At 40.4% G+C, this 72,089-nt stretch overlaps 1 protein-coding gene across 2 annotated transcripts; it reads right to left on the reverse strand.

Annotated features, from left to right (window-relative positions):
• Nucleotides 1–2,651: 2,651 nt before the first annotated feature.
• On the reverse strand, nucleotides 2,652–40,681 carry prkx (protein kinase X-linked). 2 transcript variants are annotated; one of them, XM_047576700.1, is made up of 9 exons: nucleotides 40,199–40,681; nucleotides 39,923–40,094; nucleotides 30,324–30,492; nucleotides 27,652–27,915; nucleotides 21,441–21,560; nucleotides 14,457–14,552; nucleotides 11,313–11,370; nucleotides 7,039–7,116; nucleotides 2,652–6,165 (listed from the first exon to the last, which is right to left on the reverse strand). In XM_047576700.1, exons 2-9 carry the CDS (start codon nucleotides 40,068–40,070, stop codon nucleotides 6,040–6,042), a joined length of 1,059 nt encoding a protein of 352 aa, XP_047432656.1. In that variant the 5' UTR covers nucleotides 40,071–40,094; nucleotides 40,199–40,681; the 3' UTR covers nucleotides 2,652–6,039. The 2 variants fall into 2 exon arrangements, with proteins under 2 accessions (XP_047432656.1, XP_047432655.1); XM_047576699.1 differs by having other exon boundaries at nucleotides 39,923–40,679.
• Between the last annotated feature and the right edge of the window lie 31,408 nt (nucleotides 40,682–72,089).

Genomic DNA, 72,089 nt, shown 5'->3' on the forward strand with positions numbered 1-72,089 from the left:
AAGGACTTAAAGCTCACAGTGTAATCTTTAGCACAAACTTGAACTTTTAAAGAGGTGCAGATTTATAGAGTCAACGTCGCTGCTGGAAAACACATGGCTCAAAGTGGAAAGGCAGCGTCAGCGGTCTCCTCTTGAGGCGGTTAACCCGAGAAGAACCACAGACACCTTGCTTCCGTCGCAGCGCCTAGCTACCACCAAGCACTCCTAATGTCAACCATCTGGACTGAAGAGCAAAGCCGTAAAAGGGCAGTGCCCCGTGAGTTCAGTGTCTCTGGAATCAACACAAACATATGAACAATCATGACCACGCATGATTTACCCCTCTGCCTCATGCAGACTAATCATGTGGTCGACACCATTCCTAAGGAGCGACTTCAGAAATGAAGTGTTTCCTTAGTCATGCAGCAGAAGATAAGCAGTGACCTCCTGGAACTGGGGGAGTAAAGTGACTCCCTAGCAAGTTTGAGGAAATTCACTGCAGGAGTTTTTTACCCGCAGCAACGTTCTTTCCAACGGTTTGGGCTTTTGAATTTGGGACAAATTAAACAGTAAACTATTTCTTTAAAATGTGCAGAATGTAGGAGACTTTGGTGGGAATTTTTATTTATTTTTATTTTTCCTCTGACCACCACTGGGCAAAATCTGACCGGTTCATCCTAAAGTTTAAGTGATTCGCTGATCCGAGCTAGAGGACACTGCTTTTATGACTGGCTTCTCAACAATGGGGCAGATAGAGACTGCCAAAAAACACTAATGGCCACTATAAATAAAAGTACTCCACTTTAGTACCGAGAACACTACGCCCATGGTCTCAGAATGTTTAGAAAATGTGCAATCATTCATAAGTTTTCTCAATTGTGTTTTCAGATCATTTGTCAACTTACTGTAACAAATCAAAGTTGTAATAATAATAATTGTCTATATTTTATATTAACTGGTTCATTCTGCTGGATGACTATAATTCATTATCGTGAGGCTGTCCAAATAGCTTTTTAAAAGCCTCCAATTGATTCAAAATGCCGTAGCAAGAGCACTGACAGGAATGAGCAAGAGAGGTCATATTACTCTAGTTTCTCTTCACTGGCTCCCTTTAAAATCTAGAACAGAATTTTAAATCATCTTCCTTACATACAAGGCCCTTAAAGGCCTAGCTCTGTCATACCTGAAAGACCTCATAGTACCATATAATATAAACTATTTGGTCTACTTGTGGTTCAAAAAGAAGAGTGGGACCAACTCCTGGTTTGGTTTTGAGAGGCGGGCACCGTCTCTACTTTTAAGGTCAGGCTTATGACTTTCCTTTTTGATGAACAATCCCTTAGTTATGCTGCAAATATTTTATTTTTATAATATATATGTGTCATACCTCGGCTTACTTCATATTTTATTTTATTAGCGATTAGACTTAGACAGTCTTTAATGATCCACGAGGGAAATTACTTTGTCACCATAGCTTCGTTGCAGTGTGTCCTTAGTGGGAAGCTTTGTATGCAAGTTACACTTACATGAAATGCAACTGTGTTTTGGCTATAGACTGTAAATAATGGAAGGCTGAACACCTTTTCAAAAGTGAAGCCAAAGCAAGTAGGGCTCCCCCTGGTGGCAGTTGCAGTAAAGCTCAGAAGCTCCACCTCTTCTATGTCAGTGTTCAGGAACTAGACACTAAAAAACATGTCAGATGTTTTATTTATTTATTTTTTTATCAAGGATGGTTTCTGTCATTTTGGGTACTTAATATAATTGCGATGTGTTCATGTGCACATTTTTCTGCTAAATTTAGCTTTTGTTAGGTATATGATGCTTTAGAAACTGGATGCGACATCACGATGACTACCAGTTGCCATGCCAACCGCTATGTGACGCGTAGCCTGATATAACAGATATTTGCTAATCCAAAAATAATTTTAAGTGCATTTTAGTGGTTTAGTTTAGCCAGAGTCCCATTCACTAACATGGAGGGGGTGTGGCTTATGGCCTATACTGCAGCTAACCACCGGGGGAGCTCTACTTGCTTTGGCTTCACATTTGAGGATCTGTTCTGTCATCCATTTTTATTAACAGTGTATGCAGTGTTAATGTTATCCCTGGTTAACTGTGCAAACAAATTTTTTCGCAGCCACCATGCCCTGCTAACAAAAATATTAACAGTGACATGGATTGCACAATGCTGCTGGTCCAGCTAACAATATGAGTTACGTGTAGGACAAAAGCTATACAATAAGACTAACTACCAAATTGATGAGAGGCAAATTAAGTTTCTCACCATGTAATGTCATATTTATGCAGATATAAAATGCACATCATCAGCTTCACCCTATATTAAATGGGTTCCCTGCTGAGCTGTGGCATTTTGTCGAATACACACACACACACACACACACACACACACACACACACACACACACACACACACACACACACATATATATGTGTGTGTACCCACAAAATTAACTTGAATAGCTTCAAACATCATTTTTTCAAATGGCAGTGTTTTCATTTTGTTAATATAAAAGCTTTTCTCAACTACACGTGGGCGATAAAACCTTCAAAAGCATTTTGGAGTGGATGTGGAACAAGCAAGTGACTGAGTGAGCAAGGAAGAGAGTGAGAAAGAGGACAGGAAAAGAAAGAACCAGGCAGGACAAAAGAAGAAAAGAGAACGTTTCTTTTCCAGTTTTTCAAACATTTCCAAAGACGCCGTCGTCTTCATACAAACATATTACACCATTGCTTGAAGTTTCGTAGCTAAAGGTATTGAGGGCATTAGTGTATATGAAAAGGCATTGCTATGTAGTGGGTAGAAAATAACAGGATGATTGCACCAACAAAAAACAAAACAGTTTCAAGGCAAAGGTCAAGGATCTGCCAGTGTGATTCTGGAAAGGATGTAAAGGGGAAAAAAAGTACAAAAAATTCCTCTAAATTGAATAGCACCAACAAACCATGTTCCCCTACTTAGCAGATAAAAGCTTTAAAAAAAAACAGTGTGGAGTGGAATATTCTAAGCATCGTGATGTGTGCCAGTTACATATAAAAGCTATAAATAACAGATACAGTAGTACTGTATATAATGAGAATAATGTCTGTGCATGCCTGTACGTAGTATACCGTGGCTATTAACAGTAGATGAATTAAGTAACATAGTGGATTAAGTGTCTCTGAAAACAATAAATATACAGTGTGTATTGGTATTTTGTGCCGACAGAGATATTATAGTTTTGTTCATACACTACAATGAATACCAGAAATCCCTAAGAGGTTCATAGCACAGGGTTTCCCACATTCCACGCTACGTTATGTTATCTAACATTCCTAATACTGAAGTTCAGCGTATTGTTTTTGAGGCTGTATTCACAAAGTACCGCTATCTAGAAAGTCGCTGGCTACATAAGCAGCATAACACGTCCCAATCCCAGACTGAACTGCAGGTGGAGGAGTTGCATCGTGGTTAATGTACGGAAGGTGTCTGCTTTGGGCAAGGAAGATGAACAAAGAAGAGGAAGAAAAAAAAAGTAAAATATGTAGAGAACAGTCTTTTAAAGATGCTTTCAGGAAGCTGTTACTAAGGAACTAAGGTGCCATCCTTGACAAGTGTGTTTCTATGAGTGGGCTAACAGGAGATATGACATAACACATACGTCAATACAAGAGTGGGAGTCGGATAGATTGATGGCGACGGCTTGAAGATGAGTTGTTTCACAACTGTAAGGGTTGGTTCTGGTAAGAGAGGTTCTAGCTACCATCTACCATCATCAATGCGCTCTTTGTGATACTTTGGCCTCGTTCGGTTTCTCTATCACTGCAGTGTAAGGCTCATTATTTGATTAGATATCGACTGTGTGCAGGTCAGTGTGAGTCACGGATCCTCTCGAGGCCAGTTCACAGTTGTCAGGTCCATGCAGACTCAAACTAAACACAATGGACTGAAACGTACACCTACAGACATTACAACTGAAAAAAAAAAAAAAGAAAAAACTCATTGGTTTTAATTTTTATAAAGCTTGGTTTACTCATTGCTTAAGTTTTCTGATATTGTTATAAAAAAAAACCACCAATGTGCTTGCTAAAAATTAGTTTGTTTTTTTTTTCCCAGATTTTCCAAAAACTTTCAAATATGACTTAGGCAATTACGCCATTAGGCTAACACTATCATTTAAAATTAATTAATTAATTTTAACTTTAAATCCTGTGTTTGTTTTTTCTCACGATAATATGTCGCAGTTTACTTTTTTCTTACTACCACAGACAGCATAAAGATGGTTGACGAACATCTGCTCGAAATCCAAAGCAAGTAGAGCTCCCCCTGGTGACTGACTGCAGTATAGGCCATAAGCTCCATACCCTCCATGTTAGTGGATGGGACTTGGGCCAAACTAAAACACTATAATACATTTTTTTTTTTTGTAAAGGATGGTTTATGTCATTTTAGGTCCATATTTATAAAGAGTACAACCCTACTGTCAAATACATGTAAAGACTATTAATCAGTATGTCCCATTGACTCAATGATTGGAAGAGGTCGTTGAGCAGCTTCTGGATTCTTAATAGAAATTCAAGAACTCTGGTACATTTTAAAATGTCCAATATATTTTAGAAGTTGTTTAGACCAATGTTACCACTACACATATAAATTCAATACACACATGCAAAAACAATGCACGTTCGCACTTTTTCAGTAGTTCAGTGTGATGTCTGTGTTTGACAGTCAGTTCAATATGTCATTTCCTTTCATCAGGGCCCTGTGTGATAATTCAGGATGCCACTGAAAAATGAGGCAGATAACGCCAGTTGTTTTTTATTTTTCCCCGTTGGGACGAGTACGCCGACCTTTATTCTGCCTTATTTCATCGTCATCAGCTGTCATTTTTCCATTACTTGCTGTCTGGGCTCACGCACGCCGCTGTCTCCGAGATAACGCGCTGCGCAAAAACAAAAGTTCAAATTAATCACACTGAGTCTTTGTGTCGCCTGGCACTAATTATTACGGTTGAATACCTCCTGCGAAGACGCTGATGAGGACGGAAGTGTAGACTTGCCCTGTGGCAAAACGGGATATTCACTCTGTGAACACCTGGTAATGAGATAATTTTACATTATGATGAAGGTTGAGGCACAAAATCGCATTATATGTAGTTTGTTTTTGAAGGCCAATATCTCCAGGATTCCCAAATTTATCCTTAGCAAAATGGAAAAAAAATGCTAACGGATAACATGTTGGTAAACCATAACACGTAGTGATATAGTGTTCAATAGTGATGGGTTACGTTTGTTTCACCTCACATGACTTGACATTAAAAGTGTGACAGCAACAATAATGATGATGTGTGAAGTGTCGTGGGAAAGTCTGTAGTTCACCTGTGGACCAGGTGTGGCTCTGCGGTAATAACTAAGTCCTTGGCTGTGTATAAACTTGTTGCAAGATGAAATAACAGAGCTGGAGGAGGATGCCTTTACAGTATGGAACATGACAGGAGTTCAGCAGCCTGTTCGCTACAATAGCACCTAATATGTATGAACAGTCTTTAACCACTTTCACACTGCAAGAAGCAATGATTTCAAGTGAGCTTTGTGTAACTGTGAGACATCATGCCCATCACACCGTGATGTAAGGCACCTTTTAACAAGTGCTACCTGTCGCGTGTTTTTCAAATAGCCACGATATGACTACGTGAACATCTTAAAAAGAGAGAAAATATAAAATACGCCCGTATCAAAAAACCTGATTATTCTCCGTTTTTTGTGGGAGTTAAACAGGTTCAGAGAAAAAAAGAACAATTAAAAAAAAATAAAGATCTGACTTAAGTCAGATAAATAAAAAAAATATAAAAAAAAAAACAAATAATCTCTGTGGTTTGATACATGTCACAGCGTATGACGTTTAGGACTTTAAGAGGTGGTCATTAAAGATGAAACACTGCCCTCCATCCGCTTTGATAAATAAGTGTTACACCTGTAATGGTAGCTGTACAATATACTGCGTCTCATCTCGCCATATTTTCTCAATCAATCAATAAATAAGCTAGGGTAGGTCAGGACAGTTCAGAAGTTCTTGAAGGTCTCCAAGTCCTTGGGAGGCACGGGAGGGTCTTTCTTCCAGTCGTCATCTGGGTAAACATCAAAGTTGGAGGTGTCCCCCTCGTGGGTAACTTTGGGAACTATAGGAGGCTGTGGAGATGGGGAAATAGACAGTTATAATTCAGGTTAAGTCAAGGTAATACTGTAAAGAATTTGTATACAGTAAATGTACTCGCGTGATTCTAAACAGCTGACTGCGGAACTGTTGCTGTGTGGATGTGGAAATACAGCACTGAGATCTAACAGCTCTTCCCTGACTGGTTCCAATTATGTCTGCAATTTTAGGTTGCCAGCCAAGCTTGGGAGGCACTTAAAAAAGACTGTCTGCTGACCAGATCAAGCGCCTTGGGGTATTCCATGAATTACAGGGGCATCTGCTGAGGCCAAACTGTCAATGGTCTTGGTAAGCTCTGCTATGGGCTACATATCAAGTTGTTCCATGACCGGCAGACTTGACACCTTCAATGGCCGAGGGGTAACATTGTTTTCTTTGGAGTAGAGTTAAAGGCAAACCTTTCTTAAAGCTCTCAGTCATTGTATCTCAGTTGCCTTTTACAACAGCATGGGCACCTGTGGGTTGTCCTTGACCCTGACTGTTACCACATGCCTAAGTGTCCTCAAGGAAGACTTTCAACTCAGAGTTAATCCCAGTGTGAATGTGAGAAGGGATGGGTAAGCGTGTCATTGTGTCTGTAAACTACCATGTCAATAGCTAGGACATGTTAATACAAGACATTTTACCATATTGTGCTAGAAAACTCAGAGAATTTGCAAATTCCTCACAGTGAGTAACTGCTTGTGCTCCACAAGTGTGGCTCACTTAGCTACACTGATAGATTTCATCTGGGTTGACTTGGCTTTAAACCAGTCATGTCTTAGAGGTCTCCCCAAGAGATTCAAACCACTCACTGGTAATCATAAATTATTCACTGTTTAGAGAAACAGACATTTCGGAAAACGTACCTTCAGTTTTCTCAGAGGAACTCCCTCCCAGTCGACTGTCTTGAACCACCGGTGCTTCTTCACATCGTCTGCTCCATTCTGAAACACAGAAACCCAAGACAAAGCTTTATAAAGATCCAACGCAACCACATATTTACAAACCTATCAGTCCCTTTTCGCTGGAATAACACATGGTTGGTATGATATGATTTGAAGTTCTGGAACAAAATATGACTTCTGTTAGGTTGGCACTGAGCGTGTTTACATGGATGCGGCTATCCAGTTTCTGTGTTTTGGCTGTAAGTATTATTTCATTCACTCCTTAGCTGTTATGGCTTATCCTCTAAAGTCAAGAGGGTGCTTGAGCCTATCTTGGCAATCATTGGCTAGGATAAACAACCATTCACAAGTACAGCCAACTTAGAATGACAGAACGAAAGCAAAGTCAACTCAGAACGGCAGGTGTTCAAACCAAGAACCGTCACAATGGGAGGTTCTTGGAACTGAATAAGCTAGCTGGAGAACTCAAAGTCTTAGCAATGCTAAGAATGTTTTGAATGGCATGGACTGAAAGCTTATATTTAATTGCTATAATATCCATACCAGGACAGCACTCATCAATTGGAGGCTATGTATAACATGCATCTCTTTCTGACAGTGGCTTCACTATAAACTAAGTAAACAGGACAAACTCTCTGTTGTACATTAAACAGACAGATTTTCAACGCATTCAAATCTTAATCAAGTCAGACATGGAAAAACTAATAACATATTTCATTTAATAAATTAATTTAACCTCTGCATCACTACAAGGGGAGTTAAATTACCAAATCCTAATTGCTTTTTTGGTTCCACTAAATTAAATAGGAAATGAATTCTAAATCCGTCCCAATAGCAAGCCATAGTACAGCAGTACTGATAGGCCAGATACAACGCTCAACTCCCATTAATACGCAACATCTCATAGTTCCTGCTCTTTCTCTGCGATTTCATTTAACTGATGTGGGTCTAACAAACTTTTAATGAAACCTAAGATGGGAAAAGAGTTTTCAGTTCAAAACCAGGTAATCATGGTCAGTTATCCACTACTTTATCAGCGATATATATATAATTTGAGTTTAAATGAATAGGGACAACATGTCAGTAACCGCAGCTAAGACTGTTAGTTAGATAATGACAGACGGATCTTAAAAGTGGTCATATAGTCAGGAAATGAATATCTAACAGAGATTTGATATGTATGTGTTGAACATCAGGATATGTTGAACCTGTAGTTATGAGAGGTAACGTCACATAAGTGACCGAATAGACTGAGACATCGCAACAGCGAGTGGCTGTATGGAACTGTTACGGAACACCAATTCTGATAAAACGTTTTGATGTTGTGTGAAATGTAACAGTTCTGTAACAGTTGGGTAATGCCAAAAAAAAGAAAAAAAAAAAAAGAAGAGCTTTGACTTGTAAAGAAAGGGAGAGATGAACTACTCAGTGAAAGACTGTGTGGCCAAATAGTTTAAGAGTTAGATAGTTCAACAATTTAAGAATGTTTCTCAGTATAAAATTGAAAACATCACAACAAAAGTGATTACAAAAATCCTAAGAAATCTGTAAACGCAAGAGACAAGGCCAAAAACCAGTATTGAAAGTCTTCAAGCCCTCAGGCTGAACTGTATTAAAAACAGACATGATCTCGTAGTGGAAATCTCCACATGGTTGAGAAAACAGAACAGTTTGTCGCATTGTGCTCACACAAATGCAAGTTAAAAATCTATCATACAAAGACGGTGAAGAGAAAGAGCAAGACACAAAAACGCAGCTGCAGTCTTTGAACCCACGCTCATTTAAGATACACTGTGGCACAGATCAAAGGGTGGCATCAGCGTCGGTATGAGGGTGCATTAGTGGACACGTGGTGGCTCCACTAATGCAAAACAGCATTGTGGTCTTTGAGCGTTGTGACCTGCCACCCTACGTCTTATTCAGGGAAGGCCTCGCTTAGTTTATCAGTTGCATTGACATGTAGTCATAGTAATTGATAAACTAAGCCTAGTCATACATGTAAATGCAACTGATAAACTAAGCAAGGCCTAGCTTCAACAGCCGAATGATTTGACTGCCCCAGCAGATCTTTGTCAACGCATAATCAGTTCCCAATGGAGGCCACCAAAAATCTGAAATTGTGCATCCAGACTAATGCCTGAAATCCAATTTGTCACGCCAAATTTTAATCTCAAAGACTGTAACGCATTGTAACAATAGCATATGAATTACACCATGAATGGGAATGCTCCTTTGTCAACCACCACACCTAATTCACTGCTTCATAGAAACATTTAGAAACATGGCTTCTTTACCCATAAATGACTGTAAACTAGATTATGTATTATTGTAAACATAAGCCAAGTTACAAAAGTTAAAAATGAAAAAAATAAATAAATAAATGTAAACGTTGAATTGATTCTAACCATTATTGTACTGCTGGCACTGTTCACCTTCTGTACGTCAATATCTGTGTTGCGCTAATGAGTGATGCGACTTCTCTGCGGGGAAATACTAGCACCCGCAAGTCGATATCATCTTGTCTGGGATTACGTGGAGTTAATCACTGAGCTCAGAGACCTATTTGTTTCATTGAGAGCAGCAGCTCTCAGTCTCCCGCTCCTTTCGTTATTGTCAACTGAAACGCTGCAGCCCTCCTGTTTTAATCTCCACAGCTGCCACTGATGAGTGATGAAACGTCACGCTCCCGATAAATTATGAAAGCATCGATTTTCCGTTATGTTGTTCTTCCAAGAGATCATTAGGAAAATAAAAAAAATTCCACACTTTCTTTTGCGTTTATAATCTCCAGTATGGCTGCAAATGGTGCACATTTCATTTGTTTGTTAATTCCCTTGTCTTAAACAGGCGGCAAACTTCACAGAGGGTGTCAGAGAGATTTATTCACTCCTGACAAATTGTTTATAACTTTGCAGAGGAGCCTTGCACAGAATGCAGAGGCTGGAGTTGTTGCAGTCAATGTGAGGTCAAATGGCTAAGGGGAGAAATGATTGATACTAAACTTGTTGCTCAATTCTATTAAGCAATTTATTTGAAGTCCTTATTACCTGTCTAACCTTAGGTACTCTTAAGCCTGGATCAAGGAATCCTTACTTTATAGACATCTGCAGACAAATAATTGGTCGGGGGAAGCATAAAGCAGTATGAATGGTTACTGATATTCAATTCAAGAGGCTGACTGGCCACAAGAATAGATTTATTAGTAGGGAAAGAGGTTTGAGAGCGAGCCATGGTCAGTGTTCTGAGAACCAAGAGGGAATGTTTCTCTGGATTTGTGCAGAGTTTTGTCTTCCTCTGCTGAATATCTTTTAAGTTGCAGAGTTGTGGTGGTTTATATCCCGTAAGAGCAAAGCCCAAGGCTAAAAGCTGCGTGTAGAGTTATCCTTATTCTTGAAGAGGCAGAAGCACCAGAAGGCAGATGGATTTTGCACATTAAGTCCAAGTGAACCTAAAGGTTTTCTCCTTGCATTCACATCCATAATGTGAATTAGCATGGCATTTCTTCAAATGCCAGTGTAATGGCACTCTGGATTGAACTGCAAAGGAAGTTGGTGTTGTAAAACCTGCACATGTGTAGTAACAGTAAAAACCTGTTGAAAGAACATGCTTTTCAAACTTTAAACCTTTTTAAGGAGGATAGATTCAAAGGCAACAAAATTGTACAGATTAAAAGACTGACGGACTGTCTCTCTTTACTTAGTTGAGTGGTTCCTGCCATACTGTGGATAAGCAGTCAAACACGACTATACACTGTAGAGAACCAACCCTACCCCTGCACAACACAACTAATGGTGTCAAACAATAGACTGTATATAAATACGGACTACGCGTCCTGACGACCTAGCATTGGCCGAACTGGGGCTAGTTTCCGGGGATATGGGTGGTGCAATCTTGCAAGTTTGGAGCTGAAGTCTGCGGAGTACTACTACAACTTTGTGGAATCTAAAATATAAAACACATTCTGGTTTGCTGATTATCGTTTTATTTACTACATTAATTCCACATGTGCTCCTTCACGGTTTTGCTGACTTAAGTATTATTACTCAACACACTAAGTGAAAACCCTTAAAAGTCCAAAAAAGCTTTCTGTATAACTGTCTTCATTTATGTCTGGATCCAGTCACACTGCAAGACCTCATGGTCCTCAGACCGCTGATGTCAACCTCCCTACTGAAGGCATGAAATATTGTGTGCGGCCATGTGGTTCGAGGAGACGGGAAGTCTAACTAACTCACCTTCATGTTGCCTAGCCGTCTGGCTCGGTCAATGACCAAAAATTTCTTGATGAGGTCTCTGGGGGGAGGAAAAAAGGAAACAAGTGAGTTTACAGGTGCACAATACATTACTGAAAAGTGTTCTCTCTCTCTCTCTCTCTCTCTCTCTCTCTCTCTCTCTCTCTCTCTCTCTCTCTCTCTCTCTCTCCTCTCTCTCTCTCTCTCCTCTCTCTCTCTCTCTCTCTCTCTCTCTCTCTCTCTCTCTCTCTCTCTCTCTCTCTCTCTCTCTCTCTCTCTCACACACACACACACACACACACACACACACACACACACACACACACGGAAAACTGCCACAAAGACCTCCCAGCAGACAAAATGACAAATGCATCAATACCAGAAGGAGCCTGTAAGAGGTGACGGGGGTTGGCTAAGAAAGGACACAGGACCTCTTGGAGGGTATAAACATGAGCATATGGCGTAAATATTTTTGTCAGCGGAAAGAGACAAATTTCTTGATTGTAGTTTTTAAACATCTGTGATATTCTTTCTGATAACTGTTGACCACTGTTTGACACATTCTTCCCGGGGCCCCACAGAGAACCAAAACCAGACTCTCGTCAGTACACCGTCAACAGAAGACGACTGTGGAAGAGCAGAGTGGCTGCGTTCAGGTCCACATGTTCATAACAGGCCCTTGACTGCTGGTTGATTTTATGACTGATTTTTACCGCTGGGGTCACTCTAGGACACAGTCTGTTGGACTGTCAGCTCAAGCTGCTACATCTGAAGGTGCTTTTAGGGTACTGCAGGACCTTGACACCATAACCTACGTACGTATCCAACGCCCAGACATTTATACGTATGTGCTTGCTCTGTAAAAACGCCACCCAAATGCTAGTTGCCGCAGTGTCTTTTTTGCCAGTCATTTTTGTTTCTACTTCCTGGTTCACTTAAAACAACACCAACCGAAACTTTCAGTGAAATTCGTCCGAAATTTCCGTGTAACCTTCAATCGCTTTGAGTCATACAAATGTATCTCCAAACCTCCTCAGTTAACCATATCTGTTCTTTATTAATCCAAAAGCGGACCAATCACAGCTCTTACATTCTGTGTCACTGTGGCACATAGTTACATTTCTGATGATATGCACGTCAGCTACTGCGGTAGGTCTGCTCTAGCTAATTTCTTCTGAAAAGTATTAGCTGCGGGTGTTGCCTGAAGCTCTCTGAAAGACCTTTCACTGCTTGATGGATGTTATGTAACTGTGTACGGATGATAGAAATGGTTGAAATATTACAAATCCCTCTCTCTGCTGGCTGTAAGATTGATGGCTCAACAGTGGGACGTTGTGAGTTTGCTGAATTATCAAGGGAAGCAGTGTGTGCCTGGTCTCTCCGGGGTCACCGTGTCAAGACTGAGTGAATGAGTGTGAAAACTCACACACGCATGCACACACACTTGAGAGTGCACCGAGCCTGTAATCTTGCACATTCCTCCACCCTCAAGGTAGCGTAATGGGTGGTGTGAGCGGTGGGGGACCCAGTACAAATCAGTGGGCTGTGTCATTAGTGACTGCGGGCCCACCTTAAACCCCCCTCTTTAGCTCCAGGGAGCTCTGACCCTGTGTTAAAGGTATGCTGCTGCACTTGGATACGCCATCCTTGTTCCAAAATGCCCCCAATTGTTTGAAGTGTTACACTTATATGGTCATTTGAATGGTTGGGTGCGGTGTTGATAGTTACTGGTGAGGGGCTGTGTCAAGGTTTCAGATAAAAGTGTGGACACTGAGGACATGGGGCCTATTGAGACCTTGCATTAAGATTTGATCAGGCTATGTGATCATATCTGACCAGCTTTAGGTATGTGTGTTCAGACCTGGCATTAATATGCGTCTCCAGATCCGATCTCAGTTTTGCGCTCTATATGCAAATAAACCTCTGGGGATCATCATCAACTGCTGTCATTAATGGATCCCTACACTACAGACAACACGTCCCCATTTCCTAGCATTAGCCAAACTGACGCTAGTATCGCAGGCAGGGATAAGGTGGGGCCATTGTGAGTTTGCAGCGGGTGTCTGTGCAGTACAATTCGAGAGTGGAGTCACATGGAGCTGCAATGTCAATCAGTGCGTTTACATGCAGAGCTTAAGCTATGCTCAAAATTCAACTTTCTCACTACAGTCCTTGTCCCAGTTTACATGCAGCGCAAGAAAATCGAATAACTGTTCTCCTCTTCCACACTAGGTGGCGATTTTTTAATCTTGTACGTAATGTTCGCGCTACTTCTGGTTCAGGTAAGAGCCGCGCTATCCCTCAGGCGGCTCCATTTCTCTTCTTCTTCTTCTTCTTCTGCGACTGGCTTTCCTGGATGTGGGTGGTGCAGCATGCGCACACACATTATCCGATTGAAAACTCTGATTCCAATCGCATTATCTGGGTGTCTCAATCGGACAATGAGAACTCCGATTTTAATCGTAGTAACGTGTTAACATGCACTTAAGTTCTCCTGTTATAGTCCGATTAAGGCAATAATTTGTTTTTTTCATGTGCATGTAAACGCACTGAATAACCTGACTCAACTTCTTCCAGACTCAATCGCTCTTTTAGGGTACTGCGGCGCCTTGAAACTGTAACCTACGTACGTAGCCTACACCGGTGCGAGTTATTCCTACTTGTGCACTCGTTAGTCTGGCTCACTCTGTAATAACGCCACCCAAACGCTAGGCGGCAATGTCTTTTTTGCCAGTCAGATTCATTTTTGTTTCTACTTCCTGCTTCACTTTCAACAATGGCGACTGAAGCTTTAGGCAAAATTTGTCTAAAAATTTCGGCAAAAAAAACAACCAATTCAAGGTGGAAATCCTTGCCACATGCAAGAATGTTCACATATGCGACGACATGCTACCCAGACCAATTTTTAATTTGGTCAGAGACCGGATCTCAAATCCGATCTCATTGCGTCCTGGGGGTGTCCACACCTGTCTTTTACGTGATCGAATACCCTAGATCGGATCTTAATGCTAGGTCGGAACAGGCCCATAGACTTTACTTGAAAGCATTTCCAATGTGGCCAAAGAAATAGTTCAAGCATTCTGAAGATGCATACAGTAGGATTGTCAGATTGCATATGTGAATTTGGCACTAATGTTCAGTGCTTACTTGACATAGAAATCCAGATGACGTGGGAACTCCAGTTTTCCGGCGAGGATCTTCTGGTAGATCCCAAACGGATTGTCATCAAAGAACGGTGGATACCTGCAGAAAAAAATGAAATAAAATAAGAAAAGAACGAAACGTCATCTCCAGCCTGCTCCTTCTGAAGCTGATCACACTGTTACAATGTGGCACTGGATAAAAAAAAAAACGGCATGATGCAATGAACAGGTAACACAGGTAAGAGCTCACACACACTTATTTGAAACACAGAAGAGCGAACATGTGGAAAATTCACCATTTAGAACGGGGGGAGTGGTTGATGGCTATGATAACGTTTTGTTCTGCACAGATTATGATGATTTTGTGTGCGTTTCTACCACCCACAGGCCTTCTGCTGCTACACACTGCTGAATACTTTCCCAGTTCTCCTCTCGGCTCTGGCCTGGACAAGTCATTACCCACAAATTACATAATGGGACCAGCTTCTAAACGCATTACGCATGGAGCAGACAGGCACATAATTGCACCAGTTTGTCACACGCCGCTTGCGTTCCCAGTGAAAAGCTCCGGTCTGGAGACGGTGGGATGGGCGCATCTGGGAGCTGGCTGTGCACCGCAGACTCCATTTGAACGAGTGTGAGTGTGTTTTTTCCCCAAACCGATGCTGTCATAGCTGAAGAATCTGGGTCAGTACAGCAAGATGTGGGGAGGATGACAAGACATTAACATTTTGCGACTTTCACTGATGGTTTCGGAGCAGACACGGACACAAAAAATAGAATCCACTCACACAGTGAAGAGGCAGAATGGGGATATATTACCTCCGACTTGATGTTTATCTAGATATCCGAAGGCATTTGGGAATGTGATATGAAAACCCTCATCTGACACCCTGAGGGTGAACATTTATCTACGAACCAAAATACCAGCCTCCAATGTCCAATACACAACAAACCCATTTCACCTTTTGCCATCAGAAATGTCATTAAATGACAAATACATACACAATACCATATTTTTAAGGCCAATTCACAGTAAATTCATTGACTGAAGTCAGCTCAGTGCTTACTAATTGACAGCTATTAAACAAAAAAAGACATGGACTACAACAGTTTACCTTCATAGTAGTATTGAATTGCTTGCATAGGGAATGGAGGATAGGGAAATGCAAAGTGGATCCTCTACTAGTTTGTCATACAGTATTTTAGTCTTCAGTTAAGGCTGTTTCAGAGTACTGCGGGACTTTGGCGCTGGTACGAGGCATTTATACTTGTGCACTCATCAGTCTGGTTAACGTAAGCAGGCGCTGTTTTTTGCCATTTGGGTAAATATTCGTTTCCACTTCCTGCTTCACTTTCAACAATGGAGACTGGAAACAAATTTCAGAGAATTTTGGCAAAGCTGAACATTTGAAGTGCCACAAACTCTATCTTAAAAGTCGATATGTCCTCCAGCCCTAGCTAAACCCTGTCTAAGATTCCTCGCCCCTCTCACTGAAAGGAAATAAGTTACTTAGCCGCTGGCTACGAACCGAAGTGTGCCTGCCAACACACACAGCTTAATAGCTTTACTTTGTTTCTGTATATACTGTATTTGATGCTGGAGAAGAATTAACAACTGGTTTGGAAATGTTTTTTTTTCCTTCTTCTTTTTGTAACTGAAGCTACAAATTAATAATTTGTTGAAGTTTATGAGGCTCATCAAAATAATCCTGATGCACAATCGAGTTTTTATTTTGTTTTCATTTTTTTATTTGTTCTATTCATACCTTCATGCATTAGGTATACCTGATGACACGGAAACACAAACACACAGCATGTGGAGGAGCTGTGGATTGATTCACCAACCCTACGATTACTGAACAAGCCACTACCTGAGCCACACACGCCCTTATGTCTAATAAAGAGCATTTGGTGGATATATCTAATTGATGTTGTTTCAGGTGGGGCTGGTGTTCCTATGCCGGCTGCATAACATCAAGAGTTTGATGCCTTTGAAAAACCTAGAGCCTCTCTTCCAGAGGAAATCCTTCTCCAAGTAGCCATTATCCTGGATGGTGACGTCTTCTGTGTTCTCCTCTGATGTTGTTGAACTTGGACTCTAGGCTCAGTGTTTCCTGGTTCTGTAATCTGCCAGCAGAAAGGCTGCAGACTAACGTCACCGTCCTCATACTCAGCGTCCAATATGTCTGTGTTTTCAGAAGCTCTGAAGGACGCTGGACACAATGACAGGGTGCTGCAGAACCTCTTGTGGTTTGATATCTTGGTTGGTTTCTAGATGGCGCCATTTGGTGAAAAATCTAGGGTGACCCTTTGAGGGTAAATCCTCCTCCATGTGGCCATTATTCTGAGAGTTATGGACAGACTGCATGATGACGTCCTCCTCAATGTAGGCATTGATGTCAAGTTTGACAAAATGGCCAGGCTAGTTTGTGTCAGGGTTTCCAGGTTCTCCAGTCTACCAGCAGTTGGGCGTCTTTCACATGGACTGCTGCTAAAATGGAGAACAGTACTGCTGCAATGCCCAATGGCAGAGATGAAGAGATATAGCCCTCCGATGGACACAAGCACAAAAGTAATACCACCTGTATTAGCACCTAGTAAAAACAATAGACATTAACAAAACTATAAAGATATAGCACTATTTATCCAAAAGGGAAATCACTGTGTTCAGCTTCAAATAGAGTGCAGCAAGCATCCCCAGTGTTAACACACATTGCCCTTACAAGAACAGAACAGACAATAAAAGTAATAGTTGCCAGAATAAAAACACAACACAAAGTGCTCAGGGGTATGATTGTTTAGTATGCTTGTATTTCTTTTTATTGTCTATCCCTGCTTTATTTGAAGCATTATTTTTTTATCCCTTTAAATTTAAGTAAACTTGAAACACTCACCAATTCAAATTTACTTGTACTGTAATGTACCTGTGCAAATAGCAAATAAACTCTATAATAAAAACAGATAATACACTGGCACACACAGACACTGGTTGATCTCATTGCCATTGGTCTAAAACATTCTATTCCCCTAAATCTTTGACTGTTCCAGAACTGCTATGTTGTATGTGTTTCGTCAAAGTCTGAACTAAGGCAGGAAAATGTGGGCCAAATATCAGTATTTTTTTAGTTGAGAGGCGACATACAATAGATATGTTGATATGCTTTTACAAACATTTCCGAGTCCAGGCCACAAATGTAAGTAGACACTTTCATTAACAGACTGCTTTTCATACCCATTTAAATAAAGAAATAGGCAACTTTACGGCTCTCTGTGAAATGTTTAAGAGCAACATAAACTACATTAATACAAACAATATACTTACATCCCATATCTTAAAAACCTGGTATACTGTCCAGCCTTAGTGTGATTTATATTGAAAGGCACTGCAGGTAGCAGGCAAACAGTAGTCAAAAGAACTTTAAACTTTAAGCTAAAGGCACTGCAGGGTTTCCCAAAAGCTCTCACAAGACCCGGCTGTTTTTTTGTCAAACTGTCTTAAAACAAACTAAATTAATTATGATGGTGTTCCACCTAAATATGTGAAATGTCTACACATACTGTGGAATAAGAACATGCATTTTGTTAAGCTAGTTCTGGAGTCACTTCCAGTGGGTTTTGACCAGCTTTCTCAATATAATTCTAAAGCTCTACGCTCTAAAAAATCAAGAGCACTAAGATTGAGTTGTAATAAGTGGCGGTAACATTGATTTTTATTAGTGAACACAAATACTTTCACATGCTACGTGAGCTGTGTGTGCTGCTTTCTTCGTTAGCTTAAATTCAATACAGAGCAGGTGAAGGACTAGTGTGGTTTCCGGGCAATAAGACAAACACAAACAATGTATGAGATGTGCAAAATTATTTCGAATTCGTTATGACACTATGGCGGGCTGCCATGGTATGAACATTGTATGGGAAACACGACACGGTGCATGAAAGGCTACTCTGTATTTGCGCTAAAGGAACTCCATCTCTAACCACCATGATGACACTGACGCAGACAGTGACAATTGTCTTGGGATCTGAGGACGAGGTCAGTTTCATTTTTATACAGTCAGTGTAGAGATTCAGTCAATGTGATTAAATGTCAAAATTTCTTATAAGAGCAACTTATTTTAATAATTAATATTAAAGTAACCCTGAATCCAACTCCTAGGCATGCAGAGCTGGCTGAACTACTATATCTTGCTATGGCTTTTCTACAAACTGAAGCAGGTCTTTGCCTGGAGGGTCAGGATAAAGATAAATATGGAGTCAGACTTCATATACACAGCCACATGTACAGCTGCATATACACACACAGGATGATTGGTTTCCATTAAAACCAGAAATCTGGCCTTGAAGGTGGGATTATGGAGGGAAAAACCATGCTTTTTATTCTCTTGGCTTCTTCCTTGGGGGCCCTGACCCTCCAACAGTTTTTTTTTTTTTTCTTAACTTGTGCTCCACCCAAGGGAAAGATGATCTGACACTGCTAACTTTTCCAGCTACCTGTTCAGATGTAGCCGCTACATTCTTGGATTGAGACCTCTGACGGCTACGCGATCCTGCTAGATGAAGAGAGCTCTTTGTCTTTGCCTCTCCTTGAACGCGTCTGCTGATGTGCTGAGGGCAGCACAGCATCCAGTTCCTGCCAGGCCTGCAACACTTCAAATCCTGCCCTGATGAATACCGGGAAAAAAGTCACATTCCTTCCACAAATTCAAAGCCACGTAACTTTTCCTCGCAAGGTATAAAGAAAATGACTGGAGAGAGCGGGCAGTAGGTAGGCCAGACTTACTAACAGGTGACCTTTCAACAGGATTGGGGGAAGGTGTTCCATATTCATGAGTCATAGCAATAAGGTTAAACCAAACCTATCTTATCACGGTAAATGGAACTTTATTGGTCAATAAGACCCTTTACAATGAACAGAATTCACACAATAAGTATAAGAGCAGTTCTGAGTGTGAGCCAATACTTGAAACAGTGAGACTGTAATGGATCAAACTAATATATGATGTTGTTTTCATTATTTGGGTTGCTAGCAGCTGGATTTTCTTTATTAAACCATACGGATACGTAATCTACGTATGTGCAAGTGTCAGTCTGGCTCACTCTTTAAAAACACCACCCAAATGCCAGTCTGGATAATTTTTGTTTCTACTTCCTGATTCTCTTTCAACAATGGAAACCGAAACTTTCACAGAAATTTCGATGCGTTCCATCTTTATTGATCCGAAACAAAAAATACTCAAGCGGCAATACGCAAACCAATCACAAATTCCAGTCTGCGTCGTAGCTACGGCGTCAAATTAACACAGAAGCCTAAATATTATGTACAGTTCAGGTCAAATTTGACCCATTTCGACATTTGACGGCAAGCGTCATATTTTTAACCTGAAATTTTATGACTTTTCTGAAAATGACCCAAAATATAGAAAAATACTAATATTTTAAAATGTTTTATTTTTGTACAGGTGCTACTTGTTATTGTACACTCAGTGTGTTTCATTTCAAATCTGAGCTGTGATTTCAGTGACTGGTATTACAGCAGCATGTTTGCCGATTCTGCAATGATTAAATATGGTTATTATTCTAAATTATGCTACTTTCAGATTCAATCAAATCTATTAAATCGTTATTATATAAACAGGACATGATGACATGTAATAGTAAACGCTTTTAATAAAAAAAATAAACATAAAATAAATTGGGGTGGACACTTATTATGAAGAAATTCTAAGTCTAGGTCGTGTGTCATATGACCGTAAAGTGCTTTGAGTACCAATCGGTAGAAAGGTGCTATATAAATATAAGATTATATTTACCATTCATTTTGGGTTTAAATATAGAGACAGTAGACCTTGAGGCAGTCTAAATCTGCAGAATAACTGTGGCAAGTATCTTGGAGAGCTTGCCAAAGGTCTTGAAAAACTGTGCGAGTACTAAATATTGATTTGTTTTAGTTTTTCTTCCCTTCAGTGCACTTTGTATAAACTTCATTGATGCATTAAAAAAGTTAAAAAAAAAAAACAAAACGTGGCACTGGTTTGAAAGGGTCATTCTTTATAGTTAGTGCTTAAAGTGTTTGATCATTACTGGAAACAGTCTTGGGGTGGGGGGTGGGTGGGGCTGATTAATTGAAAGCTTTACTTTTAGCTTGCATACTAAAAATAAATAAATAAATAAAAAAATAAAGCTATTAAATGCTGACCGAATACCAGACAATATATAGACAGGGCAATGCTATTCCATGGGTGCAATTAATTAACTGCTGGATTAATGAATGTCACCTGGTGTGCCCCAGAAACTAAATCTCAATCAATTTTCAAGTCAATAATCTCAACCTTCAGGCCTGTTCTCCCAGAATGCCAAAGACATTATTATTCATGGTGGATGGCAGAGAGCATTAGAATAAACCAAAGTGGCATCCAAAAGGGATCAGCGTCATTGTTCTTTCGTCTGTTGCGATGATTCCCATTCGCAGATTAATTTGTGGCAGCTTTGCGGCGTCCGATGAACGCACAATGAATAGATTTCCTCCCGCACTGAAACAATAACAAAGATTACTTGGATAATTCCTCCCAAGCACTGGAAGAGCCTCCGTTCACAGGAGGCTCTTCCAGTGCTCTCGCTTTGTATTGCAGGGATGTTGTGTTGGATTGCATCACTATTGTGCAGGTGTTTTTGTGTCCGTTCGATTGTTTTGGGAGATCATCGTCAAGTTCATTCCAGTCACGTGGATGAGGGTTCCATGAGCAAGACTTCACAGAGGTTTTTTTTTTTTTTTTTTTTTTTTTGGCGTAGCATTAAAAATTCCTTTCATAATTATTTCTCTGATTCGGCGGATTCAAGGATTTCACATGAAAACCATACCTGAGATGAACTCTTGCAACAAAAGGACAATGTTTGCTCACTAATGCTTTACCCTCCGGTGGAGGAGAGTACCCCCATGGGGTTTATAGAGGGAGGAAAAGGTGTTGCGCTGTACACTGCCACTTACCCAGCCAGCATTTCAAAGACGAGGATGCCCAGGGCCCACCAGTCCACCGCTCGGCCGTGACCTTTGCTTTGGATGACTTCGGGAGCCAGGTACTCAGGGGTGCCGCACAGCGTCCAGGTCCTAATTAGACAGAGGAGGCAGAGGATGTCAAAAGGGGTCCAACCTTCAACTGATTGTTCCAACTACTATCATTTATTCGGAGGGACTCGTCCGAGCAGTTTACTAGAGGATTCGTATTCTTGATTTGTCAAGAATACGAATCCTTAGCCCAGGGTTTCCCAAACATTTTTACGTGATGTACTGTACCTTTTTTTTCATAATTATCAATTACTACAGGAATTAAACTATATTCTGATCTTAGCAGAAGGGAGAGGTGTTGGTTCAAGTGTAGTCGCATGTCCCATCACCTCTATTACCTGCTGCTACTGGCCAGGCTAGGCTCGTTAGTAGCTGACTGCTGGTCGGTTTTTCAGTTGGACTGGGCTTCTAAATGAGCTTTGCCTCAGATCATGGCACAAAGGGATTGTAACATCTTGTCCTGTGTATTAATGAATATTGAGATTTGTTATTGATCCAGTAGTTAGTCAAGAGTATTTACTTTTATTTAATTGAACCATTTACCTATTAGGTTTACACTACCTTTCAAAAGTGTGGACACACATTATGAGAAGGTGTTTCCAAGCTTGTGACTAGAAGTGCACATTTGAAGGTATTTGCACTACTCTGAGCAAAATCCTATCAAGTATTTTGTTGACTGAAGATGAATAAATGTGGGGAAATCATTGAAGAAAAAAAAGAAAAAGTGTTAAAGGAGGGAGTTCAAGAAAGATTAATAACTGGCTTGCCTCATCTTCTAGGGCACAGGTCACTAAAAGGCGTACTATGAAGCCCTCCCACCTACACCTACACCCAAAACAGAAGGTTATGATTTAAAACCCGACAAGGTGCTTTATTTATTTTAACCCTGCGGGGCCTTCCGTAGTGGTTTGGTGGATTTAGGAAACGCACCACACACCAATTACAACAGAGTCAAGGCATCCCAGGTGATAACACTTGGCGGTAGGCTGAGTTACCAGGTGGTAAACGTTGCAACCCTACAGACGGATGAGAGTTAAGAGGCAAGTTAGACATGAAGAGACAGCGAAAACAAAGAGAGAGAAAAAGGCCTGTTTTCAGTTGTCAAGATGTGTTGAGATTTATTGTCTGTAAAATTGGTTGAGATTGTTGAGTCAAGATGTAAAACAGAAAGAGGGAAATTCAAGCTTTTCCTCACTTTTCCTTATTCGAACAATTCAAGTTTTCACATTTTATTTATTTTCTCTTATTTTAAAATGCTGCTCAGTTTTGTTTAGCCAGTGGGAGAACACCATGCACATCTGCAGTCATACATATAATGCATGTTCAGTTCTATGTTACGTGACAATAAATATTGTCAAAATGTGAATTTATTTGATTTCATTTATTGATTATATGCAGATATTGATAGAACTCCTCGGCTACATGTTATGGTTCAAGATTTTTTTCTCTAACTGGACCTAAACATTTTGCCCAATGCTGTCCTAGGCCGCCGTTGTTGCCCACTTTAATTCTGTCTCTGTAAAAATATGCGCCTCCTGCTCTTTGGGAGTTATGGATAAGTATTGTCTGACTGATTGTTTTTCTATACCGCGTACAAACGGAGAGAATCCAGTTGCATGGCGAAAGCAACCCCCCCAGGTAAAGTGATCTGTTCGTGCCATCTGACACGACTGTATCATCTCCTATAGTACTACGAGGATATGTGACCCTCAGCGTAGAAAACGGTAGTAATAGATCTGCGGCGGTCGAGGAAGACGGTGAAACGGGGACGAGGATCGTACGTGTCCTGAACAGTACGTCAGGGATGAACAACAACAGGAAGCCTGAGGCAGATTATTTGCTTTGAGCCCTGTGTTCTTGTGTCTCACGCAGCGGTTGATTGACACTCTGAGCATGTGTAACAAACACACAGCGTTCTCTGTGAAAGCCACTTGTCCTCTGATGAAGAGCACTTGGCCGAGCGCCAGCCTTTCATCGTCTGTCACTGATATCACCTGGGTAATGACCTCTTTCGGCCAGTTGCCATGGAGACGGTAATTTGTATGGAAATGATGTCGGCCCCGGCGGAGGATGAGGAGGAGGCGGAGGCGGCTGCTGATGGGAATAAAAACGTGGGGTGCGGGATGGGTGGAGGCGCGCCCACGGTGGGAATAAGACACGTGTCGTTGCTCTTCACAGGGCTGCGAGTCATCATACGGGACCTTGTGTTTGAATGGGCTGATGAGCGCTGTCTGCCAGCAGGGGACACTGTGGGCGCACCGGGAGAATCTGCGGCTGCCACGGTGCTCCATCATGTCCTGAGCACGGATGGGAAGAAAGCTAGTGGCAATGAGGCAGTTGTCTTCCTATCCCAGGCAATTCTGCTGCCATCCATTTATATAAGTGGGTCACACACACATCAGAGACGTATCTACTCCCCATCTGTTTTGCTCTCCCATCTGAGAGAAAATGTAATCTTACTCCATTATGTTTACATGTCAGCCGGGGTCGGCGCAGCGGCGGTGGCGTTCCGACGGCTGCGCGGCGATAAACCCGTTTTCTCTCCCAACTGTGAATCTTTTCAATTCTGCCGAGGTCACCCTGATGCCTCCACAGCGCTGCCATGAGCCTTTCAGAGCGACCCCCCCACTCCCCCGGAGGAAAATGTGAGCTTTTCAAGGACACCGTACTCAAACCACTTGCGGAAATTGCCCTAGCTGATTAAATGCTTTTAGCGGCTGTTTAAAAAGTGAATCATGTCACCAGGTAATTGGCCAAACTAAGTAAACACTTCACAGAGCTTTCATCCGAATTTAAATTACTACAACTGCCATGTCTCTTCAAACAGGAAAGTTTTTGAGACGTAAGAGAATCCATTGGGTCTTAATTTGAAACAACGTAATATTAGGCAGGTGTTAATAATGTTATAGCTTAGCGTGTATAGCATATCCGTTTTTGTTCTTTTTCATATGACCCCTAATGCGCAGGGACCAGAAACCCGTTGTTAGAAAATTGTGGATGAAAGGTTAGCAGTGTGACAAGAAAGAAAGATCAGCATTTGCCCCAGTAGTGCGTCTTTCTGACTGGCTAAACTAACTTAGTGAAGGCAAACTCCTGGTGACGTGATGTAATAGTGCCGGCGTTTACTGCCATAATGGCAGCTCCTGAAACCATGGAAATGTAGAGCCGGAAGAGCAAAACCATCCTCCGCTATGAATCATGGGAAACATTCAGAAATCAGGAAAAAGGTGAATAGAAAAGGAATGTGACGTCACCGTGGCTACAAGTTGCCATGCCAACCACTCTGTGATGGCAAGTCTTATGTAAGTTTCTTTCTGATTTAATCAAGTTTTTTTTTACAATGTGAACACAGGTTAAAGATAGCCTTCAACCCGCAGCCTGGAAGGCAGCGAATGAACTCAGATATAGAGAGTAGAATGACAGCTATGTTGTCAATCACTATATACTGACAATCAAATAAGCATCGAACACCACAAGCTCTCCACAACTGTCAATCACGTGGAGCCACTGCAGCTCAGAAAAGGGACAGAAACACCTCATTCACTGAAGCGCGTGGGTTTCACCATTTCGAACTTCGGAACTGATTTGACCTCGTCAACCTGGTGGAACGCTATATCGGGTTTTTACTGGTGTGCCACCATCCTGAGCCGAGTAAACAAGACTCTGGCTCTAGTCACTTCCTCATCACGCATGTCGTTTTACATTGCCCCATAATGAAGGCAATGAAACCAACTGAGAAAAAGTGGTCACTAAAAAAGACCTGAGGAGACCACCTAGGTCCTACAGGACTGCTTTGGTTGCTTGGAAGATCTTCAGGAAAGCAGGAACAAATGTTGGGGAGATGGATTTGGGGGAATATGCACCCAAAACAGAAACCCTGGCTGAATGCTTTAGGTTAAATGTCTTCCAAAATCCTGGGACTGGTGATGCAAGATGGAAACTAACCGTGGGCATCAAAAAAGCCGAAGCTGCCTAAGCTCTAAAAATACACTGGCACTTCTCTACCAGTGACCCCCGGGGCATGTGAGCAGGCATCAGGAGCATAAAAAAATACAACAGGAGACACGTAATTAAAAATAATTAATTCCATGATAATAAAAGCCCCACAAATAACAGTGGAAGTCATGCAGGATGTTGACTGCACCATATATTTCATGATTACTGCCGTCGAGGTGAAGCCTGCCTGTGCTTTAGGAAGGTAGGAGTTCACCAGACTCATTAAAGCCACAGATTATGAGGTAGAAATGCAGAAATTTATCAAAGAGGTATTGCAGGGACTTGTGTGTAGTGGACTGGACTTGTCGTGCCATGCAAAGAAGAACTTGCCAGCTACGCTGTGAATTCTGCGAAGCAATCAGGCCTGGCCTTCATAGTCAATCCAAATTTTTATTTCGATAAGTCGGACATTGTTATTTTGGTTGCCGTTCCCGTAATGAAAGCAATTTTGACAAATGCAAATAAGAGGCAGTGGAAGGAGGCGTAAAACGCTGCGTTGAAGTAAAAACTTGAGCCATCAGATCCACGTGTTATCTTGCTCAAAAACAGATGTGACTAGTGTTATGTCAAAGCTATGTCAAAACTTTAAGCTAGCATCAACTTACAATACAGCCTTTGGGTTACCCCTAACACTACCACTCTGTAAAGACTCCCACTATCAAAAATTTTAAAAGAGAAAGTGTACATGACTTGCAGCCAAATGCTGCAATATTGCACACGATAGTAAGTATTAGGGCTAAACGATATATCGTTATCATATTGATATCTAGATATGAACATTCAAGATATTAACAACGCAAAATCAAAGATATAGATTTTCCCTGTTATTTATTGTTAAAGCAGTCCAATTTATTTATTGATGACTTTATGTTAATGTTAATGACTGACAGCGAGTTCTAATCAATAAAACTGCACTTTCCACATTTTTATTTATTTATTTATTTTTTTGAAATGATGTTTCACTTAACCCGTAGTAGTAAGATATAAGATACCTGGCATGAATATTGCCATATAAAATTGTGTCCATATTGTTCCGCCCTAGTAAATGTTACGTGAAACTATAAAAACAGGTGGAAACATGTGAATAGAACTGAAGTGACTGAATCACTGTCACAATCCCAGTACGAGACAAAGCAAAGCCCACTTTGCATACTGAAGACCGTCATGTTAATAGATTATAATATCTTGTTTCACCTTTTAATCTTTATCCAGGCAAACAATGAGACTTAATCCAAAAAAAGCTCTAATGGATCAGCAAATGTACGGAAATTCCAACGGTCTACCACAACTGCTACGCACAAGCAGCGTAGGTGTCTGAACTATCACAATGAGTTTTTTTATGGTGCCATTTGTACATTTGCCTTGTATAAATAATGTATGATGTGTATAGAGTTATGTTAATTCATATATGATCCATATGTAGCAATGCACACACCTCTGCCTGAATGAACAACAGTACACATAAGTGGAGATGTCCTGATCAGTATCGGGGCCAATTCAGGCATTTTTAAAATGATTGAAATCAGCTTCTTCTTCCGTCTTAGTGACCACTAATGTCAAATCTGCCAAAAACAAAAAAAAAAAAAAAAAAAAACTAAGAAAAAACGGGAGTAGCCACAATCAACTGACTGAAAATGTCTGCTGTGTGGAAGAACTTGACCCCAGTCAAAGAGAAATATGTAAATTATGCAATTTGGATGTTCTGGCGAGGTGGTAGTGTGATCATTATTCAATACTACTGACAGAATACTGACAACAAAGACTGAACAATGCGAAGATGAAAGTTTCCTCAGGGCAAGTTGGAGGTGAAAAATATTACAGAGGTTACAAAGCTTATGGTGTTGGATGATCAAGCCTGATTTCTGAAGCAAAGAAGACAGATTTTCATAACTTGGTCTAGGTTCCAGTAGTCTTTGCCACAACATGACGTACTGCATAAGACGACATCTTCAGATCAGTTCTCCTTGTTACAAATATCTCCAGATTATAACGACATAAAATGAAAAAACATTTTGAGAGGCTGCAACTGGAAAATATGTATTTACAAGCTATCACAAAAATAGTCTTATCAAAGTTTGTGTTTAGCTTTGCTTCAACAAAATTTAATTAGACATGCACTCTTAATCCTTTCTGGTACCTGTCAGAGAGCTTCTTAGCAAAGCCGAAGTCTGTCAGGCGGATGTGCCCTTCGCTGTCCAGCAGGATGTTCTCAGGCTTCAGGTCTCGGTACACAATTTCTTTGGAGTGGAGGTACTCGATAGCGCATACGATCTCAGAGGTATAGAAGAGGCCCGTGGTGTTGCTGAAGCGCCCCCGGCTACGGAGGTAGCTGAACAGCTCGCCGCCCGGCACGTAGTCCATGAGCATGTAGAGGAAACGTTCATCGTGGTGAGTCCAGAACCTGGAAGATAACAAAAAGGACAAAAAGGGCGAACTTTAGGTTAAATAACTTTTTTTGAGTACACGTTCATATGCATCCATCGGAAGACTAAGTGCTGTCGAGGAAATCATATAAAATGAGAAGTTGGATAAGTCTCAGGCTCTTTAATCCTCCGGTGACATTTGGAGGAGCATGTGACAACTACTTCAGATATAAGGGCACTGGAGATGAATAAAAACAAGAGAGCACTGTCACTGACAATGAAAGAGACTGCGGTGGTTTCCGTAAGTTATGGCTGTTGACCACAAAGATGATGATGCTGCTTTGGCTCCACTCATCCTCTAACTTTTTCATTTTTTGTTTTTTATTTACAGGTTGTAGGGAGGTCCCCCACCTCAACCCATGGGACCCAAAGACCCCAACTAACACCATTGTGACGCCAGAAACCACAGCACACCCTCAGAAGGCCAGTGGAGGCACAAGACCAACACAACATTAGGAATGTGGTCATAATGTTATGCCTGATCACTGTTCACATTTCATCATTTTTTGTTTCTTCTGTAAGAGTCCTTGCACTGCTCAACACTACGCGAGCTAGGGAATGGCCTCAATCAATCATACATCACAAGACATCCTTATATTCAATATTTGGAAAACAGGAGAGAACGAGAAAATAACCCGAACATCTGACAAAATAACACTGAAGACTTGGGAGGCAACGTGCTCGGTACGGTAGAAGAAAAAAACAAAAACTCGACTGAAATTCTGAACTCGAGGCTTTGAAGCTGCTATCGCCTGTCAGATCAAAGAAGAAATGGTGACACAGCGATAAAAAAACAACTCCAAATAAAAGAATTTTATACTTTGCAAAAGCCCTGACACAAACTACAGCTGCACACAGTTCCTTCAAGGTTGTTTCACCTAATATCTCTGAAGATAAGCCTCTGAAGCCTAACCAGAGCACTCATTATACCGTGTATGACTTCCTTACCACGTTGAGGTCTCACATGTGCTGCTCTGTATGCGGCATTTTAATACAACTATAGTTCACTGTCTCTGTTGTATAAGGTGATTTCAGTCATGCAAGGTAATGTGGTTAGTTTACCTTAGTATAAAGGCAAAGCTCACCTGGCTTCGTCTAACATTAAACACAAAACACATCTAAAAGTTGGGCGGAGTGTACGTACACAGACAGAAAATGTTGGCTTGTGGTTTTAAGGTAGTTATGTAAGGGTCGGAACCAGAGTCGGTGCTTACCGACTGTCTTGGAGATCATTTTAGCTTGAGAGACATGTAAGTGCTTTGCAGATAGATGTAGCGCCATATAATGACCCTAAAACTGCCATTACTTCTTTCCAGGATCACTAATGGCAGAGATGTCTAGAGGTGGTAGGTATTCTAAACGTTTGGCAGAAACCGATAAGTCCCAGTTGTGTAACTATAAGTTGTACATTTGGACATTCAACCATGGTCGACCTAATCCCATCTGGAAGGCAGTTAGGCGCAACTCAAACAACCAAAACGTTAGACATATATGTTATGTAAATGTTAGGTAAAACATCTTAATTGTGTACACAGTGGACCATCTTCTGACGGCTACTTCCAGCAGGGTAATGCACCATGTCACGAAGCTCATATCTCAAACTGGTTTCTGGAACATGACAATGAGTTCACTGTACTCCAGTGGCCTCCACAGTCACCAGACCTCAATCCCAACTGAGCGCCTTTGGGATGTGGTGGACCGGGAGATTCTCATCATGGATGTTCAGCCGAGAAATCTGCAGCAACTGTGTGATGCTGTCATGTCAATATGGATCAAAACCTCTGAGGAATGTTTCGAACACCTTGTTGAAAGTATGCCACGAGGAATTAAGGCAGTTCTGAAGGCAAAAGGAAGTCCAACCTTTTATTAGCAAGGTGTACCTAATAAAGTGGCTGGTGAGGGTATATTGCTACTATCAACTACTCAGAAACCACCCAATACAATCACTTAAATAATAATAAAAAATAATGAAAATAATCGATAGATTAATCGACTAATTGAAAAAAATAATCCAAAGATTAATTTTTTTTTTTTTTATATCGTTTGCTACAGTAGAACCTAGTTCATCCATCGATTTCAATAAATAGACGTATTATTCATCTTCTCATTTCAGTGCTGCTCTAATGCACCAGGCTTTGGAACAACATTAAAAACCTTGAAACCCTGAGTAATTAGTGCCATTCTCTGTGTGGTATTGATGACACTTCTGGGTATTATGTTGGCTTAATCAATATCTTCTGAAACCTGAAGATAAAATCAGCAGTATTGTGGAAACAAGTGCAGCAGATGTGTCAGGAATCAATGCAGACGCTGACCCTCTCCATTAAAAATGTTCAGGCAGTGGACTGTGACCCGTGTGTGTTCGTGGGTGAGGCTGGGGACTCACAGTCTTATGAGGAAGGGGTGGTTGACCTCCGTCAGCACTTCTTTCTCGTTGTGGACGTGCTGCTCCTGCTTGAGCCGGATCACGTCGGGGATCTTCATCTGCTTCAGGGCGAAGAAGGCTCTGCTCTTCTTGTCCTTAACCAGGAACACTCGGCCGAAGGTCCCCGTACCTGAGGGCGGGGGATATCGGAGAGGATTAACCCTTGACAAAAATTCACAGCACACAGGGGAGCCAGAACGTGACAAGTAACCACTACTTAACCTCGTTTATGTATTGATTGCGCTGGCGAGCTGGGACGTACTCAACTGTCATTAGCATTAATGCGAAAACATGTATTCAATGCTGTCAAGCGGCCAGGAGGCTCAGATTTATTAGGCCCATCAGATTTAGATGATATTCAATACTAATCGCTTAGTCGAAAGTCATAAAGTCCATTCGTCAAACAAATGCTAAGCAACGTCGATGCAGAGTAACTATATACAAACCGCATTCGACAACTGGAACCAATTAAATCAAATCTATTAGCTATTAAGGGATTTTGGCATTTATTTTTTGTGTTATTTGTTAAAAGAAAGCCTGTACTTGGATTGTAGTGTGATGCATGATACTGGTACTAAAATTTTATGAAACCCTGGCATTGTTTTTGTTTGTTTGTTTGTTTGTTTTGTGGGGTGGGCTGGGATTCTATTGTGGTATTGTGGCACTATTAAAAATTATTGACAGAAAGTTACAGATTTTGTTTGAATCATAGGCTTTAATATCAGCTGAATTGCAAAAATTTATTTAAAAATGGGGCAGAGCTGTTGTGCAATAGACTGTACCAAAAGATTTGATAACCAGTTAGAGATATATTTTTACAGATATCTCTGACTCCCAAAGAAAAGAGAATTAAGTGGATCAATACATTAGAACATACAATTGGAATCTAGGCAGCGTAACCTGATGTTGTGGTTCCAACAGTAAACAACAATAAAACAATAAACAGAATATTTGCGATCACTCCTCGTCATCCTTTTAACATCCAGTCGGACGCTACAGTTTCGTATGTCTGGCGTTACTTCTCAGTGAAGCTCTTAGCGTTAGCATCTTTTATTTAGCTACATTTATCATAAATTAAATGACTTAAAATTAACTGAAACTGAAGCTAATCCATTTTTTCCATACTAGCTTGTATGGGTCACTGTCGAGTCCAACTGCCCTCACCATGTTTTGCCACTCAGGGGGGCGTGGCCCCAGGAGGAAGTGATGTCAGTGCATATCCTTAAATCAAGCTAGTTCTTTGGGTTTTGACAAACTCCCTTTAAATAATTGTAAATCCCCATGGACTAAAAAAATCAAGAGCATAAACACGGAGTTTTAATAAAACGGTGTTGCCGTAAATTTTTAGTAGTGAACAACTCAAATAGCTTCACATGCTACGTGAGTTGCGTATATACTTTCAGGACCAACAGGAAAAACAATGCAAGCAACGTTGTTTGAAACATGCAAAAATATTTGGTGTAGAAAGATATACAATAAGTAGTGAGCTCAGCTTCTGAGTGGCTGTACAGAGTTTGTTCTGCAGGATCTTGATGATTCTTGACGAAGAAATTGAACCAGGCATCGTTAATTACAAACCGACAGCTGAACAGCACGACGTTACTGTTTAAACAGAATTCCGACAGCCTTTCTTCAATTCCGTGATGAACAAAATCCTTAATTTCAGCAGAGTTTTCGACACCAGACTAAATTTGATAAATGTCAAAAGAAAAAGAAAGGGTGGGACATATTATGTTTCAACGGGAGAGAGAAAGGATATCAGTCTGGATTAAATACAGACGGGATTATAATGTCAAAATCACTCTTTCAATCTGGATGAGGCCTCTCAAATGTAGGCTCAATGTAAACATTGGATTTACAGCTGGCATGTGTTTTTCACCTCACATCCAATGTTAAATTAACTCCTTACATTTTGATGTGTTTTGTCGTTAAGACACATGAACATAGAGCCCCCCACCCCATCCTTGTTTCAGCGTGATAAAAAGACGTGCGTGATTCAGTGTGGCTCCAGGTCCCAACCACACCGCCATCTGATTGGTTATAAAACTCGAGTAAGATACATCACCGAGGGAAAATGCGGTCAAGTCATCAAATGAGTCATCGGGATGTATCAACAGCGGGCCAAACCCTGTTCACTTTCTTTTTACCCCACAAGCTTAGACTTGACGTGTTTGTGTGAAGCACAAGCGCAACAGCAGAATTAAGAGAAGCTGGTGAGCATTTTTTTGTCAGGACCCTGCATTTGATAAAGGCCAAAGGTGTGGAAAATAATGGCTGTTGAAGGCTTTTGAATTGCTTACGTATCCCTTGCGCCTGAATCCCACGTAACTGTGTTATAGTATAAGACGGCTGACGTGTTCACCGATGATGTGCAATGATATTTAGATTTTTTTCTCACAGGACCGTAAGTGAAGACGTAGAAGTGTAAAACTAGCTGGCAATGGAAATACTGTTACCCTGCTGTTCTTAATTAGCACTGCTTACGTTTACTTGCGTAAATCATGTTACCACTAGTTACAACGGTCCCAAAGGAATGTAATTAGTAGGTATCGCGTCACACCTAGTGCATCTTTGCTATAACTAACCAAGCAGAGCTAAAGAGAGCTCACTAGGATACACTGAGGTTGATAGCAACAGATAACTAAATGACTTAACTAGTCAGCGCTTCCTCTGTGCAGAAAGATGATGTGCAGAACAAACATATGCATGAAGTGGTATTTTATGAATTCAAATTTTAACTTCAAATCAAAGATTTTTCAGCAGCAGAGCTGATAAGAACAAATGAAATGTCCGCTCCTAGGGGCGTGATGGTAAAGGTGAAACATTCTTTCTCAACATTTTAAGCTGAACTAGTGTACTGCTTTTATGTTGTGTGAGTTTGGAGTTGAAAAAAAAAAACAGAAAGGCGGCAGATTCCTCAGTTTGTAATTTTGCAAAATTGTTGACAGGAATGGTGAAGGTCAAGCTGAGGTCTGGAAGAACAAAAGAAAAAAAAACTTTGGGAGTACTGCTTGTAGTATTGCTCAAGTTGCGTTCCATTGTATTCTCTTGCTTCCACTTCTATGGAAGCATCATCACTGGAAGCTGAACATCAACTACCTAACCTAACCTAGAAGAACAAAAAAACGACAATTGTGGCAGCCTGCTTATAACAGTGATGGTGATCACTTTCACTTCTGTCTACTATACTACAGGGATTGCCAAGGGCAAAGGCAGACTGTATGGGGTGTGATAGGGTGTGAAAAGACGACTGGCTGCAATCAGTCATCTCTCCAGGGCCTGAACACAGGAAAAATCAACCACTCCCTACTCTGGAAGCAAATGTTTCAGCCAATTCCCTCGAGCTTGAGGCTGTGATCCATCAGGACTAAGACCTCACACCTCAAAATCCACAATGTAATTTCAAGGTTTTACCAGATGATGATATCAAGCGTCGCCAAAAATCTGTGGCTGAACCTGGAAAGAATCTTAGGACCTTAACTTCAAGAAAAAGAGTTTCAATGCCAAATGGACATAGGGAAGTACTTTGAATACTTCGTCACGGCAACTGGCGGTCGGCATTATGTCACATCCTGTTTCTATACCATCAAATAACTTAAGTCTGGTGCAAATAACTAAAACATGTATCAACATTATATTAACTACCTAAAATGACAGAAACCATCCCTTATTTATTTGACTTTTAACAATAATAAAACATTGGTTTTATATAGCGCTTTATCATTAGATGCTCAAAGCGCTTACAATTAAATGCATTATTCATTTGCTCAGTAGTCACAACTGTCCTGGCTGCCCTTCCACACCAACGGCCTCTCTGACCACCACCAAACAATCACACACCAGTGGGGTTCACACTGGGAGCACGGTGGGTTAAGTGTGTCGCCCAAGGACACAACAGACCGACTAGTGCAGGATGACTGCTCTATCTCCTGAGCTAGTGCCGTGTTTTAGTTTGGTCCAAGTCCCACCTCCAGGGAGGAGGTGGGACTTGGACCAAACTAAAACACTAAAACTGTGGCCTATACTGCAGTCTATGGTCACGAAAAAAAAAAAAAAGATTAGTGATTAGTGATAACCGAAACGTTCGTACGTACAGTCAGCCAGACTCCACAGAAATGATGACTTTCTATTACTAAACATGTCGATGCACAGTTTTCCAGTGGACCGCCTGCCTACAGGGCACCATGTGTCGATCTGATTTTAAACTAGCAGCTTAACTGGTCATGTGCCTTTTGCATACAACGTCAGTAATATACAATTATGCTGCCCTCAATCGGAATTGATCAGTAAACAGTGGCACTGTCGCTGCTGCTTTCATGACACATCTAGTTCGTATTTATTTGTTGTGACTGTATGTGGCATGTTAGGTAACTGCGGTATAAGTCCACTTCTCCGTGGGATGAGGCAGACAGCACAAGCTCTTGTTATGGGCAGGAGCGAAAGGACTGTGAGTGGAGTCGGGTCATTACGGTGATGCAACGAGAGTGGGCAGTAATGGCTGGAAATCTTGCCAAAGCGTCCTCCTGAGGCCGAGCGACCACAGTTGCCGTGGCCTGTATCAGCCTTCACTCTGTGTCACCGTCCCTTTTTATTTTTGTTTTTTTTTTTTTGTTTTTGCTCAAGATGAGGAAAAGCTTTTGGCGTTTTGCTGATGAGCAGCGAGAGAGACAATAAATTGCTGATGACAACATGTGATTTAACAGCCACTCTGAGTCACTAATGGAACCGTTGCGACGTCCTAATGAAATGCGGGCTGTCTCGTTCTTCTGCTTTACCTACAATGAGCCAGTGTCTCCAGGACAGTTTCTGTTGCCAGCACAGTCCTCAGAGCTCCAGACTGTGACCAAATAGTCGCACTTTGTGATCATTTTGAGAGAGTGAGTTTTTTTTGTTTTTTTTTTTTTGCTGCAAACGTGGATCTTATTTTGAGAAACAAGCAGTGCGAAGGTCCACCAGTGTAGGTAGAAAACCGCAGTAGTAAACCACATAAGGGTCAAAAATGAAGTGAGTGGGTAGGCTAGTGTTATCGTAGGACGTCAGTAAACTACTTTCCTTTTGTAATTTTCATGGAGATAATCAAGATTAATTGATTTACCAAATTTGTGGTAAACAAATGTAAACATGTATTTAGAGCATTAGAACAGAAGTGCTGATTCAGGCATATACACATTATCACATTAGATAACAATAGGCCACTTGTTCATGGTACCTAATGAAACAGAAGTGGACCTAGCAGACCACATCTGACCCTGATGTGACTTCAGAATGTTTCCTTGATCTTCTCTGATTGGCTGAATGAAAACCACATGCTTCTCACTGAGAGGTACAAGGACGCAATGTAAAATATGTGCCGAAGTTACCATATATGGTTCCTTGCCCCATAAAGCGTTACTGCTTACCCAGAGGTTAGCATATAAACATCAAAATGAGCCAGTCATTTGACGTCAGTTGAAGAGCTTAAATGGAATGGATCCACGAGCTCTGACTCCCTGTCAAGAGCCGTAAATCCCATCTCTAATGAGTCGCAAATTTAAAGCAACGCATGACAATTACCTGAAAAAGAAGCTCCACAGCTAAAAACCAAAGCAGAGGCAGCTTCTGCTTCTGATGAGATAGCATAATCTGCGAGGTGTCTGACAGATGACTGACCGCGACTGAGCCAAATAATTCCCAGCTGACATCGAAGTATAATGTAATACAATGCCTGATATTTAACCCTCTGGAAACTGGGCCATCCCCAACATCCCTCCCATCTGCTTGTTTTCTGGAGCTTAGGAAAACAATTGCACTGCACACGGCATCAAATACACACAACGTCAGATCAAAAAAAAAAATCTATCAATATAATGTTTGGGTCAGGCATGCTGCTGACAAATACATAAACTAAATAAGTTGTCTGGGTCATCTGGGCTACGGCAGCATGTCGGCATGAGAATTTTGCCTCATGATTTCAATGACAATTAAACAACAGGTGGGTAGGCTTAGAGCTATGGCGCGTCTTGGGACAAACAATTACTCAACAAGTTTCCCATTCCTTATGACATGCATCCTTCTGTTAGCTGATATGTTAGCAAGCTAAGGTTAGGCTAACCTAGCTTAAAACTTACCTTGCCAATCATTTTAAATGAGTGAGTAATGGCACAATGAATGGAACGCTAACGTTACAGTACCTCAGAGTAATATTACGCTCACTCAGGCAGCTGCATGCTACCAGACTAGACTAGAAAATTAGCATAACGTTTCTTTGTTGTGCAAAATCCACTGTGGGCTATATTTATTTTCAGCAGCACACGGACTGTGTTTTTTAACTTATGGCACTAAGGAAGAAAAAGGATTCCCGAAGTTACTATTTATCATGTTTTGAAGTCTGAGGAAATTGTCTCATATTCTAAATAATTTAATATTAACTTTTCTAATTTTATCTTAGCATTAAGGAAATAGAGCCAACAGCTGGGTAGTACAAGTCGTCCCGTAGCACTAAAGAAAAAAAAAAAGTTGTACAACTGGAATTAGGTGTAATAAGTAGCTGCTGTCAGACTCCATTTAATTTTTTTGGCAAACAGTTCCAATTTTGACTCAGGATTTAAGCCAATTAAAGCAATTCTAATGCCGGAGGTTGACAAGTCTGCATCTGTGGCAAAAAGCCTGGGTACACGCACCCGGTAGTTACGGAAGCAATGAAGACAGTATGCCCTGAAGTGTAATTGAGGAGAGTTTTCAGTTCTAACAGCATCCAACAGTGTACTGCACAGGTATCAACCATCATTGTCAAGGGTACAACTGCTCCTATGAGGTTTTTCCTGGACTGGTAACCAAGCACGTCAAAAATACTTAACATCTTGGGTACGACCTAGGGTTAGACAATCACCTGGATTTTCATAATGTCAATTTGTCATCACTGGAGAGTTTCAAACAACATCGTGCTTCCATTGTTTTTCCGGCACAGACAACTGGCGAAGCAAATAAAACATTTTGCTACTGCCATTTGCTCTTGATTTTAATGAACTGAATTATTGGCTGACACTTTATTTAATCTTATCCATAGAATGCTAAGTCTAAACAGCATTATAATTAGTATCCCTGTGGGTGAACTGGACCGGCTGCTGCTATTTCCATGTCATTACAGAAGTGACAGATTGATAAAAAGTCAATCCATCACTACCCTTATGATATCTTCACTTTGTAGAATTTCTGTTCCTAAGTTAACGTGGTGGAGTAGCTGTATATGGTGAGTCTTTCCTTTCAATCTCATCCATGCAGACAATTTATATGGGTTCATATTGTCATCCAAATGTTGTGTAAATGTTAGTATGAAAAGTCAACACTGCCGTCTTCATTCATTGACGCATCCGGTCTCCAATTAGCCCTAACCTAGGATGAACATTGCATATATGAACAAATATAAAAAAGTGGGAACTCCAGAAGACTACAGGTTGGACAACCTGTTAAAAAAATATTATGTGTATCTGCTTACCTGGTAAATGTATGTTAATGTAAATCCACAAAGTCTGGTGACTCACATAAGAGCAATAAAAGAGTATGGAGCAAGTCATGAAAGCAGAAAAGCATATTTTAAACTAAATGTGCGAATAAGTATAGTTTCAGGGTAGTGTCAATATCGGATGACTTCTGGGTGGCACAAAGTGCCGTTTTTGATACTGCAGCAGAAGAAAATATAAAAATATACTAAAGCAGCTAATGTGTGTTTTGTTGGATTGGATGTTTCTTTCTTTTTATAGTGGAGAATCCAAAAAGGTCTTGACTCATCTAAGTTCTTGTAAGCGTGACTCAAACTCTGAATATTCAGACAAGTCAAATAGTTAATGGCCAAGTTCCTGCTTCCAGAACACTGCAAACATTTACTTCCTTCAACACATGAACTATGACATTGAGTAATTTCACAATAGTGTCTGTTGGTTAATATTACAAGAAATATGACTACAACTAAGCGAGACGTGACCCATTAAAACTACACGTCTACTGCCTCTGCACTTTTAAAATCTTAACCTAGATTCACAACCGTGACTGATACCAATAGCAGTATTGTGTGCCAATACAAATACAAGTATGACTAAACAAGAGTACAGAAACAGCCACACCTTTTACCACTTCACAGCAATATGCTATGTCTCTACTCACAGAATGTACAATATACCGGTAATCAAGTAAAGAATTTGGCATTTGGCCAAAGTAATTCTCGTGACACAAATAAGTGTCAAATGGTCGACATGTGACAGGTTCAGAAGGATTTCAGACATCAGATGTCGCGTTGACCCATTTTAAACTCAACACTGACACCAGCATTGATCGGTTTCACACCAGCAGACCCATATCATTTAGGTTAGAGCTCAAAAACACAGTTGTGTGTGCAGTACCGCTTTAATAATTCATCTACGAAGTACAGTTTTGGTCCTCATCCCCTAGCTCCATTTGACAACCATGTATTTTTAAAGAGAACACGAAGAACAACACTGTGTATTGTCTTTCGGCTTGAAGATACTTTACTGGGAAGTAATTTTTGTTTGGTCACGCACACAAACGTTGATAAACATCTATGGTCCAACCAATGGGATTCTCAATATACTCAAGTGTTCAAATCACCACTTTTACAAAAGTTTGGTCAAAATATTAAACAATTAGTTTTCCCAAGCATCACTCCCTACACTCCTTTGATCAGTATGTTTTGAGCTGTGTATAAGCTATCTCCGTCAGATACAAAATGTTGTATCCTACTTGTGACTTCTAATATTGGATGCAGCACAAGTACAGTACAATACAGGGTGTCCTGTGAGTCTCTTTTTTTATATGGGTCCAAACTTATGGGACACCCTATAAGAGATGACAGTGGTTGGCCAAGCAAAACAAGGTTTCAATACATTCACTGTTACATTTAAAATTATATTGCAACATTTAACACTACATTTCAAACAAGTGTTACTTACATAACCTTTTATTTTCCTAACAATAAAAGGAATGAATTGCTAATTTTGCAGCAGAGTTGTTTTTATTAATAAACTAAAATAATATGAGCATTTACAAGATTTGAATATCTAGAAAATGTACAAGAAATAGTCATAATCATTACTTTTGCAACCACATATCTTTTGCCTTTTAACTGTTGGAAGTTGTTAAAAGTAATCATTTAAATATCCTAGAGTGGATATATGTTCTTCTTCTTTTGGCTATATTTTCAACCATGATATTCATTTAGCTTTGTTAACATATGTGCCTTAGCTTTAGTTAAGTATTTCAACTATTTGTTATGTTTAGCAATCGGCTTCAGCAATTTTTCAACCTTTACTTTATAGCAAGTTTTATTCATTTTATTTATAATTTATGCCTGTAGCTAAGCAATTCATCAATTTATTCATTATTTTATACAATTACAATTCATTCAGCCTTTCATACCAAATTGAAAAGTTGAAAAGTAGAACCCCCCTAAAAACTACAAAAACGTCACCCCTTCTGTGTGACACCCCTGGACGCTACGTAATATAAGTGGACTGTGGCCAGTCCTGCTACTGGACAAATCAAGTGGGTCTGTCATGTTGAAAACTCACCAACTGTGGCAATGGTCTCCAGGTCATCGAGGCAATAAATCCGGACATTTGGTGATGCTTCTCCAGTCGAACTGCTGGGGTTGCCCTTACTTTCTTTCGCGGAGTTGGTTCCGCCGTTTACCCCGACCTTTGCTTTGGAGGACGCCATGTCTTTGTTTCGGAACTAGCTCGACTAATTCGACAAATAAATATTTGCAGATATGACATGAAACATTTCTGGAAGAGGGGAAAGACTTATCTTTTCGCGTTCTTTGTCGTTTAGTTTTGACAGCGTACCTCGATACCAACAGTGGGAGCTTTCCACTTGAGGAGTAAAAGCTGGCGTTTGACTTAAAAAAGTTAAGTTAACTAACAGACACTGAGAAATGAAGACATGAGTGAGACAAAGGAGCCGGAGTCAGGTGCACCGGCATGCAGCGTTAGCGACTTTGGTTAGCGGCTAACACTCCATAGTGAGCTAATGCGAAGATGCACCGCGGCACTACGCAAAAAGGAATAAATGTCTGTTACATCAGAAGGAAACAACTTCTTCAAGCTCCCACTAACTTGAACTATCCCGTGGCTCTTTTTTACTGATTTCCTCCATTATTTGCTTCAACAACAGACCTCACCCCAGCAGTTTTCCACATCAACCAGGAAGCGACCCCGACTTGGCGTTCAAGTAATTTCCGGACAACAGCTTCAAAATAAAAGGCAATGCAAATGTTTAGTATGTAGAACAAAATTGCTGGGACAATTTTATCGTTTTCTTTGGAGATGCGTGTTTTGTTTGTCGCGACATAATCAACACGATTGTTTTAAAATGCAGCACTCGGCTCTGCAAAGTAAGAAATACAAATACGTTTTTCAACTTCCTGTTTTTGCTATGTGATTACATTTACCTTGACGTAGACAGGAAGAAAAGGGCTGTATGTTGACAACACGCAGCCAATAGGAGCTGAGCTGTGCTGGGAAGTTAACCAATAACTGAGGAAGGGCGTGGTGTCAACAACGGCTGATGAACTCCACTACCCTGGATGAGAAAATATAAGAAAGGGGGAAAGTAAAGTACATCCATACAAGTCAAATATTATCTTACAATAATAATAAACACATTCCACAATGGGTATTTTTCATGTTTTAAAGTTATTACAGAAGACTCCACATTCGATAAATGCATTATTTAGCCTGCACATCTTTCTATCCTAGGCTTCACTACAGTAAATATGTTAATCCTAGTAAAAAAAAAAAGAAAAAGAAATAATTCAAATGAAACAAATTTAGTCCAGTAAAAGTACAGAAAAAAAAACAATGAACAACAAATAATGACATCATGAAAAATTCCCAAAATTATCTTAATCATGATTAACTGATTAAATAATTCAAAAAAATCTATATGTATTTTACTTACACACAATATACAGACAATGATGAGCAACTCCTCAAAAGCGAAGCCAAACCAAGTAGAGCACTACACTACAAAAACACTACAACACACATTTTTGGTTTCTGTCATTTCAGGTATTTAATATAATGCAAAAGCAAGTGTCATCTTTGTGTGTATGTTTCATTTTAGTAAGTTATTTGATGCTATAGAAACACAATGCCCATGCCAACCACTCTGTAAAGCAGACAGTTTTTAAAAATAAATACAGTACAAGTCAACATTTGCCTGTTACTGGTGGAGGTAGAGCAGAGCGTAGTATTAATCGAAGAAAAATGCGAGTGATTCTAGTGGAAGTGTGGCCGGGTCATCGATATTGTGGCACGGCTCCACTCTCGAACCGTACAGCGCAAACCCCGGCTCCAAAGTCACAAGATGGCGCTGCCTGTATCCCTGGGAAAATAGCGTCAGTTTTGCCAATGCAATGAGGTGGCAACACGGCGTACATGTTTATATAGTCTATGCCACAAACTCATAAGATGACACGGCACGTATCGTATAAAATGATGGCAGTATGACCAATGCAAGGGAGTGGGGACGTGTTGTCCATATTTATATACAGCCTATGTGTGGGCTGTCAGATTGATAAAGCTGCAAGTATGCAGGCCTTATTTCTGACTCTCGATCAATGTGGGACTGGGCATGATGTTTAACTTCCACAGATGAACGTAGAAATGACAAATAAAGATCTGTTTGCAGATCTTGTGAGGACTTGTGTTTGGTTCACCACTCGTTAGATTTTGTCAGCGCGTTCAGCAAGCGAAGTCACGGCTATCCTTATGTGACCACCACTCAAACAGTATGTCACATCACTTGTCTTTTTTTTTTAAATAGTACACTGATAGTCCTCGGTGAACATTTCACAGATTACCGAGCTACATGCTTCATATTCTGTATATTAATCTGCCGAGTTCAATCCAGTGTTGCTCGTCAAAGTCCCAAATGACTGTGTGTCTCCTTTAAATAGAATAAAACCGCGTGGGCTATACTTACACGGGAAAGTTAAAGTTGTCGAGGGGGGCAGGGGGAGGTTGAAAGAGAAATTTCAAGACACATGTGCCACCAAAATAGTTCACGCTGAGTCAGCTGCCCTCAAGGTTCAGTTCCCTTCCTGGAGTCAGAGTCGGAACAGAGCTGAAACGCTGGCTAGACGTCGTCACTACATGGGAGCTAGTGATGTGAATATGGCTCGAGGTGTAAAAGGGCTGTGTGTTTTACACTTCAGTATGGTATCAGGCCACCCTGCAAATCACTGCTGTTTGAAACTCATAGAATGTGGCTTTATTTTACTCGGATTTGTTTTGCATTTCCTGAAGTGCGCATTTAGGTATTTCACGGTTTCAAAGGTTTCTGACTGCAGCTACAGGTATTTATATCGCAGCCTCTTTTTATTTTTTTTTCAGACTGTCTGCAGCATGAATAGAATAATAATGAGTTTGATTGAGACCTGATAGCAGGTCTAATGTTTGTACTTGTGTTCGCAAGCCGTTATCTATTGTGGGTATTGTGGATTTCAGTGTGAAATATATGTTTTTGTACTTTTTTGTCTTTTTTTTTTTTTCATATTGACACGGAAGTAGTCTCAATAAGTAAGGCTTTATATATTAACAAAGAATTAATGATAGCAACAGCTATTGATGGGCTCTGCTTTTCCTTCAGTTTGGTTTAACTAAAGAGAAAACCACTAGAGAAATGGGTGCAGAAATACACAAGAAATAAAGACAAAAGTAAAAAATACACCATATACGTACGCATATTAATGTTACTAGTAACTCCTGTGACTTGCTGCCGAGATAAAAATAACACAAGTCCACGTACTCAGCTGTGGTTCACTTAGTTGTGCTCCTCGTGTATTTGACTAACTGGATTCTCTCTCATGTTTGTGTGGGTGTGCGGCCTGTCTGAAATGAAAGCCCAAACTGACAGTCTGGCTCCAACGGCAGATAGTGCAGCAGATGAGAAGCTGTATATCTATATCTATAGATAGAGAGAGAGACAGAGAGAGAGAGAGAGAGAGAGAGAGAGAGAGAGAGAGAGAGAGAGAGCGAGAACCGTCCTAGGAACAGCTAAGATATTGCAGGACTGCCAAACTCCCTGGCTCGAGGATGACACGAATGCCACCCCATGCAAAGTGAGCGAACAAAAGAAAAATCTAATTCACATCAATATTTGGTGCCACTACCCTTAGCCTTCAAACCAGCATCAGTCCTTATAGGTACACAATTCAGAGATTTAGTAGGATCACAGATGCGGTGGTCGGCCGAGGAAATTTAGTGCAGCAGATGAAAAAAACATCAGGCCTATCCCTTCGAAATCAGAATATGTCCAGCAGAGACATCAGCTCAGAACTGGCTGGAACCAGTGGGACCCAGGTACACCCATCTACTGTCTGGAGACCAGAAGTGGTCTTCATGGAAGAGTTGCAGCCAAAAATCCATCCCTCTGACATTGGAAATAAGGCCAAGAGACTTAAATATGCCCAAAAACATAGGAACTGGGGTGGAGAAAAAAGGCAGCAGGTGCTCTGGGCTGATGAGTGAAGCTTTCAAATATTTGGCTGAAGCAGGAGACAGTTTGTTCACTGAAGGGCTGGAGAGAGCTACAATAATGAGTGTCTGCAGGCAACAGTGAAGCATGGTGGAGGCTCCTGGAAAGTTTGGGATTGGATTTATGCAAATGAAGTTGGAGATTTTGTCAGGATTAATGGTGTCCTCAATGCTGGGAAACACAGGGAGATACTTATCCATCGTGCAACAACATCAGGGAGGAGGATGATTGGCCCCAAATTGATTCTGCAGCAGGGACCCCCAAACTGATGGAGAGATTAAATAGGGACGCCCTACCTACTATATGTGTTCTATGTTAAACCCAGCCTAGTGCTATTTATAAATATACATTATTATTAGCATTTTACATTCAATATTATGCTAATCAAATAATACAAAGGTCCAAATATTATTTTTTATTTCAAACATGTGCAACAATAGTTATATGTGTTAAAAAATGCATAAAAAAATGTCTAATCAACTAAAGATTTTGCGATCCCCCTCCAGTACCTCCACAAACCCCCTGTTGAAGACCTATGATCTTCAGCATGAAGAGGAACAAGAAGTCCTGGAAGTGATGACTTTTATATGGTATAGCCATTGGTGGTATAGCCCCCTCCCTAGCAGTAGAGCTGGGTTCGATTCAGGCAAGATAAATAAAATATCAGAGAATCAATATTTCATAATAATTCCAAGTCAGGCATCCCACCAGTAGAATATAGTATGAGTGATTCCAATCTAAATCTAACAGTTAGCCCCAGGCCGGCATCTTGAAAACCTACAAATATCAAAATGAGCCAGTCTTTTAAATGGCTCTTTAAAAGCAACAGACCCACAAGATCTGCCGTATATCCAATCCCTAATGTTAGAGGGTCACAGGGTCACATTCATAATCCAGAATCACCCTCTGGTGGCCATGGAAATCATGCTAAATTTCCCAGCACTTTGCCAGTAGTTTATCCCTTATGCCTTCTGTCACAGCTGTCTGGTGCCTTTCTTTGCCAACTGGCCCAGATGTGACTACACCGATGGGCCTGAAGCACGAGTTTAACTATTAACCGTCATTAAAGTCACTTTGTGTTCTTGAACAAAAAGTAGATCTCTAATGTAAGCCATGTAATGCACAAGTGTGATCCCTCTCTGTGGGTGTTTTAATATGCTGCCATTACCATTATCTGTCTCATGAACGCTTCTCCCATCTGCTGAAGTCATACCGTAACATTGCCATCCAACTGTGTAATTTGCCTTTGCAAATTGTTGCCCCCCCCCCAATCCCCGCCCCCCGTCCCCTCACCCGACGCTCACGCGCATATCCCTGGCCACATTTAATGTCTCTGAAAGTTTTCCTTCCGCTCTTAATGCTGCCTCCTGGCTGGCGTCTTTCGGCGGGTGCTGCGTTATCAGCATGATGACGGGGTGTTTTGAGAAGTGAAGGCAGTGTTGATGGAGACGTGGGCTTAAGCTGCGTGATATGATAATGCGCTGCCTTCTCACAAAGCTGCCCGGTGGTCACATATCAGCTCATCCTTGCAAAATGTATTCTCTTTGTCCATGTCCTAAAATGACCGTTGCCTGTATTGAAAGGCAAAATATGACAAATCAGAAGTAACTAACTAACTATCTCAGAACAGGATGGATCAAGTTGTGACATTCACAAAAGAACCGTATCAATTGAACGTCTGTTGAAAACAAACGATTGAAACCAAGTTGCAGTTCCTAATTGTTCTTTCTTTCTTTCTTTCTTTGGTTGTTTATTTTTTCTGTGTTTCAGCCAAAGAAAATGCAGCTGCCACTTCCCCGTTAACACAAAGTTCAACTTTGTTGCTAAATTACAAGAACATTCTAGGATACTGTGTCAATAGTCAATAGTCAGTACCGAACTGTTGGTAAACTGTTCTTTCACACATGAGTTCTAGAGAAATGTCTGAGGACATAATTCACCATCAAACTGGAAACTACGAACTGTAGTTTTTAGCTTGTGCTGCGATGATCAGGGCCTCCAATTCATTCACATCACTTTATTTATCCCCAAGGGGCAATTTCAATTTCATCCTTCAGATGAACCTCACCTTGCCACTGGCAAGACTTCTTGATGTCAGCTACTTGGATCTTGATACGGAGGATCATGATCTTCCACAATGTTAACTCACCCATGCCTTCTTTTTTTCTGCTGCCTGAGGCATATACACCAATCAGGCATAACATTAAAACCCCTGACAGGAGAAGTAATTGGCCATCTTGTGACAATGGAATGTTCTGCTGGGAAACTTTTGGACCTGGTATATGGGCGGTTTATACTATATAGCACGTTTCTGCTTTAGTATTTACTTCTGCTTGGAATTGATTGTTTTGGATCGATAAAAATTTTGTAAGGTTAACTGAGGAGGTTTGGAGATACAAACTTCTGTATGACTGAACCAGAATGGCAAAAAAAGACACAGGTTGTGGCGTCAAGGTCCCACAGTGCTCTGAAAGCGCTTTTAGTGTGGATGTTACACGGACATCTACCACCCGTCTTCCACCCATTTTCCATTACCTTTGAACTCCCTGAGCCAGATTTCAGCAGTTTGAGCAACCGACCATCACTCGGAGTTAGGATGAAGATATCACTCAGCTGCAGGAGCTTCACTGAGCCTTTACAGCAGCCTGATATTTTAAGTCTCGGAGATATCTGTTAAACTAAGACACCAAACCAACAAACTAAAATGTAGACTAATGGGATTGATTCAGGAGATGGCCTAGCCTCACAACTTCTGCTTTAGAATGACAAATGCTCACTGCTGCCTCCTGCTGGTCAAAGAGTTAGTCTAAAAAGGCATCTTTTTGGGGCTGCATCTTTTATTTATTTATTTATCTACATTTATCATAATGAAATGACCTCAAACTAACTGAAACTAATTGAAACTAAGGCTAATACACACAAATCCATACTTGTTTGTATGGATCATTGTTGTGGCGTAACCTACGAATGTAGCCTATGCCGGTGCGAGTCATTCATTTATGCATTGGCTTGCTCTGTAACAACGCCACCAAAACACTACTCGTGGTGTATTTTCTTGCCAGTCGAGTTTATTTTTCTTTGCTTCCTTTTACTTCTTTCTTCACTTTCAGCAATGACAACAAAACTCGAAAATGTGGAAATATGCTACAACGAAGGGTCCGTGGTGACAACATAGCGTTAACATATATATCACGCATTAGACTTTCTATGTAGTTTGAGATCGGTTGTCTAAGAACTACTTTGAAAGTTCCTACTTTGTACAAAGATGATAACAAATTTAAGACATTTGATAAGGTTTTGGCAAACTGCAGATTTGCGTTTACCATAGTAATATGATGAGTCATGATTTTCATACATTTACATTCGTCATATTTGTTGCAGTGTGGTTAATGAGCCAAGCCGGCATACTCAACTGTTCTGAGATGAAGTTAACTTCTGATTATTTCTCTCCACATGTGGCTACAGCAGCTGAAGGCCGATGTTTTTACCCGGGATGTTTTGTCCACCTTACCAAATTGGAAATTTGTCCTGGAAAACTGGCCGTATTTATTCCACCAAAGTTGAGTCAGATTAATTAACTTTGAGATTCTCTCAAAAGTGTTTTTCAGCGTCATTCTACAAAGTACATTCATTTACATTATTTTTAACACACTAGAATTCTTAATAAAGCTGTGTAATTTCTAATACTTTGAGGAATGTCAGGGAGCATTTAATAGTTTCTATTTTCTTTTATTCCTTTCTCCTTGTTTTTATTATCATTTTGGTTCTATTTTGTTCTTAGTTTTTCTTACTTGTTTCTTATTTTTCTCCTTATTTTTCATTTATTTATGTTTTTTCAGTGTGTAAATCTGCTGTTGTGAGTCAGTGAATTGTTATTTCATCCAACTGTGCACTGCTGGTGTACAGCTTTGAATGATGATATAAAAAAAAAATAAAAAGTCTAATCCAGAAATAGACCTCTTGTGTCTGACTACCCACACTGATTACAAATTAAACCTAACACCCCAAAATGAGATCATACAGTTCATTATTTCATTGGATTTCTTGGTTTTCAGTATTTCTAGAGGGTGCTCAAGTCAATGAACGTCCCACTGACTCTACTAATATGAACTATAAGGTTAAAACAAATTAGATTAATGACTGCTTTTTGCAATTTTCATACAAATTTAATAATCACTATATTTGTATCATCATTATAAAGCGACGGTGAGTTCTTTTCATGCTCACTCACTTGTACGCTTTCATTAGCCGATCACCGACTCATTTCGCATCCTTGTGTGACTTTACTGAGGGGGCGCACAACTAGTAATTCACCATCAAGTACCGGAGTGCTTAATTATTATTCACTGATGCCTACTCATGTGCGCAGACTGTGAGACAGAATCACACTGAATATGTAACACCCGGAATGTAGAGAAAGCTTGACTTTAAGGTTCAAATTGGTTGATTGGTCTGCCTTGATTGCTGGATTGCTGGAAAAGCCATGTCGGCTCATCTACTGGGTGTCTGGTGAGAGCATACTGAACCATTTATGATTTATGTATCTTTATGAGGTAAGTAGGACAATTTGCACCACAGCTTTATCTTACCCATTTCACATCAAAAATAGCATGTTGACACAGGGTTTTCCGACCCGGGTCGACCTGCCGCTATGAGAGCTGTGTGCCTGTTTTCATACGTCATCACATGCGCAGTTCACATCAAGATTCGCCAGTGCAATTTCCCGAACAATGACATAGGGCTAATTCACCTATGTGCTTCCATTAACAATTGTGTAACAACACATTTGACAACACAGCAATTTGTGACAATTGCCAGGTTATTCGACTCAGGTCACACTGTGGAAGGGACTTTGAAAGAAGTCACATGAAAGTGAAACATGAAAGTCGTTGTAAACTAATGGAAAAAAAAAACTGTTAGCTGTTTAACCCTTTATGACCAAAACATCTGCCCATTGATAAAAAAAAATATAAATTAATAAAAAAAGAAAAGGAGAGAAAGCTTGCGGTATTTGAATTACCTTAACTCTCCAATGGACAAAATTCAAAGTGTGGCTGAACACTCAGAAGTTGGAGTTGTACTTTAGGTTGGGGGACGATGCAAGACCAGGCAGACCCAGGAGCTGTTTGGAGGAATTTAGTTATACCTTTGGGATGTCACAAAGGTCTTCCAGACAAAATCAAAACTTCCCAATAACGCAAACCATTGTGAGTTAATAAAAAAAAACACAAGCTATAACAGACTGGCAACCTCCTCAGTTCAGCAAGCAAGTACTAGCAAGTAGCTAGTACAGTAAACTTTATATCTTGCATTGCAGATTTATATACAGTAAATAGTCCAACAAAATCCCAAGCCTGGAGCAATCCAAGTATCAAGAACACAGAAACCTAAAGAATACCAACAATTCCAAGGAAAATCAAAGGAAACACAACATACAGCAAGGAAATGTGTACAAACAAACTGACAAGAAGCAAAGGCAAAGACACGATTGTACGCACCGATCAGGGATAACATTATGATCCCCATTCTAATATTGTATAGGCCTCCCTTGTCCCTCCAAAACACTTGTGACTCATCAGTGAATGGACATGGGCTTTCTTGAGGGTGTATTGTGGTGTCTGCTATACACTGTTGTCAGTGCCTCTGTGGATCTAGGGAATTTGGTCAAAACCTGTGTCAGACTGCTTCCTGCCAAGGAGTGCCATTGCTATGGGGTGCCTAGTCTGGTCTAGATGGGTGGTACATGTCTAAGTAAAATCCACACGAATGAAAATGTGGTGGTGGGGTCATGTTTTCTTAATGTTCCTTTCAGAGTTGGTTGGCTTCAGTGGCAGAAAATCTGTCAAGGAATTCTTGTGACAGAATTCTACCTGAGCTCTAATTCATCTTCTAAGACTGTAAAAAAGCCTCGGTTATGGCTTAGAGCTATGGATGTAAAGCAGTAAAGCAGATATTCACAATAGACTTTAAAGGTCTTTCAGTGAGGTTAATTAAACTAGCCCGGACTTCATGTTTGCATGGTGTCCAGATGTTCACTTTCTTATAAAATGTCAAGAAATGAGGCTTGGGTTATGGGCCTGTATTAAAGGATGAATCTTTGGCAGCTGTCCACTGGACCTATTGGAAAAGTCACTTACATGTGTCCACAAGGGCAAAAGCCTTTAGTAATCTGAGGTCATCTTTTGGATACAAACCCCATTATGTTTGCTGAGGAGCCATGATGTCTGGAATGTCAGAGACAGCGCTTTGCCTGGATAAATACAAATAAAAGTTTTGAATGGATGAAAAAGGATGAGCTGAACAACAGAATCCATCTAATTATATTCAATTAAAGTTAATTTAAGTTAAATTAAAATACCAGTTGCGAGGATCTGAAATATGCAAAGTTCGGCTCTAAATATTCAAATTAGGGATGGGAGGTACAGCTCTTTCCAAAGACTCCACTCTTTTGGCTCGGCTCCCTTAGAAGAGTCGGCTCTTACGTCTCCCAGATGACTCTTCATTTAGTATCGCGATCCTATCATAGTCTAATTTAGCAATTTTTAATGGTATTTGTGTTGTGTTGTTTCTGCGTTAAAAAACTAAGTACAGTTACTATTTTCATCAAACCTTTAAATGAACAACTGGATACAGAAAAACGCAAACAAATCAAATAAATAAAGGGCTTAACATTATGACAATAATGGCATGGTTGGCATTTCCAAATACCAGAAACCAGAGCTTGGATAACCAGTTTTCACTCATTTCTTCACTGTTTCCCAACATGCTTGCTTTTAAATCTGGAGCTAAGCAGAAGTGACTGAAGATTCAGCTCTCTCCAATGGGAGTTGGCTCTTCTTGTTTGCTACAAAGAATCGTCTCTTTGAGCAATAATTCAAATCAGTGGTGACCCATACAGAGAATTGAACCAAAAGCTGTGTCATCATGCTCACAGCTCTTATGAAATACAATATATATACAGTACAGTATGTGGTTTTTAAGCATAAAGGAATTACACAGTGAGAACAAGCATTTACATTACTGCATAGCTGCAACTTCTGTTTGTAATGCCTGAAGGTTTGGAATTGGCTTGAAATGCCTGTGAAGAATCCAGGTCATTCAGGTCTTGATATGTCAAAAAATAAATAAATTCTTGAAGATGTTTAACTGCTCACCCAAGTTGCTTCTTCCTTACAATGTATCTCATTGACATCAAGAAGAACCTAAAGCTTTCGGAGGTCGCCATTAATTAATAATTTTCTGTCAAGAGTGTTTTTATTGCAAATGAGATCTATTGAAGAATGAACTGTTTTATATATATATATATATATCTATTATATATATATATATATATATATATATATATATATATATATATTTATTTTATTTATTTTTTTTTTTAACAAACTGACTTTCTCTGCCGTGACATCTGTACCAGCAGATACTGGTTAGAGTCTCCAGTGCTGTGAAAAAGTCTGAATCATGGAGTCCTGGCAGCTTAGAGGATCCAGACCGGCAGAGCCTGAGGCCAGCAAATCCTTTCCCATCTCTCTTGATTTTGCCCAGAACAACTATAATTTTGGAACAGTCTCCCCGTATGTGTAGTACCTAAATCCCCCTTATTTATTCGCTGTGTCATTACAAGATTTGCAGCGTATGTTGTTGCTGTGGTTGTGCCAAGCAGCGCAGGTCCTAGGTAGTCCCTGGTAGTGGATATTTTTCCTACTTCTGTGCGCAGAATGTTCAAATACAAGGACAGTTTGTACTTGTGGTACAGCAAAGAGCTGAAGTAATCGAACCTGTGTAGATAACAAGGTGGAGATATAAATAAAAAGAATCACATGAGCTGCAGGGCAGGTTGCCACTGCAGGGAAGATTACCCAAAAGTGGATGCAACTCAATATCAGCAAGATATCTCTAATACAGTGCTCCTCTCTCTGAAGTTCACTCTGGAGCTGACTCATCTGGAATACAGTCACAGAAGAGAGCACAACTCATCTTAATAAACTCAGGTTTTTTCTTTCTTTTTTCTTTTTTTTTTAAGATAGTAGACAAATCCAGATCCAATTATTCAATAATCCAGTAAACTGTTTTGTCCATATATTGCATTCCTTTTATCTGTAAAATTATATTAAAGCCTTTAATGTGACCATTTTAACAGAAATTGTTTAATCAAAACAATTTTATTAGGAGTACATGTTAAAGCAGCTACCGTAACATTACATTTGTCCCGTTTGGTTTTCATGCAGCATTTGATACTACTGATCACAATATTGTACAACATAGATCTGAAAGCCTCACCAAGATTAAAAGTGCTGCATTATGCTGGTTTGAATCTTATTAACTGGCAGTTACCACTTTGTCCACGTTCACAATGTTATGTCCAATTAAAAATTGAAAGTCACGGAGTCCTACAAGGTTCTGTGCTAGGACCTTTATTTTTTTTACATTATATGTGCTTCCCTAAGGTATTATTGTAAGGAAACACTGCTATATGTTTCCTGTATATACAAACAAGGGCTTTAAAGAACAAACTTCACTTTCTTAGTATAATATCACCCTGATTCACTCACAAATAAAGGCAAGTTTATATCTAGGGCTGGCTCAGGTGACATTGAATCATGTTACTGTAGGTTTAAACACAGTTCCCCAACCTGCTTTTGCATATATATGTAGATTATGCCAAATAATTGCGAACAGAAGTACTTCTTACATAATTATATATCCCTGGACACCTTATAATAATCTTATAACTACAGAAATTGCTTCTACAAATAAAATTTTGAATTCTAGCTCGATTCATTAATTATTACAAATCGCTCGTCTAACTCATATCACCTAATATCATGTACTCCTGAGCATAGACTATATACAGACCCTTGATTGTATATAGCAGGATTTATGTAAAAATCTTTGTTTTTGGTATAACAAACTTGCATTGTATGATGTTTTGCAAACATGATCTGCTATCAGTGATTGCTGTCCTTTAAAGAGGGGGTAAAAATACCTGTAGACAGCTACAGTGTTAAAGACTAAAACTATTTTTGTTACAAAGACTGTGTCCATCGAGGACAAAGCATTTGTCCATTGTACTTCTATATCATTTTAAGGACAATTTGAGTTGGCCTATTTCTGACAAGCACCACTTGGTCTCCCTGTTCAAAGTGGCCATTGTTTCAGTAACACAGTGATCGTCTGGCCATCTGTCGCTGAAACGGAGCCAGCATCTGAGTTGACACCCCTGATGTTTAATGAATAAATCCTGTTCTCCTGAAGGGACTGAGGCATACTGAATGCATCTCATCTCTCCCAAACAGTCAACCAGCATGACTCCGGGGCCCGGGTGTGCTCCGCAGAGCGTATACCCGCTATCCAACCACCTCTCGAGACGAGCGTCTCAGATAAGCTCCGAGTGTTTGATGGGAAAAATTGTCTCCCTTTTTTATCAATCCCAAACAGAAAGCTTTTTTTGCCATTATTCTGTGCCCTAACTGATAAGGTGTGGAGAGCCCGGAGTGGCATGAAAGACATATTGTGCAGGCCGGCAGTTTGCGAAGGTAAAATGAGACTGAACCACAAAGGTCAAAAGCATGGGAGAACAAGCTGAATGAGTCTGCTGTCTGTTCACGGTTCTCAATTGAACGTCCAAGGATCATGTTTAATTCTGAAACATTATCAGGAAAGCACCATGTATTCTGTAAAACTATGTTCCTTGGCAATACATGTTAGCAACTGTTAGAATAGTATTCTAGTTTCAGTAATGATAATACTGAAACTAGAATTAGTATAATTGGTGAACAAATGTAAAATCTATCGCTATATTCTATAGGGTTGCCTAGGAGTGTGGAAGTTTATAAAATGAAGTGTCTTTCTCAACAATGACAGTTCTACATGCGAAACAATCAGAATTCCCCAGAAAATACTTTATAGTGTGGTAGAGTCTCCTTGTTCTTTTGGGGTTTTTTTTCTTTTCACATACTCACGTCCATGGAAAAAGATGGAGCTAAGTGGTCATTGAGTCTCAGCAAAATGGCCGTCCATGTGTAAACAGACCTGTCCTTCTCTTTTGTTGGAGGTCATACAGATGGTTATCCTTATTATCAAGAGGAGCCAGGCCTCTTCCATGTTGGCTTTTAGAGGATACAGTGGTAAATCTCCCAAGTATGATGTTAGGTTTCTAGAAGAGGTTTTCTCCTTAGCTGAACCTTGTCACCTTCAGAATATTTTGCGGTACTCTATGTAAAATGTTACCTGTCAGGAAAACAAATTAGTCTGTCTTATCCAAGTCTATGTGTTGTTATTGTCACGTGATTGACTTCCTGCTTAAACTCCTACAAGGCAGACCTATACAATATGAGGCAGGTGGTCATAATGTTATGCCTGGGTATAAATGGGTATAAGTTTGACTGCAGCAAAACTTTGTCGGAGCAACAGATCCGTTTCAGATGTTTATTCATCGATATTTTCAGTCTTGTGTCCATTGTGTGTGTTTGACCTCAGTGATAATTGTACAAATAGGGAAGAAAGAAGAAGAACTAAAATGATGATTTCAAATACTGTGGCTTTGCTGTGGATTGTAAAAAAAAGCAAAAAAAAGAAAAAAACTCCCATTGCTTTTTGGACAACTTTTAATTTTCTTGTGAAGGATTGTCAAGACATTGTAATTTGATCTCTACCCACATGTACTTCCCCCCACAATTCTCAAAGTTTTACAATCTCAAATTGCCTTTAAACTGGCAAGGTCATAGAGAAGTCGTTCTTGATACATATTTCAGTTAGACTTCAACTCTCATGAAAGTACTAGTTCAAGCAATGTCTGAGTTATTCAATGTTATCCAAAACTGAAATAACATGTGGAGTCCCTCTGGGATCCATTCTGGGACCCGCAGATTATACTGCACACGTGGCCACTGCAAAGTAACTTCATCATGAAATTGTTTTTTCCGGTGCTACTTTTACTGCTTATCAGACTGTTATATACTCCGTTATCAGCTGACGACACAAGACCAAGCATTAAACTTAACAGAGGCAGGGGTGAGATACTCACTGAAGATTGTGCCAAAGAAACGCAGACTCATTTACAAAAAGCTGGTTTTGAAAAAAAAATAAAAATCAGGAAACCAAGAACCCATGTCTAATCTTTGGTTATTGACCTGACCTTTGAACCCAAGATGAGAAGACCAGAAACAGAAGATTAGAAATGCATTTTACCATCTCATATGAGCACATATAGCCCCATGTGCCACCTTTCCTTTATTCAAAAATTGGTATCAGAAATGTATAATGTTTGAGATCCAGAAAGACACTGACAATAATGTGAAGAGACATGGAATATACAGATGGATAATAAGTCGGCAGTTTATCCAGATGGCCCACACCACTTAATTTGGACGTCAACTTGGGCAAAAAAAATATATATATATATGTCCCCCTCAGTCCATCCATCTCTCCATTATGGTTACTTATCTAAGTCCTGACTGTGTCACAGTTGACAGCATCAGCCAAGTATACTTATACAATTTTTGGATCTTCTTGTGGCAAACTGGCAAAATTGGAACTTGGTGGGAAAGTGACTAAAACTGGTTTCAGGGTAAATGTGCTTCAGCCACCTGGCTTTGGAAGGGAACTGGAATCTCCTTTAGGCCTGTAAGGGAGCTATGTGGTGAGATCCTGTTGGCTCAACTGAGAGTTAACACGACTTAGACTGTTTCACTTGTGTGGTATCAGCCTTAACAAGGCAAGAAGAAAGTCAAAGGGCTTGCTGCGATATACTGTAAGTGTCAAAATGCTGCTGAGTAAACTTTAAATGAAAGCTTGCATCGCTGCAGTTCAGTCACCTGAGATATATCAGAGAACGACTACAACAGCATCAGCTCGTGTCATTCTGTTGACATGAGGCCGGCCAGCAGTACAGTGATTGGTAGGAGTGCTAAACAAGTCTTACCTATTTATCTAGAGTCTCTGGCCCAGGAGAGCAGGGGACTGTCTGACCTCAATCTGCCGTCTAAATGCCCCCAGCAGCACTGTAGGTGATACACAAAAGTGTCCAATATGTCTGTCACATTTCAGTGTTTCAAAATACTGCTTTGAGTTTCACAGCTGGAAATATGGAGCAGTGGAGTTTCTCCAGCCAGAGGCACATATTTTTGCGCATTAGTGTTTTCACCTGCTCTAATGCTGATTCAATAAAGATTGAATTTGTTTGTCTGTGGGAAGAGCTTACTTCAATAAATTTAAAACTTAAGCACAACTGAAGAGCTTTGCCTTCAACCCTAACAATAATGATTTTTACCTGACATTAATGTTTGTGTATTAAATCAGAAGATCTAACTCACAACCAAAGTTTAATGGCAGTGTACCACTATCATCTTGTCGGGGATTTAGATAATCTGGAATGCCAACAAGTGAATAAAACATAATTGAGCTATTTTAACTTTAGCCATCGCTAGCTGCTCATTTATTCTTTGATACTGGCGCTAGCTAAGAGGTTTTATTGTCAGCTTGTTATTGTTACTGACTCAAAAAGTGTTATTTTCCCCCCAAATTTTGCACAAAATTGCACCAAGTTTTTATATGAGTCCCTTGTGATACTTTTTGTTTGCTGGTTATATGAGATGTTTTATAGTTTAAAACATAGGACTTCAACAGTGAGTCCGTGACCCTTAGGGGGTCTGCAGAGGTACTGCAAGGGGCTCACAAAAACTTTGGTTGATTAGACATTTTTTATGTATATATTTTTTAATTTCCCCCCACAATTTTAAATTTCTTTAAATACACATTAACAGGAATCCAAAATATTTTAGTAATACATGCGTTTACATGCACGTGAAAAAAAAGAATTATTGCCTTTATCGGACTACAACAGGAGAACTTAAGTGCATATAAACACAAATTTTGAGCATAGCTCGATTAAGCTCTGTATGCAAACGCACTGAGTGATACAGGAGCTGTCTCAACAGCACACTGTTTAACACAGAGTGCCACACTAGATCTGTCAGTCTAAGCCTCCTGTACACCAAAGTACTGAATAGAAAAGATAGATATTCAACAGTCAGGTACATAGACAAACAACAACGACAAACTGGTACAAAAAAAAACAAAAAAAACAAAAACATGGTGAATGCCTGTAATGATCCATGGTCCAATTCATGGCCCGAAAACCTACGATATGGCCTATTCACAGCGGTTTAGGTCTGATGATGTTCATTGATAATTCCACAGAAGAAAGAAGCAGCCAGGTAATTTGTGAAGGATGGTTCCAGTAAAGCCAACATGGTGCACTTGATCAATTTGGAAGTACAGTTAAATCATTTAAGTAGAAATTAGGTCACAATTAAGTAATAGAAGGTTAACTTAGTACACATGACATGTAATGTTGAGAGTCAGTCCTGTATGCAGTATATGGCTGAAACTAAGTCTCAGTCTGGAAGTTGCAAGAGAGCGAGCATATGGTTAGACAGCCCTTAAATACCCTGTTCCTCATACACTTCATACATTTCAAAGGTTGGTTGACTTGCTCCTTCCAGTCAAAGAAGACAGGGCTTCTCCCACACACGATCCTGCACATTCTGTATTTTAGGATCTTAGTGAAGTGAACATCATTTATAACAGTGCACAGTAGCGGATTTGAACTTTGGGATTTCAGCATTTCACAGTGACGGGCCAATATCTCAACTACCTGCTGACACAGATTGCCTTGTGTGTCTCAGAGGTAAAAAAAAAAAAAAAAAAAAAAGGCACAAGCTTGTGATTGAGAGCAGGAAGATAAAGATATTTTAAGTGGTCTTTGAGGGAACACGTTAATCCATGGTTCGATACAAGAAGCTATCAGAGTCTGCGTCGGATGATCAAGATAGGGAGCGGTTATTGTTAACCACTTTCCCACTGCTGCTTTGCAATAAGGATGAACTGTTGGGAAAAGTAGTCCCAAGAAGAGCATAAGATCTCACTAGGTGGCCGATGAACATTTGAGAAGGTAAAGCAGGTCTTCTTTGATACGCCAAATCAAAACCCGTCATACTTAAACAGTAAATTTACTGATGGGAAATAGGTCACGTCTTAAAGTAGGCTGTCTATGTGGCGGATGGATGCTACTGTTTTGGAAGTTTGGGGTTTTGAGTAGAGAAAAAACACTGACAAAGTACTGTTCTAGTCTTTCCTTCAAAAGGGGCTGATCTTACATCTTGCAAAACGCTGCTGGGATCTATTCTTTCCAAGGCTGCTTGCAGGCCTGCCGGTGTTAGATAGTAGAGGACTTATGAAAAAGGAAGGAAGTTTAGCCTCTGGTTTTGAAGCAGAGCCTTTGGATTAAAGCTAAAAAAAAATCTTTTGACTAGATTTTTTTTTTTTTTCAGAACAATCCCGCCACGTTATGGCATCAGCTTGCTGTTCAGGTTCAGAAAGGGGAAAAGGGAGGTGATGTGACGCGTTCAATGACTCCAAGAACTGAGTCCAACAAAGCCATGTTGGAACCATATCCAAGTTTCCCAAGTCTAACAACTGTCAAGTACTTAGGACATCCTAGTGCAAGATTTTGAAAGTATCTGTTATTTTTATTTGTGAGGAAAAAAAAGACTCATTGCAGAATCATTGCAAAGAATCATTGCATTTTCCAATTTATCATACAACAACCAGGCCATAACATTACGACCACTGACAGGTGACGAAAGTGATACTGGCGAGCCATTGAACTCTTGGACCTGGCATTCGTGTGGATGCTATTTAGACATGTACCACCCATCTGAGTATTTACCAGAGCTTAATACTTTTGCCTACTCTGTACAAAGTTCATGAGAGTGGAGTTTGAGGGCCATGGGCATTTCTAGCTTTTTATTTTATTATTTTTATTTTGTTTTTAAGATCAAGGGCTCAGTCAAGTTTGCCTGGGGCTCATGTTTTTTTAGGTAGCGTGATATTATCCATTGTACAAACATCGCAAAATAAGTTAAATATCTTTAATACAGTTTTTCATCATCTTATTGTTTAAGCCTCCTGTTGTGACCTCATTCCTCAGCAATGATCTGAAATGAACATTTTCATTACTTATGATCACACTAATTAAGACGGAGGAGAAACTTCAACCCTAAAAAAAAGTTTTATTATATACATTTTTTTTTTTTTTTAACTATAAGATGAGTAACATAGCAGGACGACTGAATTTCTCAAATATTTCAATGGGACAAAAGATAAAGACAGAAGCTACATAATTATATTCCGATAGGCTAAATTCCAAGATGTTATCCCATTTCACATTGCAGCTAATTACGCTGATCAGGCATTACATTATGACCACCTTCCTAATCTTATGTAGGTCTCCCATGTGCCTCCAAAACACTTCTGACTCATCAGAGAATGGACACGGGCCTCCAGAGGGTTTCCTGTGGGAGCCTTTGGGTCCTATGGGTTGAGGACAGGGGCCTTCGTGCATCATCCCACAAGATACTTGATCAGTTTGGGATCTAGTGAATTTGGAGACCAGGTCAACATCTTTTGCTGTTTTTCATGTTTTTTGAGTTGTTCCTCAACCATTTTTGTGTGTGTCTGTGTCAAGAATTGCTATGGAGTGGGAGTGGGGGTGGGGGTGCCTGGTCTGGTCTGGTCTAGGTGGGTGCTACATGTCTAAGTAACGTCCACATGAATGAATGCCAGCTCCAAAACCTTCCCAACAGAATGCTGAATTGTCTCAAGATATTATTTACTTCTCCTGTCAGTGGTTTTAATTTTGTGGTTGATCAGTGTATATAAGTGTCTAGCTTGCGTTGCTTTTCATTGCTGTCCAGGTTTTTCGGCCATCGACATTATCCATAACTTTTTGTCACACGCACGCTCGGGTTTTCTTTTTCAACGAGCCAAGAAGGCGAGACTGCCAAGACGAAAAGCTCTGGTTTCCATTCTGCTTGCTCCCCGTCTGCTTGCTCCCCCGGCAAACATCTCTAAGGGGCCTCTCCAGGCAGCATTCATCAACGTTCCAAATAATCTGCCACGGACAAAAAAATGTGAACCAAATTCTAAGCACCATTGCAAACTTCTGTTGTAATTTGGAGTCCTGATATCAGAAACAGGCCTTTGAAGGGTTCCTAATCTGCCCATGTTGATGCTGTGTCCACTCCTAGAACATAGGTCTTCAATAGGGGGTCTGCGGAGGTATTGCAGGCAGGTTGCAAAATCTTTGGTTGATTAGATAGATAGATAGATAGATAGATAGATAGATAGATAGATAGATAGATAGATAGATAGATAGATAGATAGATAGATAGATAGATAGATAGATAGATAGATAGATAGATAGATAGACAGATAGATAGATAGATTTTTTAAAGTTTTATTTTCAGTACTTTTTATTTCCCCCCACAAATTTAAAGAGAGCCTGTTCAGCCCTGAAGTGAAATTCCATGTATGTATGTACCTTTATGTCAAGTATGTTCATGTTTATGACAGATGCCACCCTACTGTTGCAGATGTTTGAAACAAAACAAAAAAATTGAACCAGTGTATTATTTGAATAGCTTAATATCGAATGCAGAATGATAATAATCATGTATATGTATAAATAGCAATAGGCCGAGTATAGAACACAATATAGTAGGTAGGGGGTCCATCTGTTTGGGGGACCGTGGCCTGTAAAACGTTGAAGACCCCTGCCATAGAATATCCAAGGCTACAGCTGCTAATGATTAAATCTAACAATGCTGCCGTTGCGCACGGCAAAAGAATAATTTTAGAGGCACCTGGGACGCCACAGAAACCGCAGAGGACACAGATGGGTGGAGCTAATGGATGGATGGATGGATAATCTCGCCGACGATAAAGCACGGAAAGGAGCATCCACAGGGCTGCTTGAAATTCTACGCGAGCTCATCTCCACTGGCGACACCTTTTATATTGCGCTGCGTTGTTAATGCAAAAGTATTGATTGGTGTAGCTTTAAGCGAAGGCAGCTCATTGCTGGGCCTGCCCCCTGTCCATACTCCCTGCATTTCAGACTTGAAATCCAGATCTGTTACATGAAGTGTGTCATACGCCCACACACACACCCACCCCACCCTCTCTTCTTCCCTCAGCACACCTTCCTGCCAGCTGTCTATCACAAGAGGAGAATTGGGGGCATTGTAGAGTGCTTAATGACAACTTACGCAATAGCTTCCTGACTAAACATAGCAAAGCCCCCCCTGGCTAGGGCTGAACTGTGCCTGCTGCGCCTTACATCTCCTGAGCAAACAGGCGAGGTGGGAGGGGGGGGGCTTGTCTCTGCTCCTCTGCATGGCTCTGCATGGTTGCGGCGCATGGGGGGGACATCCCCCTCGGCGTCCATGTGAGGGCACTGTGGAACTTCGCCTGCCGCCGGCTTGACGCCCCTTGTTGATTCTGCACTTGAGATTCAAATTAAACATTAAACACTGAGGGGAAATGAGAAGAAAGGATCGTGAGGGTGACAGAAATCGGAGGGAGAGAGAGGATAGAAGAAGAAGAGAGGAAGATTCCTTTTCATGAGACGTCGACTTACTTCACAAAATCTGACATAGCGCGGTGGGAGGATGATTCATTGCTCAAAGGAGGAATATTTTGGCATCATGAGACCTTTTACTAACCACCCTTGTTGTTCTGTATATGTACTTTGGGTCCCAAGGGACCGATTTAAAGTGCTGCAGCTAGATAATCAAAATCGGAAAATGAAAAGTCAACACACCTATCATTGGACTTAGTGAATCACTTACACATAAGGGTAAGAGGTCTTCAGAGGAGTAGGTTGGGCTTAAAATGTTGGATTATCAGCTGAGGTACTGTTGCATATTTTCAATTCATTCATACATTTTCTGTAACCGCTTGTCCTCTGGAGGGTCCAGAGGGTCAATTCAATTCATATACCGTCAATAACAAAACACATTATCTCAAGACGCTGTACAGAACCAAGCCTGAAACCACTAGAGCCAGCACTTGAGGCAAAGATCTGGGCAACAGTCACGTACATTAAGTTTCGCTTCCACTGACCAGTTTATTTCCGTCAATGTTGAGGTTCAGGTATGGTACAGAACATAGTGGTTGTGTTGTCACTGACACATCTACTTTCTTTACCGTACGAGGGCCAGATGTGAAGCAATCGAGTGACTGAAATGTCACAAGTGGGCACAGGCAGTGAGAGTGAGAGGATTAGCGTAGTGGCTTGGAGCCACGCGACCAGTTTTACTATCATGACCTTGTCGACTGACTGCCAGTCAAACCCAGACCTCCGAGGGGGTTTCTGCTTCCTTAGCCGAGGCTGGCGTCATGTCTGTCATGCCAAAAAAAAAAAGAAATCCCTCCTTCCTCGCGGCCCCCCTCCAGAGACGCTGCATGGCAGGTAGTAAGAGGACAGAGAGGCTGTTTTTCTGCACACCTCAAGGTGACGGAAAGCAGAGAAATATTAGAGACTGAGCTCAATCAACCTTGGCTTAAATTTTCCCTCTGAATTAAGAAATCTTCTGGGGACAATTGGATGTCTTGCTCAAAGACACACACACAAAAAAAGTGCTTAACTCATTGTGTAGATAGGGTCTTTTGTGTCTGGAAGAAAATGAAAATATTAAATCACATCAGATAGCTCCTAAGTACTTGACACCATTGCCCACTTAAGATCTGCAAGGCCTCGAGCGCAGAGCACAGACGGAGCCTATAGTTTTTTAATGGCTAATATATGACAAAAGTGCTATACTTTTGACTTTGATAACCTTGTTTTAATTGCACAATTACATAGCCGTCTCCTAACCGTGGTCTCTTGGCGCATTTAAAAAGCAGCCTCCTCAGACGGGGCCATTTGTTCAGCATAACGACAGCTTTGAACTTGCGGGAAATATTATGCAGAAATCTTTCCTTTGATGCATAGCAAAGTGCGCTTATTAAACAATTAGCATAGTTATTCTGGTGGTAATCACCCAGTGAGACTGCAAATTGCCAGGAGAGTGCAAAAATAGCCTTGCACGCCCAGGAGCTAAACATACTGTCTCTACAGTGCGGCTAGATAATGTTACCTTCACAGAGGCAACAACAATCCGTGAATCTCGACAGTTTTTGATGGTGTCTAGCACCTATATTGTAAGAAAAGCTTTTTAATGTTGAATGGAAGCATTTCTCCAGCCATGAAAGTAGTTCTTAGACACAACAGCAGCCCTCTGTGATGTGGTTTGATTCCTTTTTCGGGCCCTTCAGATATGTAGACTTTGACCATTAGTTATGTAATACAACCACAGATTCTCTGAGCATAGCTTTACCCCCAAAGATCCACATCATTATAAAACATCTGTGGGACATGCATTCTAATCCAAAATCGCAAAAAATAGTCAAATCTCAAAAATGTCACATAGGCTGTGCCCTCTAAGAGTGGCCATTGTTGTCCGTAGTTGGATGGTTTAGGGTTAGGGGTTAGGATTAGAGTTAGGGTTAACGTTAGTTACAAGTAGACATTTCAGTAAAAGGCTATGATGCAAAGTGCAATAAGGCCCATGGTTAATCAGGGTTAATTAATTATTATTGTTATTATGGATGTTACCAAGGCACATAGAGGAAGACCTGGTGAGCATCAAGTCTGACAACACTCAACCGGCTTTCTAGCACCTGAAACTGAGGGAGTCAGAGCGGATACATAGCGCAGATCAAAAGTATATAGGGTCACTGAGAAGCATGGAATGCTCCTACACAGATGGTTACCTAAAGATGATTTTAGTCATGCATGAAACCTAATGAAACAAAAAACAAACAGCCTTATAGGCACAACAAACAAAGACAGAGGGGCAGACCAAGTGTTAGTAAGCACTTAAGCTCAAGGGCCAGGATCCAAGCTAAGGGACAAATATAGAATTGCACCATCCTGTGACATGCCACCAAAACAGGCAGGCAAGTTTAGCCAGAGACCCCTCAGTGTCAAACTCTTGGTACTTGTCGTTCGCCATGAGGAACCCAGTCTGACAATGGTTTCAAGGATCTGTGCATACCTCAATCGATATGCCTCCTCAGACCATCACTGATTCATCACCAAACCAGTCATTTGGATGGTAGAGGCTGTTCTCCAGACCCTTTCACAGCTTAGGGTGAACTGGCCCCATCTGGGACGCATCCTGTTCCTTTTCCACAAAGGAGCAGAAACCGGTCCTGCTGATGGGTTGAGGACATCCTAAGTCCAGCCTCTCTCTTCTGGAATCTCCTGCATGCTCTTGAGACTGTACTGCGAGACATAGCAAAGCTTCTGGCCATGGCACATACTGATGCACCATTCTGGAGGACTGCCTGTGTAACCTCTGTGTGGTCCAGGTATGGCCTCAGGCTTCCAGTAGTGACGCTGACCTTAACTGCATGCAAAAGTAACAGTCAGAAAATTTTCATTAAGCTGAAAGTGATTAACAACCTTCTCTGGTACATGACTGACCAGATCAATATCCGAGAAGAGTAATTGACTTGACACTATACTCTTATTAAAAAGTGCTCCTTCCTCACCCGTTTTTTGCAATTAAACAGTAAAACGTGGATTTGAGATATAATACCTTTTAGTAAACTTCAGATAAATTAATTGTTGAATAGAAGTTTAATAATAATGGTACTATTGTGCCATATTTTTTCCAGACAGTTGTCCATGTGCTTCACAATATATCTACGCCTTGCAAACATTTTGTATCCAACACTGAGGTCTTGTCCATGTTTTATAAGTTTTTGTGGCCCAAGGCTTTTGTAGTTGTCTGTATAACCAGAAGGAGAACAGCTTGGGAAAATTTGATTCTAAAAAACTTTTATTTTTATTTTTTTTCAACAGGCGCGTCTAGGAATGTAAAATTGACTGTACATCAACAGCTACAACTCAAAGAAGACAAAGTGTCCTAGGGGCCTGTGGGAAACAGTATGCCCACAGTATTGTGTTTTGGATTAACTCAAGAGTTTCCTCCTCTTTTGTCACACTTGAAATACCATCACAGCCAACCTAATAAGAAGACAAGACCACCTAAACTCATTTTGATGCAAAGGCAATACAGTTTTACTATTTGTTGCCTCTGGATACCTATGATCTAAAGGTCTCACTATGCAATAAAGAGACTTCACACAGGAAAACGGTTTAAACTTGTTATAAATGGTATTTAGATTTAACATGTGCCTTCTTCTTTGTCTTTGTACCAGTCTTTTGATCTCTAATATAAAACTTCCTAGGGTTTGAGGACTGTTTCTTTGGACTCTGCTGTACCCTCCTACGTGCCAAATTGCCCTTTTTTCATTTGAACTTTTAAAACCCGCCTACGGGTTTTGTCGGTTTAATAGGGCACTACACATTTATGGTGTTGCACTCAGTTACATATTTTTCCTCTTCGAACCTTGATTTGCCCAAGTGACAGCTTTGCCGCGAGTGCTACTCTTGTTTTCAGGAGGACTGTGTTAACACTTATTCAGTTACAGCGCGCACAGAAACACATATTGTTGGGGTTGTAGGTCTGGCTGAAGGACACCTCGGGGATGGCAATAAGTGATGAGCAAAATTTATTCTGCCAGTCAAGGGAAGCAGTAAGTACTTCCCCAACATTACAGTTTAGGCTACAACCCCTCTAAACATGACAGATGGGGCAAATGTAATTGTGTGAAGACTAAAAATGAGGGTAAATGGAATACAAGTGCACAACAATTACTGTAACATTTATGAGAAAGAAATCTTGGCATAGAAAGTGAACTGAAGCATAAATAGCACAAATAAACACAGTTTTAGACAGTTTTAGATGGTTATCACATTGGGTTATTGTTTTTCACTTCCATTACATGGTATATGGCATTAAAAAATATTCTATTCAGCAATCTTTTAAACCTTGTTTGTTTCATCATTTCTTTTCGTTTTGAGTTAGAGCCCACAACAGCACTATTGAATACAAAAAAATAAAAATAAATGTTTTTATGTAGCTGGTACTAAATACTGAAAGATTTGGATCATGTGTTGTCAGACATCAGCCAGATCTTTCCCATCAATGGAACAATGCACCAGTTATTGATTGCAGCCATTACCAATCCTAAAACGGGCTATTTCTGAAACCAACATTGGATAAACGTGCTCCAGATAGGCCCTGAAGATTGACTGCCCTTGTTTTCCAAGGCTCCGGCTTCGCAGGTGGAACCCCAGGGTGCTTCCAGCACCTGTCTGCTAATGGTTTAGCAGTCGTAAGCCAACGGTCTGCGTTAAATGATCAAATTGCACACACTTCATCATCCCAATAATGGACGTGCGATAAATCTCAACTCAAGGTTCATTAACCATCTTTGCGTTGGCATTTCAAACCACATCTCATGCTCTCTCTAACAGTGGTTAGAGTTTTCATGGTGGACATAAATGCTGCTAATGAATCTTCTACATGCCAACAGAGCTAGCGTGTCCCTTTTAAATTACCGACATTCAACTGAAGCTTCAGTCCTTTCCTAAGATTTACTCTACAGTGAGCAAGATTTCAAATTGAATCCTGAAGAACCCCTAGCAGGTACATTGCCTTTCTGCATTTACATATTTCCATAATTATTAGCCAAAACATGACAAATACTGTTGGTTCTTTGCATATGTTTCAGGTCGTTGTAAGACAAGTCAAGACACGATGTCACCAGGTAATCGCTATTAGTTTCCATTATGTTAAACAAGGTTTAATCTACTGATACTTGGACTCGACAAGATCTCAGAAGATTCCCTGTGGTATTTAACCCAATACATCAGACAACAATAGATCCTTTTAAGACCTGTAAGCTCTTGCTCAGCGCAGCTGATCAAGAGCCCTCCACAAGTTTTGCTGTTTCTCAGACGCTCCCATCAAAGCCCATTTGTCCATAATGATTTGGTCCTTTTCAAAGTGGTTCAGGTCTTTACACATTTCCCCTACTGTTAGAAAGAAACGGTTCCGTGTGGCGCTGGCATTGTTTGAATTAAAGTAGACTCCTGCTTGTACGTCCCTGAGTGAACCAATGAAGTTGAGAGCCAGGGTAGAAAGAAATCTTTCAAAACAGTCAAAAAACTAAAAAGGTTTTACAAATACATTGTGGGAACATGCAGTTGTGTCAAATTAAAGTAATACAGCAAAACAAGAGCTCACTTCCAACACCAATGATTTTACAATACACTGTCAATTTCTCACCTACGCCTACATCCAACTATAATGGACCAGAACCACCACTTCACTTGCCATCTAATATATAACAGACATTAGATCGCGCATTGATGAAGATCTTGCTTCATCAATGTGGTCATAATGCATTTGCTCAAAAGTGCAAATTTTGCATTGTCGTCAAATTAAATGTTGCCACAGAATATTAAAACATAAAGTCCATAACATCACAATTGTATGCAGCAATTGGGGTGTTTTCTTACAGAACACATTCGAAATGAAAAGTCCAATTCCTAAAAATCCAGCAGAAGTTATTAATTGGCCGACACTCAGTAATGGATTTTTGCCTTAATCCAATTGTGTTCTCCTTATCCAACTAAGACACCCAGATAATGTGATGGGAAATCGATTTTCCCTGGGATGCATACACCTTAATTGGAGTTAAACTAGAGAACTACACAAAAAAAATACAAGAAAGCCAGTCGCAGAAGAAGGCACCCAGAGCCAGCAGAAGAACCACTTGAGAGATAGCGCCATCTTATCTGCACTAGAAGTGGCGTACACATTATGTATGAGATTAAAAAAAGGAACTTTACTATTATTCATCTGGCTGTTGTTTAAAATAAACAACTACAGTTATTTATTATGTGAAGTCTGAAAAATGGCCCGTATTAACCCTTGAATAGACACATATCGCCACCTAATGTGAAGGAGGAGGACATGTTCCCGTCAATTATTCAATTTTCTCCGTTGCATGTAAACTGGGACAAGGACCACATTCAGAAAGTCAAACTTTGAACATAGCTCCATTAAGCTGTGCATGTAAAGTCCAAATAATGGATTGTAGTTGTACCTGGGAGTGTATTTCAGGCATTTAGATTCACTGTTCTATTAAAACTGTATTGGACTCTGGAAGATACTGATAGCGTAGTGAAGCTGATGCTTTACTGCTTTTTCAACAACCCTTATATTTGAACTGCCTCATTTACGTAAATCAAACTCCCGCCTGTTTGGATCTCTCCTTGTGGACCTACACCTTTGCACCACATACTGGTCTGGGCACAAAACCAGACAGAAAGACAAAATTAATTTAAAAGGTCAGCAAAACATCAAACGCCTGCTGGCACAAGCTGCCTCAAAAAAATTAAAAAAAAAAACAGAAAGAAAGAAAAGAGAAAGAAAAATCTAGTCCTTGATTTGAGCCTGATTATGCTAAGCCTCATTATAGAGTTTTCAAGATGCTCCTTTACTTAAGTGGCCTAAAAAGCACGAATTCACCTTTATAAGAGCAAAGGATTTGTTTTTCTTTTGTATAGCAGTCATTAGGCTGGTTGTTCTATAAAAAAAGCACACACACAAACACATACTCTCTGATATTTTTCACATTTCTCTAGATCTCAGAAGCACGAAAAGCTGTAGAAAAGCTGATCAAATAAAATGCAAATCACTATGCATTTTAACTCTTCACTTTTAATGCAACTTGGAGACAGTGGGATGCAGTTGCTGCATATTAGTATTCAGCTGAGCGCAGCCTTGTGATTACAATGTCCTTTACTGCTTGACTACAGATAATGCCGGAAAATCATTTCTCAGCATGACTACACATGAGGGAATGTCACTCAGTGACAGGTCTGTACCGATAGCACAGCTTTCAACATCATTATTTACAGCCCATCGCTCTAACAGGGAATACACTCTGATTTATTTGCGCCCAACAACACCATCCACTATGATTATCAACCGGGACAGTTGCGGTTGTCCTGAACCAACGGCAGGATTAGGGGGACAGTCCAGCAGTTGCCATTTATAGCCACTAAAAAGACGTTCCAGTGGAAGAAGACATTGTTCTCAGCAGATGAATGTTAGCTTTTGGATCTAAGTGTATCACATGTGTCATGATATGCAAAAACTATACAATATTAAATATCTTAAGAAAAAAAAAAAAAAAAAAAAGTGTGGTTCCATGAAATTGAAACTGAAATTTAATAACAGCACTGCCATTGCCATGCCCTCTGTCTTGAAAAACTACTCCTCATTTTGCGACAAAATTCGTTAATAGTATTCCGCTAAAAGGAGTGGAGCTCTGTCAAATTCATAGGTGGAGACAGTCGTCTTAATAAATGAAACGGTGTGACCTAAGTTCTACAAATTTCACTGTTCTTAGATCCCGAAGGCTTAAATGAGGTGAAAATATACGTGGGCGCTGGCAGCTCATTAGCTCATGGGGCACTGGTGGAGCTCTCTGGGCTCAGCTGAACGCAAGAGGCAACTGCGCAAGGTGTAAAGATTTTACTCATTTCTGTCCCAGCTATACAGAGGTGATAATATATATATATATGTACAGTGTATATATATATGTACAGAAACTCGGGCTATGGAACTCCCTGCTCTACACCATACAATCAGATTGGCTGGGCTTCACTTGCTATGCACGGGATGCAGACTTCTTGGCCAGGTCGCCACAGTACAAGTGATTTTTTACGTTTTTTTTTTGTGGTCAAATGAATGTTTTATTAAAAACAAAAGAACTTAAATAGCTGTAAAGCTGTGTTACAGTTAAAGTTGACTCTTAAAACACAAGGGATTGTGACCACACAATAGAACATGGGTTAATTAGACGCACAAATAAGAGGTAAAATCTCACTGTGGGGACTTTAAGATGTCAGTGCTTGTACTGCAGTGACCCACTAGATTTCGCAACAAGCTACACCGCTACATACATAGTTTAAGCTTAGGCTTGGGGATAGGCTAAGCTTTAATAAACAGTTATATGTCTGGGAAGTTGGGGCACTTGTATTAAGAAAAAAAAAAAGAAAAAAAACACTGTTTGATGTCAGATGCCTCAACAATGGATGGGAACGCACCAGTCGAGAGGTCTCCTGGGCCATGTGGTCCCATCTGCTCGGGTCCCAGGCATTTATCATGCAGCTGGCTGCTCCAGCTGCTTGTAAGTGAGCGTTAAAGTGCACAGAGAGAGAGATACGATAAGATCATTTTTAATTTTTATCTTATATCATCCCTTATATCATTCCCTCAGTCCCATTTCATTTGTTCTTTTCATCTCTTCCCTCCTTTTATAGGAAATATGCACATTTTTCTGTTGTTATAGATTACGTGTTGTATGCTAATGTAGAGTTAAGTGCATATGTAGAACATAAGCTGGTGCCTAAAACTACTCTCAAGAGTTCATTCGTGGTAGTAGTAATAGTAGCAAAGTGATTATAGAGGGTTCTCCAGTGATTTTGTCAAGCACCTTCATGAATTTGGGGATGCATAATAGACAAAATATCTTTTCACATGTTCTATAATGCAACCTGAAATCAATATTTTATCATCCGGCATCCAAAAATCATATATCTCCTACATCCATTATGTAAGACACGGAAAGCCAGAAACCCACAGAGTAACAGGGGGTTACTGTAGCAGTTGGCTTGGATTTCTTTTACTTCAAGGTGTGAGGGAAAAGGAGAGCAGTGCACACTTGCTAAAGAGTAGAAAAAAAAAAGTTCAAGAAGAACAGGACAGAGGCAGTGGAAAGTGGACGATAATAAAATATGAGTTGGGAAGTTGGGGAAAGCAGAAAGTCTAGAGGCTGAAAATCTACAGGATGTCATCAGGGCCAAGATATCCTGACAGCCGGTGGCAAGATATTAAAGCGACGCAGACATCAACTTGTCAAGAAGTGGGGAACTTCGTCAAAAAAAGTGTCTGCTCAAACCTTACAAAAATTCCATGGCGAGAACAGAGGGCAACGCGGCAGTTGCAAATAGCCACACAAGAGCTTTGGGGCGAAGGTTCGACGAATGTATACCAATGCTAACCATGACGTGTCAAGGAGCACAAGCTGAAATACTTGGACAGTCAAAGAGAAGGTACGCCACTGCCAGAAAGAGTATAGAAAGCTTCAAAGAGCAGAGGATTCGTATACCATGGGCCCACTCCTCTTGGAGGACATACCTGGGTAAACTGGATAGAGAGTTTCATCTAGCTTGCCAAGGAAAAATATCTGTAGGTAAACTATCAGACTCTCTGGGTTGTAAGTAGGTATGTATAAGCTGTTCTCCAGGTTTGAGGTCTTGGATAAAAAAGAAGACCCAGTCGTAAGCTTAGGTGTCGCTGTGATCTGAATGGTAAATGGTAAATAGTCTTGCTCTTATATAACGCTTTTCTACCTACTCAAAGGTACTCAAAGCGCTTTTACAGTCAGAGACACATCCAACCATTCGCTCACACAAACACACACACATTCACACACCAGTGCCAGTTGCACTGGGAGCAACTGGGGGTTCAGTGTCTTGCTCATCGGCATATGGGCCACTCAGGGGATTGAACTCGTGGGTAGCCGCCTGGTTCACTGTACTCTGTACAGTGAACCATACTCTGTATGTCTGTATCTGCTGCATCTATATTCATTGAGGTTATTTTAATTGCTTCACATTAGTTTTGTCTTCTCTTACATTATTTGACAATGATATTCAGCCTCAACCAGCAGCATCATTTCCCCCAAACCTGGCTGCATACCGTATTTATTGAGCGCATTTCATCTTGTGTCCATGGAGAACCCCTGGGCGTTGGTGGTATTTTGGCACTATTGTCAAATTTTCCACAAAAGATTTGCTCCCTTTCAGCGCTTTGGCGTGTTGCTTCTTTTTGTCAAGCGAGCACAGCATCTACCCTCTTACAATTTCATCAGTTCTTTCTCTCGGTAATGACCCACTGTCCCGAAAGAAGGGGGAAAAAAGAGTGAATCCTTAGAGTGTCTGCAGCCTGAGGCGTGCTCGTTCCAGTGTTCTCACATCACTGAATGATTGATATCTTGATCCTGAAAGGTAGCGGAGGCCCTTCAGCTCAGTCACATATTGCTCCCGGGGAGTCAGTGACCAGCAATTAGTGGCGTTGGAGCAGATGAAGCCGATTAAAACCTTGCAGCTCTCTGTTTATTAAACTGTGCAGTTAATATTTTATAGGTTACACCTCACAACTTCTGATATTATGTTGCTTTCACCACCCCACTATCCTCGTGAATTATGTACATGTCGGACAATTCTCTTCAACCGACTTACATCCTATGCCAACACTGAAGGCAAGAGATAATTTATATTACCTCTTATATTATCTCCACTGTTGGAAACTAACA

Source organism: Mugil cephalus, chromosome 23 (genome assembly GCF_022458985.1).
Source record: "Mugil cephalus isolate CIBA_MC_2020 chromosome 23, CIBA_Mcephalus_1.1, whole genome shotgun sequence".
Classification (NCBI taxonomy): Eukaryota; Metazoa; Chordata; class Actinopteri; order Mugiliformes; family Mugilidae; genus Mugil; species Mugil cephalus.

Coding starts and splice junctions, on each gene's coding strand:
- prkx (XM_047576700.1), bottom strand. CDS start 40,070: ATGGCGTCCTCCAAAGCAAAGGTCGGGGTAAACGGCGGAACCAACTCC. Junction 21,561..27,651: donor GCTAAGAAGCTCTCTGACAG/GTACCAGAAAGG, acceptor CTGTCTAATTAG/GACCTGGACGCTGTGCGGCA. Junction 7,117..11,312: donor GACGGCTAGGCAACATGAAG/GTGAGTTAGTTA, acceptor TCTGTGTTTCAG/AATGGAGCAGACGATGTGAA.